Source organism: Lathyrus oleraceus, chromosome 3 (assembly GCF_024323335.1).
Source record: "Lathyrus oleraceus cultivar Zhongwan6 chromosome 3, CAAS_Psat_ZW6_1.0, whole genome shotgun sequence".
In the NCBI taxonomy this organism is placed as follows: Eukaryota; Viridiplantae; Streptophyta; class Magnoliopsida; order Fabales; family Fabaceae; genus Lathyrus; species Lathyrus oleraceus.
In genome coordinates, this window is record NC_066581.1 from 305,214,968 (window position 1) to 305,287,056 (window position 72,089).

General features: G+C 38.0%; 5 protein-coding genes across 6 annotated transcripts; 3 read left to right on the forward strand and 2 right to left on the reverse strand.

The window, feature by feature from the left end:
* The first annotated feature begins 26,202 nt into the window (after positions 1–26,202).
* LOC127130991 (uncharacterized) lies at positions 26,203–27,586 on the forward strand. The gene is made up of 2 exons (XM_051059941.1): positions 26,203–26,403; positions 26,456–27,586. The coding sequence occupies exons 1-2, from the start codon at positions 26,203–26,205 to the stop codon at positions 27,584–27,586; spliced, it is 1,332 nt and encodes a 443-aa protein (XP_050915898.1).
* Positions 27,587–31,827: 4,241 nt separating this feature from the next.
* On the forward strand, positions 31,828–34,014 carry LOC127127283 (mannan endo-1,4-beta-mannosidase 6). The gene is made up of 5 exons (XM_051056434.1): positions 31,828–32,414; positions 32,568–32,762; positions 32,855–32,977; positions 33,095–33,306; positions 33,440–34,014. The coding sequence occupies exons 1-5, from the start codon at positions 32,001–32,003 to the stop codon at positions 33,870–33,872; spliced, it is 1,377 nt and encodes a 458-aa protein (XP_050912391.1). The 5' UTR covers positions 31,828–32,000; the 3' UTR covers positions 33,873–34,014.
* Positions 33,950–36,271, reverse strand: LOC127127281 (serine/threonine-protein kinase STN8, chloroplastic). Its single transcript, XM_051056433.1, has 5 exons — positions 35,591–36,271; positions 35,324–35,497; positions 34,703–35,107; positions 34,215–34,549; positions 33,950–34,077 (listed from the first exon to the last, which is right to left on the reverse strand). Exons 1-5 carry the CDS (start codon positions 36,128–36,130, stop codon positions 34,029–34,031), a joined length of 1,503 nt encoding a protein of 500 aa, XP_050912390.1. The 5' UTR covers positions 36,131–36,271; the 3' UTR covers positions 33,950–34,028.
* A 7,770-nt stretch (positions 36,272–44,041) lies between these two features.
* LOC127130992 (uncharacterized) lies at positions 44,042–46,345 on the forward strand. The gene is made up of 2 exons (XM_051059942.1): positions 44,042–45,443; positions 45,909–46,345. Exons 1-2 carry the CDS (start codon positions 44,042–44,044, stop codon positions 46,343–46,345), a joined length of 1,839 nt encoding a protein of 612 aa, XP_050915899.1.
* Positions 46,346–53,262: 6,917 nt separating this feature from the next.
* Positions 53,263–57,209, reverse strand: LOC127127284 (serine/threonine-protein kinase AtPK2/AtPK19). Of its 2 annotated transcripts, none has more exons than XM_051056435.1 (7): positions 57,006–57,209; positions 55,626–56,553; positions 55,236–55,318; positions 55,023–55,143; positions 54,747–54,920; positions 54,356–54,463; positions 53,263–53,808 (listed from the first exon to the last, which is right to left on the reverse strand). In XM_051056435.1, exons 2-7 carry the CDS (start codon positions 56,271–56,273, stop codon positions 53,509–53,511), a joined length of 1,434 nt encoding a protein of 477 aa, XP_050912392.1. In that variant the 5' UTR covers positions 56,274–56,553; positions 57,006–57,209; the 3' UTR covers positions 53,263–53,508. The 2 variants fall into 2 exon arrangements, with proteins under 2 accessions (XP_050912392.1, XP_050912393.1); XM_051056436.1 differs by having other exon boundaries at positions 56,936–57,193.
* Positions 57,210–72,089: the final 14,880 nt, after the last annotated feature.

Here is a 72,089-nt window from a genome sequence, read left to right on the forward strand (position 1 = left end):
ATGCCGGTGTCTTGGAAATTGATGCGACTGGAGAGTGCAGCTGCTAAGTTTTCCAAATCTTCCCTTGTATGGATAGCACTTAGGGACACTCGCAGCCTGCATGAGTTAGGAGGCACTATTGGTGGATATTATTATGGGAATTACCGCGTATGAAAGAGAACATGCAGAGCACCAAATGAAGCTACTTGAAGCTCGAAATGCTGCATCTGAAATTTCATTGGATGAGACAAATACTGATTCATAACTTCTGTATCTTGATGTTATCATTGTTGTCAAATTTGTATGGTCAGACAATTGTAACAAACTTAGTGCAATTTTACGGCAGCCTGATCAAATGTGCCTTCAATCTATGTTCCGTGAGCATCATAAACAAGAGTTGTTTCTTCTAAAGACGTGTCAAGCACACAATGTGATAAAATAAGTGATGCATGTTCCACTCCCACATTTCTAAAGAAATTGGTATTAATATTTTGTAGGCATCCAAAATAACATCATGATCAAACCAACCCAAACTAGATGTTGTATTCAGCTGACGAAGAAGTTTGGCCACCGTAACACTTAATGACTCTTGAGTAGCAGACTGGCCCACATGAATGATTAATTAAATGAGCGATGCTTCCCGCTCTAGTGGCATCAAAGTCTCTTTGATGCATGCTCTCATCGTTAAATAATAAAGGATGTAAAACCGATGACAAAAGAGCAACAATCGAAGCAACTCTTTGCTTGTTGTAATTTATATGCAATATCCAAGATGAATGCACCAAATTCCAAGCAAACTGTGCATCTATCACATGACTACAGGAAACAACTGCACTTGGTGTCACTTTGGCAACTAGCTCAAATAACATTCTGAGTGATTTTAGCATGGATAAAACAGGACTTCCTCCAGCATTTTCAAAGCTCTCAACGAGATCACCAAAAATGCATCTCAGAGTGTCATCTGAGAAGAAAGTGTAGTTTTCTTCCGAATGAATCCCATTTTTGAGAGCATGAGAAAGAACTGACAGCAACGATTCAGGCATGCCCACTTAATATCCAACAAAATAGCCCTTCGAGATCTTGCCAAAATTCCGGGTCCTAGGAGATCATTTGGCGCTCACGAAAAAGGAGTACCATATTAGAGGAATAAAATCATGAGGACTAAATGATGAATGAAATGATGATACGAATATCAGGGTCAAAATCAGGGTGTGACAGTTGCCCCTATTTAAGTATCTTCAACTAGAGAATATGAAGCAGGACACTCTTCATATGATCATAGTGGGAGATGGTTAAATACTAAGAAGACCCGGATTTTGATCCTGAATTCCTATGACATGATGTGATATGATATGATATGACATGATATGATATGATATGGATATGCATGGATATGCATGGACGCATGATTCTTTTTTTTTGTAATTCTATCTGCTAGGGATATGATGGACCCTTAACAGGAGATGCTACTAGACAGACCAAAACTGTGGGGAATACTGATGATCCACAGGAAGGCAAACAAATGGTAAGAAACAACTTGCTGGGAAAACAGTCCTGCTGGCGAATCAGACACACACTGGGGAGTATTCAAAGTGAGATTTGGTAAACGGCACTTAGAATACAACCGAATAAAGAAAAAGATGCTATGACAGGTTCATATAAGACCTGACAACGCTGAGGAATAATCAAGGAGAAAACTCTTCAGAACAGGTTCATGTATGACCTGACACCGGAATAAGGGTTCAACAACAGGTTCATACATGACCTGAATGGTATTGAACAAACAGAGAAAAAACTTCAGTATAGGTTCAAGTATGACCGGACCCCGGAATAGAAGGTTCAATGACAGGTTCGTACATGACCTGAATAGGATTGAACAAAGAATCTTCAGAGCAGGTTCAAGCATGACCGGACCCCGGAATAAAAAGGTTCAATGACAGGTTCATATAAGACCTGAATAGGATTGAACAAAGGATCTTCAGAGCAGGTTCAAGTATAACCGGACCCCGGAATAAAAAGGTTCAATGACAGGTTCGTATATGGCCTGAATAGGATTGAACAAAGGATCTTCAGAGCAGGTTCAAGTATAACCGGACCCCGGAATAAAAAGGTTCAATGACAGGTTCGTATAAGACCTGAATAGGATTGAACAAAGGATCTTCAGAGCAGGTTCAAGTATAACCTGACCCCGGAATAAAAAGGTTCAATGACAGGTTCATATAAGACCTGAATAGGATTGAACAAAGGATCTTCAGAGCAGGTTCAAGTATAACCTGACCCCGGAATAAAAAGGTTCAATGACAGGTTCGTATAAGACCTGAATAGGATTGAACAAAGAATCTTCAGAGTAGGTTCAAGGATGACCTGACCCCGGAATAAAAGGGTTCAATGACAGGTTCATATAAGACCTGAATAGGATTGAACAAAGAATCTTCAGAGTAGGTTCAAGCATGACCGGACCCCGGAATAAAAAGGTTCAATGACAGGTTCATATAAGACCTGAATAGGATTGAACAAAGAATCTTCAGAGCAGGTTCAAGTATAACCTGACCCCGGAATAAAAGGGTTCAATGACAGGTTCATATAAGACCTGAATAGGATTGAACAAAGGATCTTCAGAGCAGGTTCAAGTATAACCTGACCCCGGAATAAAAAGGTTCAATGACAGGTTCGTACAAGACCTGAATAGGATTGAACAAAGGATCTTCAGAGCAAGTTCAAGTGTAACCTGACCCCGGAATAAAAGGGTTCAATGACAGGTTCATATAAGACCTGAATAGGATTGAACAAAGAATCTTCAGAGCAAGTTCAAGTATGACCTGACCCCGGAATAGCAACAATTGGACTATGACCGTAAGCAATGGACTACAACCAACTTTTAACGGATTTTGCCAACAACAATTGGACTTTGAAATGAGTTCTAGTAGCAACTGAGCTTGGAATAAGCCTAGCAACAACTGATCTTTAGGAGACACCAATGAGTCTTGAAACAATTCCAGGGAATGACACAGGGGTTCTGGAACTTCGTCAGAATAAAAGTGACATGTCTGAGAATTCATCAGAGAGTAAAAGAAACAAATTCTGGAAATGCATCGGAATTACAAGTGATATTCCGGAAATACAACAGAATACAGACACATCCGGTAATACATCAAGGAAATTCTGGAAATACATCAGAATATAGACACATCAGAGAACACCTCAGATAGATGGTGAAACATCTGGAAATACATCAGACCAGTTATGGAAATTCATCAATAAACCAAGGAGTAATCCGGAAATTCATCGGATAATCCAAAAAGAAAAATGAACCTCAATGGAAAATTTTCTAATAGGTGCCAACTGGGTTGGATTTGAAAATGACTGCAAAAACCGGATGATGGTTTAAGGGCACCAAATACAAACTGGAATCAAAGGTCGAAGGATATAGGATCAACAACAAGACCTGGGTTAATGCAAAATGAGCACGAAGTACATTTCGGCCATGCATGATTTGTATTCTTTTATGCATGATATATGAATGATCATGCTATGAGAATGCTGACACCTGAGTGGACTGGGAGTTGGTAAAGGCTTTTTATGGAAGCTCATGATTCCTCAACACCGAGAACTCAACCAAATATTTTATGATAGATGTTGTCAAAGGAGGATTCTATCCAGTTTGATAGCCACAGCTTAGCCAATGGATCCTTTTGGAGGATTAATGAATCGTGCTAGCATAATTTTCGGGCACTCGTCTTGAACTCAATAGTTGTTGACGTATGGTAGAATTTGTTTGAGCATTTTGAAAGCACGAAGAAAGAGGTTCTGCCCCTCTATGGCTCATCTTGCCCCAGTTTGTTGGGTCTTTGGAAATGTTCACCTTGAAAAGGGGTTTGGAAACAACTTTCCATGAGACTACCTCGAGATGGCTTGCCCCAAGTGTTTGAAACTTGCAATGGTCTGAACTTGACTAACCAAATGTTGGAATGGTAGACTCTTGATTGATTGTCCTTTGGATAGCTGGACTCATTGAGCTCCGAGGTGGCTTGCCCCGGACTAAGTCTTGAAGCAAATTACTCTTGGCTAACTGAACCATGGAGTGATTGGACTTACTGAACTCTGAGGTGGCTTGCCCCAGTCTGATTCTTGAAACAGATTACTCTTGGCTAGATGACCCTTAGGGTGACTAGCTCGAATTAACTGATGCTCAAAGTGATTTTCCCCTGACTAAACTTCTTTCACTCCATCAAGTTCTTCAACTGTAAATGGAATTTCTTTGATGCTAAGTGTTGACTCGCAAATAAGATTGTTCATTCAAAAATGGTAATTTTAATGCAGTGTTTATGCAAAAATTTGAAATCAAAGTTTATTGATATGAACGGGTGAAATACAGTGAACGGGTCAATGATAAGAATACAATGGTGATCAAGTCATTCACAGTATGCAAGTTGGTGCTATCAAATGATTAACAAAAATCGTTTGGAGTCAAGTTAACACAAACTTGTTATAGTATGCTTTCAAGATAAACCCTGCCTCAATTAGGTCTTTTAAGGGTTGTAACGTGGTCTGGTTCACGGTTTTTGAAACAAAAGGATATAAGGCTCAAAGTTCATTTTTACCCACCCCTTCTTCTTGATGATCTCCAGTTCCTACGTCCAGTTAATTCGATACACGCATTCGACTTCCAAGAGGGTTCGAAGGTGTGATGAGGGTTCAAGACGAGTTTTCTTGAAATGGCAGTCACCTTATTTTTTGTTTTGTTGAGGATTTAATGACCTCTTTTGATTGATTTTCTTTATCCCTAATTTTGCCTGGACCGCTTTTTTTTTTTTTTTTTTTTTTTTTTTTTGACGCTTTCGGTCCATCGGGATGCCCCCAACTTTTGCCTAAGTCATTTTGTGGTTTTTGACTTAGCAGGCTTTTTATTTTATTTTTTTTAAAGGTATTGACTGCCACATTATTGGTGGATAAGGATCAACCAACACTAACTTTAACTTTTCTTAGCTTCTTCGACACTTCAACACGTGCGCGAAGGATAACATGTGGTTGAACCTAATTGGAGGGTGTACATATGGACGATTTTTTTGAAAGATCGACTGCATGATCAAACTATCTGAACATAACTACCCTGCCCCAGGTTAAGATTAAGGGTTTTAGATCCGAAATAAACACCAACTTCTATGCTCAAAGTGGTTGTCTAGGGATTCACTCCTTATAACTTCAGTGTTTGGGGATTTGAAACAATGCCTTACATCATCGACAAGGTTTTACTCAAAAGCATACCACAACAATTTCAGGTGTTTCGTTTTCATCATCCTCCCTCCAATCTTTGTTAACACAACAGTTCGATAAACAAAAGTGAATGAGAGGAGTATTTTTGTTTTTTAACATAAATGAAAAACGAGTGAATACGAATGGATCAATTCAAAAGATGCATAAACATTTCATTAATCCTACCAATTCAAAGAAAACAACAATGCTTAAGAAGCAAATAACAGTCAACATGCAAGGAAACTACAAAAGAAATGCTGAAACAGCCAAATGATTGCCAGCTTTAGGGAATGACTTCTTCAATCTTGATCCATTAACTTAGGGGAACACCCTTTGAGATCTTCGCGCTTATCCGGTCGATGGGTTAACATTTACCACCAAGCTTCCTTCTTGAAAGGCTATGTACCTGTTGTCAATCAGCTGCTGTACTTTGGCTTTGAAAGCGTCACAGTCTTCAGTTGAGTGCCCTTCTGATCCGGCATGATATCCACATTTCTTAGTTGGGTTATACCCGGGTGGGTAAGGTTGTGGAACCGGTTTAAGAGACTTGGGAACCACCAACGAGTTTTGAATCAGAGGTTGTAGGAGTTGACTGTATGTCATGAAGACCGGATGTTGAGGATCATTTTTCCTTTCCAAGTTACCTTGAGGCCTTTGCTGATTGTGATACCTCGGGCCTTGGGCTTGTTGATTTGGATGAGGGGTAAACCAGGATTGTTGGCAATGAAGACCAGAAGGTGGGGGTTGCTGGTACAACACTTTGGGCATTGCTAACTGCTCATTTTCAGCCACTTGAAGGTTGGGATCAACAAGCTTTTTGACATTGGCAGGATGATCTTCAAATTCTTTTCCTTCAGTCTCATCGTTGTACGCATGTCTCTTGGATTCACTACTCACTTCTCCTTTTCTTTCATTGGTTAGGGTCGCGACATTGGAAATCCAAGACGGTATCTCAATGCTCTTACCAGGAAACAATGATAGCTCACTAGCCATATCCCTGACATCTTCCTTGTGGTACAAAACCTTGAGGGGTATCAAGGGTCCTTTCCCTTTATCATTACGTGGCCCAGAGATCAAGGTATATGTACTTGAGACTTCCTCCTTGAGTGTTGGTGACCTTATGTCAATCAATCTTTGCAGCTTGAGCTTAAAACTCATGCATTCCTCGATGGAGTGTCCCATTGTCCCAGTATGGTATTCGCACTTGATCTTCGGGTGATCTTCTTCAAAGACTAAACTCTTCTTGTTAATCAGTCCTCGTACCAAGGCTTTTAGCGCACAGCAAGAATCTAGGTTATGTCCCAATGCCCCTTTATGGAATTCACATGTTGCATTTGGATTGTACCATGGTAGGTCTGGTGACACAGGCGTGAGAGCTCGAGGGGTCACCAAAGCATTCTGGATCAGTAGCGGGTAAAGCATGCTATATGGTACCGGAATCGAGTCATTGTGATCCTGGTTCTTCTTGCTCTGATTCTGATTTTTGTTTTGAACCTGACTTCGGTGATTTTGAGGAGCAATAGCCAGAGGATGTTGATGATGACGCCTTGAGGGAGGTCCATATACTGGTAAATGAGGAGTTGCCACATAACATTTCCCTTGACTTGGGGTAACACCAGATGGATGTGGCGTAGTAGCTCTCTTTGTTGCAGCAGCGTATATTGGGTGACCCTCTTTTCTCAACAAGACTTGCAGGGTTTCCAAGACCCATCTCATTTGGCTCTTCAAAAGATTAAGTTCCTCCTTCAGTGCTTCTTGGCTTTTCCTTAGCTCGTCCATCATATCTCGAGACCTGGTTCTTTGTTCTAAACGCGTGTTGAGAATCACTTTGCTGATCACGGACAAAGGATGGATGAGTTTTTTTTTTGGTATTTTGTTTGGAAAATGACATGCATTATGATGCGATGCAAATGCAATGGAATGCGAATGAATGAAATGCAAGCCATGCACATTTGTTTTTTTTTCATACGCGGGTTCAAAAGTCTGAGGTACTAATGAATCAGATTGCTCTCCAAGAATAGGTTCTCACCAGGTATGGTCTAAGGTTTTTTTGAAAAAGTTCCTAGAGTCATGGATCCATTAGACTGTTTGCTACCTGCGGCAACTTACTTGCCGGGCATCAACTCCATCTAAAGAATCTACTCTAGGTGAGGTTCTCGCATCGATCTAACGAGAAATACATCTCGCAGACCCACACTACGCAACCATCTTTCCTAGTGGGGCAAAGAACTAAGGTTCTACAAATGGTTCTTAGAGTCATGGATCCTAAAGAAAATATTGAAGCTTACGGCAACTTACTTGCCGAGCGACAACATCCTCTCAAGAATCTACTCTAAGTAAGGTTCTCGTACCGACCCAACGAGAAATACATCTCGCGGACCCGTACTACTCAACCTCGTCCTATCTTATGTTTTTACTCGAGACTCGGGTAAAAAGTCTTTCCCACAAGGTTTGTAATCAGAGTATCTCCAAGTACCAAAGCATTGTCGAACCAATACAACAGATTCATATCAATATGACAATAGAGATAGTAAAAATAATAAAGAAAAGCCACATAGGTAAACAAACAAAGGCACACAAACGACCTAACTAGGCTTGACTCACTTAGGGATGTTCTTGTCCCCAGCAGAGTCGCCATCTGTCGCACCTCGAAAAAATGGGGATACGACTTCAAAGCGAAGCGCGATCGCACGCTCGCAATGATGGACTGAACAGAGTCGCCACCGAACTTTATTTATTCCTAAAAAGGAAAGGGGAAATATCGATAAAACCCAAGACAAAAGAAAGGATAAGATATGGTCATCGCAACCAATATCAGGGTTCGGGAGTCGATTACGCGAGGGGAAGGTATTAGCACCCCTCACGTCCGTTGTACTCAACGGGAACCATTAGGTCAGTTGTGTGCGTTAGTGTTAGTTGAAATATTAGGCTTTTCGAATTATTAGGTGGGAAAGAAAGAAAGGGAGAGAAGAAAATGTTTTTGGATTTTTTAACGAAGGACTAAACCTAAGTTTTTTATTAGTGGGCCTGACAAGATTTACAAATCCTGCTCCTACGTATCTCAAAAGAGAAATCAAGGCTTACGTAGTTCTGGGTAGAAAAATGTTTGTTTGTTGGTCGATTTTAGCGAAAGCTATATTGTATTAATCGACGAAAACATCGTTTTACCCAAAACAGATGAGGAGTGGACGCATACCACACATCGAACGGATTCATAAATCTACATTCGGAAAAGCGTCACTTATCTCTACTCAACAATCGTGGCCGAAACATTGTTTTGAATCACCTTAAGACAATATATCTTTCATTTATGAAAAAGATTTTTGATTAGTCACACAGCGGCGAGAAAAGAATTTGATTGGTTGGATGTATTTTGAGTGATGGCGAGAACTTGAATGAGCGAGATATACATCTCGAATCCTAGCCTCAGGAGTGCATGGTATACACCATGTTCCATTTCCATCTTTATTAAAAAAATATTAAGGTAGGAATTAGGTATTTTGAAGTTTGAAAGACGAGTACTTGTGACCTACAAGCTCTTACAACTTGGGTCTAATACTCGGGACCACGTCTGGACATTCCACCCAGGCAGTCTGTTTCTTTCCAATATTGCTAAGAAAATGATTCGAATATTTATGAATGTTTTGGAGGGAAGACGAATATTTATGGCTTACAAGCTCTTACAGCTTGAGCCTAATATCCGGGATTACGACTGGATATTCCCTCCAGGTAATCTTTTTCTTCCAACTTTATTAAGAAGAGGTTTTTAAGGATATTTTGGCGAGAAGACGAATATTTATGACTTGCAAGTTCTTACAGCTTGAGCCTAATATTCGGGATTACGACTGGATATTACATCCAGGTAATCTTTTTCTTCCGACTTTATTAAGAAAATGATTTGAATATTAGAGTATTAAAGAGAAGACGAGTATTAACGGCTTGCAAGCTCTTACAGCTTGAGCCTAATATTCGGGATTACGACTGGACATTCCATCCAGGTAACCTTTTTCTTCCAACTTTTAAGAAGCGGATTTGAATATTAGAGGGTTAGAGAGAAGACGAATATTTATGGCTTGCAAGCTCTTACGGCTTGAGCCTAATATTCGGGATTACGACTGGACATTCCATCCAGGTAACCTTTTTCTTCACGTTTTAATTAGAAAATGATTTTGAATATTGGAGTGTTAAAGAGAAGACGAATATTTATGACTTACAAGCTCTTACAGCTTGAGCCTAATATTCGGGATTACGACTGGACATTCCATCCAGGTAACCTTTTTCTTCCAATTTTTATTTAGAAAAAATGATTTGAATATTAGAGTGTGGAAGTGAAGACGAATATTCATGGCTTGCAAGCTCTTACAGCTTGAGCCTAATATTCGGGATTACGACTGGACATTCCATCCAGGTAACCTTTTTCTTCACGTTTTATTTAGAAAATGATTTTTGAATATTAGATTAAAATAATTAAGGTACCGAGGTTTGAAACTATTGGAAGTAAAGCTGATGTTGCTTAAAAGCTCATTGTAAGAAGGCCCAAGAGTAAGCCATGTGAGGTTAATGGCGATGCTTAAAAGCAATCGACTTACAAGGGTGTGAAAATGGGCTCGATATTAAATCGAGAAAAGCATGATTTTTATAGTTTAAAAATGGTTTTTGAATGAAGGATGCAATTAAAAAAACAAATCATATTATTAAACAACAATAAATAAAAAAGAAATATGAATAATAAAACCTAAATATAATAAAAGAAAGAAAAACTACACCTAGGAGTATTGAACCCGCTACCCTAAAGATCTAGAAGTCACTCCTCTCCACCAGGCCACTCATAACTAGTTATCATTTAAATAACAACTTAAATATATAAACCATGTTAGATTGGAATAAAAATAAAAATAAAAAAAGGAAACTAAAATAATAATAATAAAAGTCTGTTGGATTATCAAAGGAACCCAGCCGCTGGCTGTTGGGTTTCCAAAGAGAAATTAAAAGGTGCACTAAACAACATTATCAATACTTAAAATTAATAACAAGGAATATCAAAGGTAAATGCTATTTTCTTAAAAGTAATTAAAAGAAAATTGGGAACGAAATATTTCTTGAAACACTCAAAATCCATTCACGAAGATTCTCTCCTGTTTCCTCATTCTCCTCAAATCTCCCTCGCTCTCGACTTCACGCTCTTCTCACCGAAACCCTCTCTCCATCGCGCCTCTCTCACAAACTCCACCCAAAATTGTTTTTTCAAACTTTGCTTCTGAAATAGCTCTCTCAACCGTACCTCTCTCACTCAATCGATATCTCCCACGCAAAGGCGGAAAAGAAAAAAAAGTTTAAAAGGAAAAAAATCCAAGGCGAAAGCTCACCTTTGGTGGTGATTCGGCGGTAGCAGCGAGCTTGCAATGGGCTCCCTTCGTTAGGTTTCAAAGTTCTCCGCCGTTGATTGCAACCAGGTTCGTCCCTTTTCTGTTTATCGTGTCCGTTATTTGGATTAGGTTTTTTCTTTTGGTGGTTAGAACTAGGGTTTTCGTTGTGGTCGCCGCTCCTCTATCTAGGTTTTTTTGTTTTTCCAAATCGTCCCCCATTATTTTTCTGATTAGGTCCTTTTATATTCACCCTGTTTAGGGTTTTGAACTGATTCCTCAGATAAAAGGGGCAAACTGCAGAATCCTTTAGGGCGCTCAGCTTGGATCGGCCTATTTGGATGTTTGGTTTTGGAAAAGGTATGCTGAACTCACGCTTTTTCTCTCTGTTTTGTCTCTATGCCGTTTTGGGATTTTCGAATTTTAACTGTTTGGCTGTTAATCTTTTGTTACTGCAGTAAATTGAGCATTGAGCTTCTTCATTCAATGACTGTTATGGTTTTTCATTATGCAGGTCTTGGAAGGCAACTTTAGGACCTTGATGAATGTTATTCCCACATAACCCGGACAAAATGCCAGCCGAACCCAGTCGCTTCTTCGAATTTGGGCGTTTTGCAAACACCAAAGAGGGCTCCAAGAAGAGCAATTCTCAGTTGATTTCGCACGAGGGGTCAGGTAGAGAATCCATCAATTGCTGCACAAAATTTCTCTGTTGTATGTCTTTCTCACTGTCTAATGCTTGAAACAATGTTTCGCTCGACTGGTCTTTTGTTGCCGTTGCGAAGCTGTTTTCTTCCTTTCCTGTGTGAGCTCTTCCTGAAATTTGTTTATCTCTGCCTCCACAGGATATGCTGATATTTTCCTGGTTTTGCTTCTCAGACAGGCTGCGTCCAACCCACTGATGCCTGCTTTGATTCTAATGAAGGAGACCTTGGTTTACAAATTCAGGGTCGGTGCCTGCAGTAGAAGTTCCATTGCTTTGATATAGAATTTGATTTAATGTACTGACAGAGGATATACTTCGTTGAGATTGAATGGTGCTGTTATCCAAATCACAAGGACTTGAACTCCAAAATCCATCCGAAGTGGTTGTTTTTCTCGTACTCTGCCCCTGAATTTTTTTAGTCCTTTGGCAGGCTCATCAACAGCAATAATTGGTGTGGGTTTCACACAGCATCCAAAACAACCAACGGTTGTGGATTTTAACATGTCTGCTCTTTGTTGTTTGTTGCAGGTTTTGAAGTCTGTTCGAAAAAATCTTCTAGATAAGATCGTCGGTGGCAGTGTCGACGGATATTGTTGCTTCATCACGTACAAGTGTTTTTGACTGCTTCAATAGAGTTCGGCCAAGAGAAACAAGTTGCCGTTGTCCTACACTCTAATTGTCTCCATCTGCTTTTTTCTATGCTCAAATTGTGGAGAAAATTGCATCTGATGTTGCCCTTGCATCTGACCCGTTTCTTGCATTGCAGGTATTGATGTGGGCTTGTTTTGGCGCAAGCTGTTGTAACGTACTGTCGTAGAGTCACGAGAACTACAAGGCAGTTGAGATGCACGGTTTTCCCCCAAATTTTGCAACCCGGTAAGCAACCCGGTAAGTGGTGATAGTTTTCGCATCATCAATTTTGGTAGCAGGATTCGCCGTTGTCTCTATTAACTCGTCTTGGAATTTGATGAATGTCTTTCTGGTATTTGCAGCTTGCTTTTCCATAGGAGAGGGTGATATTCCAGAAGTTCCCATGGCAAGTGATTGAGCAGGTGCTGCTGCAGACGGATCAACTCATGCAATGCATCCATGGCATCTTGAACGATGGAAATTATGAGATGTGCTGCAGAGCGCACATCGAGTATTTGTCGAGTACTTAAGAAAGGCCTTTTCTCGGAAACACGCTCTTTGATTCGGAGAATGATGTCATCGTCAACAGAACAATCATCAAGAGTCAACGTAAATAGCTTGTAGTCAATATCCCATTCATCAAGGCATTTGATAATCACTTCTGGAAGCAAGTCTTCCGCGTAAGAAGAGTCAAGTGTAAGAAAGTTCAAAATTTCCTTCCGCAATGTCCATTTCTCATCAATATAATGCGCAGATAGACATAAAAATGATGTATTTTCCGCCGAAGACCACATTTCAATGGAGAGATTGATCCTGCCACATAATTTGTTTATCATCTCATTCACTTTCTCTTTCTCCCTCCTGCAGATTTCTATACAAGAAATCTCTACGTTGCTATTTGGCAAGAACTCGAAAAGAGGCTGGAGGTTCTTCACAAAGACTTTGAATCCTACTTGTTCAACCAAAGTCAATGGGTATCCATGTAATACGATCATACGAGCAAGATCATGTTGACTCCCAAATTTACTACTTACAAAGTTAATGATTTCATCTTTCTTATGTTCCGGTTCAAACTTGACAAATGCTGGCTTTACATATTCTTCTTTCCTCTCTCTGAATTTGACGCCAGTTTTGATTTGTTTTTCTGTTTATTGTTTTTGGTTTTTTTTTTAGCTGGGTATGGATGCAACTGAAGTCACGAGAATTTGGTTTGATTCTTTGCAGGTTAAGTTTGGTTATTCAGCATTACAGGTCGGGCATTTGCTGGTGCAGTAGGCTGGACAGGTGGTTTTGGTTGGTCTTGCATAGCCATTGCAGTCATAAATGCCGGTGTCTTGGAAATTGATGCGACTGGAGAGTGCAGCTGCTAAGTTTTCCAAATCTTCCCTTGTATGGATAGCACTTAGGGACACTCGCAGCCTGCATGAGTTAGGAGGAACTATTGGTGGATATTATTATGGGAATTACCGCGTATGAAAGAGAACATGCAGAGCACCAAATGAAGCTACTTGAAGCTCGAAATGCTGCATCTGAAATTTCATTGGATGAGACAAATACTGATTCATAACTTCTGTATCTTGATGTTATCATTGTTGCCAAATTTGTATGGTCAGACAATTGTAACAAACTTAGTGCAATTTTACGGCAGCCTGATCAAATGTGCCTTCAATCTATGTTCCGTGAGCATCATAAACAAGAGTTGTTTCTTCTAAAGACGTGTCAAGCACACAATGTGATAAAATAAGTGATGCATGTTCCACTCCCACATTTCTAAAGAAATTGGTATTAATATTTTGTAGGCATCCAAAATAACATCATGATCAAACCAACCCAAACTAGATGTTGTATTCAGCTGACGAAGAAGTTTGGCCACCGTAACACTTAATGACTCTTGAGTAGCAGACTGGCCCACATGAATGATTAATTAAATGAGCGATGCTTCCCGCTCTAGTGGCATCAAAGTCTCTTTGATGCATGCTCTCATCGTTAAATAATAAAGGATGTAAAACCGATGACAAAAGAGCAACAATCGAAGCAACTCTTTGCTTGTTGTAATTTATATGCAATATCCAAGATGAATGCACCAAATTCCAAGCAAACTGTGCATCTATCACATGACTACAGGAAACAACTGCACTTGGTGTCACTTTGGCAACTAGCTCAAATAACATTCTGAGTGATTTTAGCATGGATAAAACAGGACTTCCTCCAGCATTTTCAAAGCTCTCAACGAGATCACCAAAAATGCATCTCAGAGTGTCATCTGAGAAGAAAGTGTAGTTTTCTTCCGAATGAATCCCATTTTTGAGAGCATGAGAAAGAACTGACAGCAACGATTCAGGCATGCCCACTTAATATCCAACAAAATAGCCCTTCGAGATCTTGCCAAAATTCCGGGTCCTAGGAGATCATTTGGCGCTCACGAAAAAGGAGTACCATATTAGAGGAATAAAATCATGAGGACTAAATGATGAATGAAATGATGATACGAATATCAGGGTCAAAATCAGGGTGTGACAGAGTGTATGTTAAGTGTGTTTGTCTTTTCATTACCTCTCCTTTACCTTCCAAACATTATCCTATTTATAAGTCTCTATCTCCTTCTCTCCCCCTTTACTTGACTCTTCATTTTCTTCATAAATACATTTGCCCATAACGCCTTCCGTCTTTATAATTGTCATATAATGTCCGTCTCTTCACTAGTTATAACTCCCCAGTCAGAATGTATCATCCTATAATTGTTTCTTATGACCCTTCAAATGGTATTTTAGCCTTATTATCGGATCTGCTTTGCGCTAACTGGATCATTCCCAACTTATTGGAAGTTAGCTTCATCTTGTCTACTCTTTATCATTCCCAACTTATAGGAAATCGGCTCCGACTAGTAGATGTGAACACGGTCATCCGACCTATTAGCTTTATCATACTCGATTGTCACACTAACTCGGCTTCAGAGAATTCATGTGCACAATAGGATTCACCGATCTTACTCCTCGCTTGGTCAAACTAAATTTTTGGGATGTACATAAGCCCCCCGAGCATGAGATCTAAAAGGTAAAAATGTTCGAAAAAAAGAAACCCCAAAATTCCTCTTCAAGTTTTCTTCAGTCCACTTACGATGTGACGTTTGTTTGTAGTGACTTGTCTTTAATCATAACAGTGTATCTTCAAAATTAGGTACATTTTCTTCCCGCTTCTGCATTCTTTGATTCAATGAATATTGTTAATGTATGTGACGATAATACAAAGGTATTAAGAACCTTGAGTGTCCTAGAGATAAAAGATATTTGAATTTTTATCTGAGAGAATGTAGGGATACTCTAACCCATACTGATTTTGATTGTATTGTAAAGGAGGCTTATGGTAATATTTCTGCCTCTTTTAGCGATTCTAATTTTGAATCTTCTTGGGCTTTTCTGTTTGTTTCGCTTCCACTATTTCGGAAGGTTTTTCAACGTCATCATCAGCTGGGGCTTCCAATTCATCTGAAAATTGAAAAATGAGAAAGACGTAAACGAAAGTAAGTTAAAGATATCAATCGAGAAGTATACCTTATTGTTCTTGATGCTCTGGCATGTTGGAAAGAGCATGAGAGAGCCTTTTTCGAAAATCTTCTTCTGAGAAATGGTTGGTGAAGTATTTCGTCCACCAATTGTGCAATTCAGCTGTTACGAAGAATGATTGTTCGAACAGGAAGGTTGGGAGTTGAAGAACCTGGTCGCGAGTGAAAGCAGCGCAAGCTTTATAGTCTTCGAAGCCGAATTTGTGTTCCAACCAGTAGATATCTTATTCCCAAATATAAAGAGAACCATATTGAAATTGGTTAAAGCCAAACTATTTGGCTACTAGGATAGGTTGATAACCGACAAAGCCATAACCAGGAGCACCAACTTCGATTCTAGTTGACAAGAGTGTGGGGGTCAGGAAAGCTGCCCAGACTAAGTTCGACATAGTAGCAGAAGATGGAGAAACATCAAGAAACCGGTTTCTAAGCCAGGACGGTCCTATGAGGAGATCCATAAAAGGATCCATTGATCCGTCAAAAACTGGCGAGTCGAGAAATAAGTTGATGTACTTCAAGAGGATCCTTGGGAGTGGATTTTCTTGAGGGATGATCCAAGCCAACCTAGTAACCTTGATGGCTCTACCTTCGTCTTACAATAGTAAAACTTGGGAGGTGGTCACATGAAGTTTTGGCTCGAAAGTGGCGTTCAACCACAGTTGTAGGATCCAAAAGGGACCTAAAACTAGGAATGACTTATTGGTCTCAGGGAGGTGTTTCAGTTTGTAAGAAGCCTCTCCAAGTGATTGGTAGAGGTTGGCTAAAAGGAGTTTGCTCAAAGAAACCTTTTTGACCTTAGTGCAGCTGGATGGCCAGGGGAACAAACTTCTTGGCTACCTGCGGGGAGCTAGAGCAGAAGACATAATATGATAGTTAAAAGGTCATAAAGGCTATATGCTCCTAGTCGGAGACTTCGTCGTTTTTTTGTCATGGTTATCGAGGATAACGTTCTTGTAACCGAAGCGTTTGATGGTGAATTCGTTTTTGGTTTATAGGGTCGGAGCGAAGGTTGGACCTAGAGGATTCAAACCTGTAATTGATGTTACATCAAACAAAGTAGGTTTTAATAGGCCACGTGGAAGCTGGAAAGTATTGGTCGATTCTTCCCAGAAGAATATCAAAGCTAATAACATAGTTGGGTTATATTTGGGACCCGTCTTGGAAATGTTAACCATGTCGTAGATGCCCAGTTTCTCCAATTGTTCCTTCCTTTAAGATTGAACCATATCGAGCCAAGTGATATACTCTTTGCCCAAATGGAAATTTTCTCATCTGACGAAGGGGGTTCAGGAATGTAGTCTCTCACTTCCTCATCCTTGTTTGGTAAGATTGTGAAAGCCAATGGGGTTTTGCTAGTGTTAGATTTAGATGACATTATTTGAGTGGAAGCCATGTTTGGAAATGCATTTTTGTTGAAAATAGGAGAGTGAAAGGGTTTTGTTGCTCTGTGCGAGAAAGTAAAAATTGTTAGAGGAGTTGAAAGGAGGAAGAGGAAGAGAGGAGTTGAAAAATGTTATTTATAAGCTTCTCAATGCATGTACTGAATTAGACACATGGCGTCCACATGAGGGAGATTGAAGCGTGTATTGGGGTTTACGAAGCATAACATTGATGTGAGTGGGAGCAGTTAGGGACGACGTGCAAACCCACGACTTCCTAGGAAGTAGGAGTAATAATGAGATTTTGCGCAGATCTCATGGAAAATGACAATGCTCCATAAAAAGGGTAATGATGATGATGATGATGACATCATCATAAGCAAAAACGGTGTCAAAAAACGTGATAAAAAAGGCCACGTCTCTTTTGTTTGATAGATTAAAACATGGCCTTTGGGGGGGGTAACTTGTTACTTTGGATTTTTCGACTTTATTATAAGTGGCAAGTATTAATGCGACAACAAGGAATATGTTAGGTTGAAGGACAATGTAAGATGAAGTTGCAGGGGACCGAGCTGATGCCAAGACGGAAGTCGCGCATGGTGATGTCGACCGAAGTAACTTAACGTCGAAGGGCACTGTAAGAGTTTGGGGACTTAGTGAAATTGAACACTATGCTATGTTGGCTAAAGTGGGAGTTCATTACTACAATGGAAATAATATCGACTTAGGCATTGTATGTGGAAAATGCTGGAGTGGGTTGTCGTAGAATGGTTGACATTAAAGACTTCAATGTGGGAAGTTAGTTCTTGATGGCCAATAAAAGTAGTTAAGATATTTGAATGGTATTAAAAGAGCGGGAACTGGTTTAACATAGACGGGTACTCGAAGACACGTGGAGGCTCATCGGAGAGAACCGTTGCATGGGGAAGAAACATGTAGTGATAGGGTTAGTCGACCGTTCTTGGGTAGTTATTTTAGAGTAGTATATATAGGGACTTATGTTCATTTGGGAAGGGGTCAGTAATTGTGCACATATTCTGTAAACTCAAAGTATTTGTGCATTTGAGAAACGAGTGAGAAAAATGTATGTATGCGTCCATAATTTATAAATTTCGTCTTTTCACATTTAAGTATCTTTTATGCATTGAATTACCTTTCGATTTCACTATAGATTTCATGCTTCTACTTCACCTTGCATTTTGTTTTCAATCTTTATTTTGAAAATATTTTATTCCAAATCTTGCCTCAAACATTAAAATAAGTCGAAGAAGTTACCCTTCGGTTTCGACACAATGTTGTTAAAAACCATAAATGCACACAAATATGTTCCGGGAGATTTTCGAGTTTGATCCCTTAAGTATTAATAAAAACTGGTATTCGTTTACCAAATTTCACAGTAAACACTTGTATGCTCACGGTGTAGGCTTAAGCGCTTATTTATATCACGATAGAATGGACTAAACAATGTTCTTTTGAGAAAAGGCTTTCGATCGCGCGGGGGCGAGAAAATATAAGTTTGATATGTTGAATTGTTCTTATGAGGATGATGAACGCTCGGTAAGACCAAGATGTGTGCCCCGGGGCCGATTGTTCAAGGCTTTCATGGAGTGTGTACTCTAATGTTCCTTTTTCATCAAAGGGTTTATGAAATTGGTTTGCAGAAGAAGAATGCTCGGTAAGACCAAGATGTGTGCATCAGGGCCGGTTATTCAAGTTTTTCATGGTGTGTAAAACTCCAATGTCCCTTTTCTTGCGAGTTTAATTATGTGTTTTATAACGGAAGAAGAATGCTCGGTAGGACCAAGACGTGTGCCTCTGGCCGATTATTCAAGGTTTTCATGGAGTGTAAAACCCCAATGTTCCTTCTTCTAATTTTATTAGAAAATATTTAATCGAGTTGGAAAATAGGTTGGGAGGAAAGTCGCACAAAAATAATCAAGAGTTAACACGCGAGGGTCAAAAAGTTAAGATGCGAATTAAAATAGTGCGCATGAATTATAGCGCGAGGTTGCAAAATGGACCTGGTCCATACCTTGTCACGTATTGATGCGAGGTCACGAATTCTCTCGTAAGACTGCGATTTCTTTTGTAAGGCCACAAATTCTTTTGTAAGGGCATGAATTCTTTCGTAAGGCTTTGAATTCATTCATATGGCCACAAATTCTCTCGTAGGACTACAAGTTCTTTCGTAAGGCTGCAAATTCTTTTGTACGGCCACTAATTATTTTGGATGGCCATGAATGCTCTTGTAAGGACGATTTAAATGTAATGAAATCTAAATGTTGTTGTAAGACCCCAATTTGACCCTCAGATCCCTCATGCTACCTCATCATTTGCATTGGCTTTGGGATCACACCTTGGTATCCTCCTCACCCCTCATTCATTGAGTTTGTATTGAGAGAGATCACCAAGCATATTTGGTTGTATCATACCTTATTTTTGTTTGTTTACTAGCCAAAATACCAAAAATATGTCTAGTGTAGTTTTGTTTCTTTTGTAGGTAGTGTGTGCATCCACATGTGTCTCACCAAGTTCATATCCAAGGTTTGAGACCCTCAGTACAAGAGATCAATCAAGGAAAGATTAACCATGGTTTTAAGCATCATATTTGGATCCCTATGTTCTTTATTTTTCATTTTTATCAAGAATTCATCAAGAGTTTGAAGCTTGTTTGCCTTGGAAGCCCTAATTCATCTAGGTATCTTATGTGACTTCCCCAACAATTTTCTTCAACAATTGGTAAAATATTTAAAGGGATAATTCATTGTACATTATCTCAAGCATATATCATCCTCCATGATCCCGAAAGAGCAAAATGACTTCAAGTTTGCAAGTTGGTTCAAAAAGGTTGACTAGAGAAAGTCAACTAGTCAAATGTAGGGTTCCCTAGACCCTATCTCCTACAATGTTTGTCATATGAAAATGATTCCAAGATGAAAGTTACTCTTTATGACATTCCAAACAACTTTCATGTTGGCATTAAGAGCTAATTTTTCTTATAAAGTTATTTTTTATGGTGAAAGATTATAGATCATTTTGTTTTTGCCCTAGATAGAAGGTCAACTTCCAAGAACCATAACTTGCTCAATTTCTATGATATGAATACCATTAAAGTTCCATAATCAATTTCAAGATGTATTATCCAATTTGTATTCTTTGAGAAAGTTAAAATTTAACTTGCAAGGGCATGTACCAAGAGGAAACATTATAGGTCATTTTGGGCCATCATGATTGAACAAGTAATTTTCCTCAACTTCTAAAATCCATAACCCCCTCATGAAAGATTCAAATTGTGTAAAATTTGTGACCAAATTGAATAGGATTAAAATAGATACAACTTTTAAGAAGGAACCATTTTAATTTGAAACTCATAGCAAAAGTTATTCAAGATGGAAAAAGTGGTCATTTGACTTTTAACTTAGAGAATTTTCAACTATGTTTGATTCTTCCAACTTCCACCTTAAAACTCTTCATGATTCAAGCTTCAAATGGAAAAAGTTTCAACAGCAAAGTTGCTCCCCTTCATGCTAGCTTTCTAAAGAATCCAAGATCATGGAATTTGGAGTATTTTTGAGTGACTTGCACGTGGGTGTAATGCATGGCCCTAATTGAAAAGTTTCATGATCAATTTTCATTTCACAATGCATGGCTTCATGTTAATGTTTCAGCATCATTTGAATTCGATTTTGAACCTGTTTACACCATTTCATGGGCCCTGTGCACACCCATGCAAGCATGCAACCTCACGTTGCTATTTTTGGTATTTGTTTGAAAGTGTGTGAAAAGAAATTGAATTGGCTATAAATACATTGCCCTTGTGCTCAGAATAAGGATCCTTTTGCCCAAGCCTTGAACTGCAACCTCCCTATCCTCCATTGATAGGATAACCTTAAAGATTTCATTTAAAATCGAGCTTCAATTCTCCTTCTATTTTGGGATTGATACTCCAAGGATCCAAGCCATTTGATCGTCCCATTCACTTCCTGCAAGTTGGTAGAAGCAAGGCAAGCCAAATTGGAAGAGAGGTTGAGCTCAATTGCATCAAACTGAAGGTGATTTTTGTGAAATTTATCTTCTTCGACTCTCCCTCAATTCTCCACCATTTTGCTTGATCTTTGGTTGTCTGAATACCTACCAATGTAGGCAACAAGATTGAGTTGCTTTGAGGTCAAATTGAAGAAACTTAGTTCATACACCTCAATTTTCAATTCCACATATCTCTCTATATAGTGAGAATTGGGAAATTTATAGGGCATATTCGAGTTCCTGGCATTTTTCTCTTCATATTAGTGTATGCATCTTTTATTTTCATGAACATTGGTGGTGGACCAGTTCGGTGAGGTCTACCGGAGAACATGATTGGAGCCCTAGCTCTGGTGGTGTGTTGGCTTATTCCCAGACCGTTTGATCATTTGCCATGTTCTAATCCTAATCATTCATTTTGATTACCCATGCTGCAACGCGTTGACCTAGTGTGTTTGGTGGATACCACACGCGTGGTCATCAGATCAGCCACCTCAATTAATGAGGGAGGTCTGATGGCCCGTATTTTTTCCTTTTATTTTATTTTTCTGATTTTTATTTTAAATACTCCTATTTTGTTTAATTCATATTAAATTCATTTTTAATCCAAAAAATATGAGACTTTCACCAAAAATCTTTAAATATTTTCCTTTTCCATATTTTAAATTAAAATAATTTTTTGGATTAATTTTGATATTTTTTGTGAATTAAATGATTTCTGACTTTCCAAAAATTCTCAACTTTTTTGTCTAAGGTCCTTTGACCTTGTTTGACCTAGAATAAATCTCTTGACCATTTGTTTGGTGATTTGAAGGGATTTGAGGTTTTTACTATTAAAAAATTCATTTTATTCCATTTTTTATTTTATTTTTAATTGTTTAAATGTTTAAAAATGTTGTTGAGCCATTTGGTTTACCTTGTGATGTTTGAATTTCTATTTGGCCTTGATCATGGTTGATTTGGACTTCCATTTGATAAATACTATTGAATTTAGGGGGTTGATAAAGTGTACATTTCATCCTTCAAGATGAATGAATAGTATTGATTAGATGAAATTCCTCATATGATCAATTTGAGTTTCCATTTCCATTCCCCTCTTCATCTCCACCCCTCTTCTTCCCCAATCCATCATTGACCAATGACTTCTCAAATGTCCAAATGCTAGTTGATTCATCAATGACCTTGTGTCAGATGAATCAACATGAGTCTGGCTGAAATAGGTTCTTGCCATTTTATTTTTGTGTGTGGTATGTTTTAGGAGCTTGGTTATTTGTACCATGTCTCTAACATGCATTAACACCAATATTTTTATTGCACGGCCTCAGATAGTTGTGACTTCTACATAAGTCCAATTACGATTGCTTAACATAGAGTTAAATCTGTCCCAGAAGACATAGCATTCTTGTAAGTGAGATTGTAAGTCTCCCACTCTTCATGGCATTGTGTGAAGACTTAACCTTTTTTCCATTTGTGAGAGCTAGTGGCATACTTGTTGATTTATCCAAGTTGGAGCCCTTCTCACAGATGATGTCTTGGTTTATGTCTTCATACTTGTGAATGAATGGTTGAGTGTTCTCCAAGGAATGACTTAAATAATTGAATTCCTCAACTAACATTTCATTAACTTCTTTTATTATTGCTTTACTTTTATGTCATTTACTTAATGCAATTTAGATTTCAGTATCTTTATCATTCATTGTCATTTACATTTCATGCAAGATATTTATGTTTCGGTCATTTTCACTTTGTTTACTTGAGTCATGTCATTTGTGCTTGTATATATTGTGTGCTTGTAATTTTGTTCTATCTGTGGTCTTAGGACCTTAAGATACTTAATAACAACAAAATCCTAACAAATATGTTGGTGGACTGTTGGACCTTTGCCCTTAACTTGATCTGAACTCTTGGACTTAGAAATAGGCAACAATCCATGCTTTGAAGGACTTGCCCAATGCCATTATTTTGAGATTGAGCTATTCTTGGTCAATGCCATTATTTTGAGATTGAGCTATCCTCTACAGTGCCTTTCATCTGATGCAAGCCTTGGGATTTCCACTTGAGTTTATCTGTTACTTTGTCTATGTGCTTGTTTTAGTATACTATTATTATTGTTGATGTCTAATGATTGTTTCTGTGAGTTTACCACAAGGAAATTTTTCATCTGATACATTTGAAGACATTGAAGACTGCTTGCTATTGTAGTGCTTGCTTGGATGTTATGTCTATCTTTATTTGATGTCTTGGTCTTCATTATTAATTGCTTGGATGTTGTCTATGCTGGTTGCTTGCTCAATGGTCCAAAGGAAATGGGTTTCTATCTTACATTCTTGTTTTGTGGATTGCTTCCCATTGGTCATATATTTTCAACTCTTAACTTTTAATTTTATCTAGGGTAGTCTCTTCATCTCCTCCTTTTTTTCTTAAATTTTAAAATCTCTCCCTCCTTTTAAAACATTCTCTATTTGTATTTTCAACTTAGACATGTTTTAATTAGTAGAAACGTTGGCCTTATGCCATTGATTTTCAAAAAAAAAATCTTAATCAAACTTGTAAATAAACTTAATCATATTGACTTAACTTTCAAAAAGACAAAAAGAACCAACAACCTCATTTAAATCCTTGGCCATTTTGTGCCCTTTTCTTCTGAAACTTTTGTAAAAATCAATCCCCCAACTTTCTTTGAAATTTTTACCATGAAATACGGGGTTTTGATCCCTCATTTTTATGTTGGTACGTAGGCATAAGACCGAAGCTCTTGTCAAACACAAAAATATAATAAATGAATTATTTTCTCATCCCCTCAATGTATTTGTTATCAAACATCTTTTCAACTAAAAACACTTGCACACAAAAAATGGCTCCCTAGAAGTACCTAGGATAATTTGGGTGCTAATATCTTCCCTTTGTGTAACTAACCCCCTTACATGTGATCTCTGACAATTTATTAGTTTTGATTTGAAAACTTCTTATCTCTGGATTATATTCGTACATTTTTCCTTTCCTTTGGAAATAATAAAAGTGCGGTGGTGACTCTGATTTTTCATTGACATCGGGTTTATCCATAACTCGATGGTCACGAATGCACCGCTATAGTTGCGTGCCAAAACGTATCGAAAAACAAGTTACTAACGTGAAGCGTGATCATCGCAAACAAATCTAAATGCAAACGAAACATAACGTAAAGAGGGGAGATCATAACGAAATGAAATTTAACGTATGTGAAGGCATGTCGTAACACAATGGATTGTGCGAGACGCAACGAATTGATATAAGCAACACAACAACAAAAATTGCAAATGTCACACGTAATTACAAAAAAAATCCAGCAGCGTTGCTAACACACAATGCGATCATTGCAATCGAATCAGAAAAATATGCATAATGTACAATATTAACGAAACGGCATCGCGCGCGAATTGTCGTGCAAAGGCTTAACGCGTCGCAAGTAGTCATACACGTTACTGACGCATTTTCAAAACTTGACTCGGTTTTGACCTAACGAAAACAGAATAAACATCATACCCACACATATAATATATCATTAAAATGATTACAAAAACAGAGTCCATTCCAGCAAAATTAAATCAATACAAATAATATTCAACTTATTCAAACAAAATCGAATCGAAAATGTCACCAACAATGTCGATGCGGAGTTGCAAGAAAGTTGTCCAACGCAGCTGAGTTGTTGTATGTTATCGAAGAATGAACAGTTGTTGTTGCAGTGGCTGTACCAGAAGTGCAAAGTCGAAGCAGTGGTTGAGTTCACTGAGGGGTGGGGTTTGAAACGGTTTTGCAAGATGTTGTTATGATGGAGTCCGCTTGAAAGTTGAAGAGAGTGAGGTTTGAGAGTAGCAGGAAGTATGGTTTGAAATGGTGAGATTTAGAGGGTGGTAACGGCGGGTAGGTTACCTTGGCCGTGAGTTTTATAGATGATGATCACTGTTGTATGAGGTAAAGTGGAAGTTGAAGGTGGATGATGGTGTTCGCCATGGTTTGAAATTGCGGACCGCATCACTTGATGCGGCCGCAATATTGCGGTTGCGGTCTGCAATGCATTGGCAACAGACCGCAATTGCAGTGTGAATGGAAATCACACGCAACAACTGCATCACTGTCGCAACGTTGCCGCAACATAACGGTAATTACTGCAACATAACCGTTTTTCCACCGCAATAGCTATAACACATTATTCTTATACATAATTCAATTTTGACTTAAAAACAAAAGTAAAGAATAAGAATATTTTATGCAAAAAATGAATCTAAGAATCAGGAATATTAATTTTATGTACAATTTTGTTCTGCATCAAGATTCTATTTCGAAATACAAAAACTAATGCCTTTATGTCATTCATTCTCTTCCATTAAGATTCCAATTTCCAAATACAAGAATTTTATTTATTTATACTGTCTTTGCTTCAACAATTTACATTCACCAATTCATACCTTCAAGACTTCATGTTGATCTTCTTCTCTCTTGGTTGCATTTTGTGAAGTAGAACTGAAAAAAAAGTCATATTTTCTTCTCCAATTTCATCCATTTTAAGGTATGAACTTTGAACTCTACTTCACTTTCTCACTTCACTCATAATCTTTGCCGTAGCTTGTTATTATAGTAGATTTGTGATAGTTTTCTTTTTAGTATATTCTTCATCCAATTTCATCTATTGTAGTAGATATGTGCTTATTGATTTTTTTAATTTTTGTTACAAGAGTGTGAGACTTCATGTTAATCTTCTTCTCTCTTGGTTGCATTTCTGTTATTGGTTTTTATCATTATGTTATTTCTTTTATTTTATTGAATTTATGACTTGTACTTTTATCACATGTATTATTTATTTATTTATTTAAAATTTTAGTGAGTGAGTGGGAGGAAATTTAGAGAGGGAAACTAGAGAGAACAAATTTTAGTGAATAAATAATAGGGAATTTATAGAGGGGATAAATTTTATTAGTTAAATTTTTAAATTGTATTAGTGAATAAATGGAAGAGAATTTATAGAGGAAATAAATTTTTAGTGAATAAATTTTAGCTAAAGTTTGTGATTTTGTGATACTTGAATAATTTTAATTTTTTTAAGAATTTATAATCTCGTGTCTTGTAGTTACTCATGCAAATATTAAAAAAGTTAATTATTAAATCTTATTCATCCAATACTTAAAATGAATATTTTATTTTTTTTTACAAACACTTTTTGTTTATTTAAATTAATTAACTAAATTTTAAAGATAATATCATATTTTATTTAAATTTTATATTTATAACTAATTATTTTTATATTCAATTAATAGGTATTATTGAATAATGCCTCCACGAGAACAATTTCCTACAGAAGGTTTGGATGGTGCTCCAAGTGAGGATATTGGATGGTATTTTGGAACACCAGAACCCGGAAATCGCAATAATGTTCGTTACAAACTTTGTATTGTAGTAATAAAAGGTGGCATTACAAGACTGGAGCAACATATAGCACACATGAAAGGACAGGTTGCGGCTTGTGGTAGAGTAACAATTATGGTTAGAGAAAATATGATGAAACTTTTACTTGTTTCAAAAGCAAAAAAGAAATGATTCTAAGAGAAGAAAAGAAGAATTTGAAGAACGTTTAAGAGGAGATGATGAAGATGCAGATGAAGATATGAATACTCTTATTGATGATCAATTGAGATATGCAACACAAGAAAGCCTTAGATCACGCCGAGAATGCGAAAATATGCAGCAGTTCAGACGAGAAACAAGAGCTTCTGAAAATGCATATGAACATGGTGGAAGCTCTCGTGTCAATGTTAGTGGCACTGGAAGGCTAGAAGACATCTCTTTTTATTTGAGATCTGCTAATATTGATCTTGTTAGGAGACAAAGTATGAAGCAACCAAGAGCTGGTAAAGGATTTTTAAAGACTTGGAGAAAAAGGCTTGGAGAGGCTGTAAGTAAATTTATAATTTACGAGCGTTTGCCTATGAATTTATCTAACTCTCATTGGTTGCATAATTTTATTTATACTGCTTCTGAAGTGGGAAAAGCCAAATGCCCAACTCCTTATGAAATCTCGAATGTTTACTTAGTAGCTGAATATAAGGAAATGTTAGAGTGGATAAATAGTATGAAAAAAACTTGGCAAGAAAGAGGAGCAACAATAATGTGTGATGGTTGGACAGACAGTATCAACCATACTCATATTATGAATTTCTTGGTATATTGTCATAAAGGTACTGTATTTTGGAAATCTGTTGATGCTTCTGATGTTGATAGTAGAAACACTGACTACTACTTTCAATTATTGGATAAAGTTATGGAAGAAGTGGGTGAAGAGTATGTAGTTCAAGTGGTAACAGACAATGAAGCCGCATTAAAAGCAGTTGGTCAAAAACTTATGGAGAAGAGGCCACATTTATACTGGTCTTCTTGTGCAACTCATTGTTTATATCTTTGCTTGGAGGATATAGGAAAAAAGAAAAGCATACATAATTTATTAAGTAAAGCAAAAATGGGGACAACCTTCATCTATAACCACACATATATTGTGAGTCTCATGAAAAAATATACAGGTGGTAGAGATATTGTTCGTCCTGGTGTTACCCGATTTGCAACACAATTTCTACAACTTCAAGCAATTGTGAGACAAAAGGAAGGTCTTGAAAACATGTTCAATTCTGAAGAATTTAGAAAAACAAAATATGGTAAATAAAAGAAAGGACCGGGATATGAAGCAAGGAAAATTGTTATGAGTAGGGACTTTTGGAGTAAGGCTAATGATATATTGAAAGTATTTAAGCCAATTGTAAAAGTTTTGAGACTAGTTAATGGTGATGAGAAACCAACAATGGGTTTCATATATGAATCCATTGATCGATCAAAACAAGCAATTCAACAAAATTCTCGTTATCATTCCAAATATAGTGATATCATTTACAAGCGTTGGAAATTCATGCATTCTGATCTTCATTCTGTTGGTATGTGAATATATTCTATAATTTTGATTTTGTCATGGAATTTAAATTTATAATATCATATCCTTAATAACTTATTTTCACTTCAAGGTTATTTTCTTAATCCGCAATTTCAATGTGGAATTGAACATGGAAAAGTTGTGTATAAAGAAACATTTAATGGAACAACTAATGTAATTATGAAGATAGAAAGAAACATGGATGCTCAAATCAAAGCTTTAAACCAAGTAAGTAATGGGTATTATATTTTCATTTGATAAATTATTTATTAAGAAATTTGTTTATGTACTTATATGTTTTGTTATATTACCTAGCTAACACTTTTTAGAGAAAAGAGTGAAACTTTTGATACACCTCTAGCTCAAAAATCTTGGTCTAAAATGGATGCAGGAAAAATACAATTTTTTATTTATAATTTTTTATAAATATACTTTATTTTTTTAATATAATCAATAATGTTCTTTTTTTTCTTCTTGGAAAAGCCCAATGATGGGAATACCATGGTTCATGTACTCCTGAACTTCAACGTTTGACTATGAAAGTTGTTAGTCAAACAACCTCTGCCACAAACTGTGAGAGAAATTGGAGTACATTTAGCTATATCCACACAAAGACAAGAAACAGATTGAAGTACAAAAAATTGCATAAGCTTGTCTTCACACATTATAATATGAAGTTGAGAATGAGGGATAAATTAAGGAAGAGTCATGAAGAGATAGAAGCAAATTTTGATCCGATAAATATTGACTATATATTTCAAGAAGATCTGTTGTCTCATTGGATAGAAGAGAGAGAAAATCTATTATTGGATGCAGTTCAAAATGCAGAGTGGTTGCCGATAGTTGATACAGATGATGAAAATGTTGATGATAATAGTGAAACTAATGAAAGTGGTGGTGGTTTAAGTCCACCAAGCAGTAATAGTGGTGATGGAGGTGGTAATGAAGTGGATAATGAAGGTGAAGGTGAAGGTGGAAGTGGAGGTGGTGATGATGAAGGAGAAGATGATGAACTTGATCCATATCATGAAACACCACCAAATTATAGGCGCTATAGGAACTTAACTAATATGGATCGTTCTGACAACTTGCTAATTGAGACAAGAGGAAATGTGTCACAATCTGGAAGAAAGGGGAAAAGGAAACAAAATGTTCCACTTGAAGATTCTTCGTCTTCTAGTATTTCTCATAGCTTTAGTGATTTTGGGATTGGTGATTCATCACAAAGTAGTCAACAATCTTATCCGCCTGTTTATCAATATTCATATTTCAACCCTTATAACAAATATCCTAGTGATCAAGCTCCTCCGTACTACCAACGATCAATGAATTATCACAATCCTTATCATCAACAATCAAGTAATGATTTTTTTGGTTATGTCTTTGGACGGAGAGCTACACAAGATGATAGTCAGGGTGAAAATACAAGTTATGCTCCTTCATGCCATTCCACAATGTGGTAGAAAGAGACATGTAAGTTATATTTTAAAACATTTGAATTTATATTTAGTTAACTTTATGTGCGAAAAATCTTAATTTTAGATGCAATTTAAAGATACTAATTAAGGAGTTTCATCTTCTTCTTTTTTTGCAGTGGACATCGTTATGTGACAAAATGATGTTGTTTTTCACCATCAAGATTGCAATATAGGACATTAATATATTTTTGTCTATAATCCTTTTTATTTTAAATAAATTGTAACTTATATTATGTGCTTATGCTTGATTAAATTTACAGTATTATTTATGATAATGTTTGTTTCATTAGAATTCAACTTAAATTATACATAAATATCATACAATAAATATGATACAATAGTTTAAAAAGTGAATTAAAACTAATACACAATTATAAATACAATAAACATAAATAATTTTATAATTTTTTTTATATTTAATGTGTGTATAAAATAATTTCAGGTCGCAATGCGCAACGCAGTGACCGCATTGGTCGCAATCGCAACATCCGCAACCGCATCTGCAGCCGCAACCGCAATTTAAAACCATGATATTCGCATCTAAACAATGACATTTTCGCTGGGAAAAAAAATAACGCATATGAGGTCTAGATGTGTTTAGGCGTGGTTCTCACAGTGGAGGTCTGGATCGGAGCTATAGGTTCGAGTAGGTTGTTTGTGTGTTGTGTTTACATGGTGGAGAGTTGGTCGCAATATGGTGTTGTTGTTGCTTTGTATGGTTTGGAGGGTATTGTGAGTTTGAGAGAGGAAGAGGGTGGCGTTAGAAGGAGATGGTGAGAGTTTTATGGTTGTACGTGATGAAATAGGGAGGAGAAGTAAGGGTTTACATGGTGTGTTGTTGGTTAATGTGAAGGCATGGATTTTGGAGTGTGGGGTGGCCGCGTGAACAGTGGTTGACGATGGTTGCACTGTGTTTTCTTGGGTTTATGTGTAAATGGAAGGTGATAGGAGGGTTGCATGTTTAGTGTAGAAGATGGTTCACTGGGTGAGTTAATGGAGGGGACATGGTATGTGAGGGTTCATGTTTGTATGCATGGGGTTTATGAAGTGGAGTGTTGATTGGAAATGGTGTACTGTTATGGTCCGGAGAGAAAGGTGAAGAAGAAGTAGCAAGTGTGAGAAGACGCATGTTCGGTTACGTGAAATGGCTCTTTGTGAGTGGGTGTATTAAAAATGGAAAAAAAAAAAAAAAAAATTTAGTCAGATAAAAAGGCTTAGACATATCAAAATACATACGCATGAAGATGCAAAAAAAATTTAACCAAATACACCGGATTAAACTACGCGTACAGTTGTAGGCCAAAATCTAAAGAAAACAAATTGTTCACTGATTTTACGCGCAGTTAAAAAATTGATTCAACCAATTTATATGTAAAACCGAAATTTTATTCTAAATAAAACAAAATAAAGTTGAATTTATGAAAGTTTGAAATACCCAGACAAAATTAAGATATTACAGCTTATCATTAAAGACTGGATTAAGCTCAACAGAAGACGACGGATGTACGAGTATAATTTAGTGCACATTCTCCTTCCTTTTCGTTCTCTTTTATATTATTTTTTTTCATAGAATTTCATACTTAGGCTTTACTATTTTCTTAGAAATTGTATGTTGCTAGGCTTTATCAACTTATAGTAATTTATGGGTAAACTTAGGTATGTGTCAGACTTATGTCTTTGAATCATCTTCTTGGTGATTAAATTTGTACAACTATTATTTTATATTCCTTAATCAATTAAGTGAATTCAAGTTACACACCCCGTGTGAATTGAATTTGGCATAATTAACGCGTTGATTTATTGGTTCATTCGTTATTCCTCTTCTAATTCTTTTATATGATAATCTTTTTATTGATATGATTTATTTTAATTTATGCTCTTTTTTTTATATCTCAAAATATCAACAAAAAAAAAAATGTAGTTAACACTATTTGGAGAATGTAAGAACCTTTATAATAGAGTGGATAAATAAAAGCACAACCTTTATAATAGAGTTAAAACAAAAATTAGCTGTCTTAATTGAAACCTATGTTTTGTCGAACACCCAAATGATGCTCAAAGCTGACCCTACCCCATGCACTTCGGAGGAAGGTTGCTACTTTCATTCCAAACTTGTCTTTAACCTTAGTGTTCTTGGATTCTTCTTAGTTTTGGAAATCCCTCACACATGATTCTTCAAATTAACTTCTACTCTTAACTCTTCCAACCAACTTTTGGCAGAAACGTCACACAAGTATGGTCTATTTTTTTTTACACTATTGGCAAATTTTTATCACTTAGTTCTATATGAATATATGTGATGGAGATATAATAACAAGAGTTGATTATGACTATGTCTTAGATAAGGGAAAATTAAGATATATCAAACAAAAGGCTATTTACTTGTATAAGTTTAAATTGTGGAACCCACATGAAAGTGCCTTAAGAATTAGAGGTAAAGTTTTTGCAACTTTACTCCTATCCTTCACTTTCATAAACCATTTGTTTTTACAATGGTGTACATATATAACATTTTTTTTCTTCACTTTAAAGTTAGATATAGAATGTAGTTTATACTTTACCGCTAATCTTTTGAATTTGGTCGATTTTTATGTGAGATACTTAACTTAAGATGTTCATATATATAATAGCATGGCCCAATAGACATGGACATTGTGGCTAAGTAACAAACCTCAATGGAGAAATTTGGAATATGTGTTACTTTTCTATTCTTTCTTTTGATTCTAAGTTCCGATGCTTTTAGTAGGGTGGATGAAGAGGCATTAAAGGATGATCAAAATCATGTAGAAAAATCTTTCAGAAACTATTGGAGTGAAATAATGTCGGATATTGAAGATGATGAATGGCAAATGGTGAAGACGAAAGGAAACCAATTTGTGGTGAATGATCAACCTTTCTATATAAATGGATTCAACACATACTGGTTGATGATGTTTGCTGCTGATAACTCCACCAGAGGAAAAGTCACTGATGTCTTCAAACAAGCATCCTCAATAGGTATGACAGTTTGTAGGACTTGGGCTTTCAATGACGGCCAATGGCGAGCCCTACAGAAATCACCTTCGGTTTACGATGAAGAAGTTTTCAAGGTGCCTGTAACTTAATCATTAATTTTATAACATGGTTAAAATATGATGATCATCTATGTTGCATTGACACTTCTGATTTAAAGCGTGTCTGGTATCTCTGACGCTGGCGCATGTTAGTGTTTATAATGTAAATTTTACTATTTTGAGTGACAGGCATTGGACTTTGTGGTGAGTGAAGCAAAGAAATACAAAATAAGGTTGATATTATCATTGGCTAACAATTGGGAGGCATATGGTGGAAAAGCACAGTATGTGAAATGGGGCAATGATGTTGGCCTTAACTTGACCTCTGATGATGACTTTTTCTCACATCCAACCCTTAGAAGCTACTATAAGTCCCATGTTAAGGCAAGTTCCACCTCAAAACCTACATTGATTTTACTTTAAGCATTATTGTTGTTATTATATTCCTCAATACTGAATTGAGTTTCACTGTGTAGACTGTGCTCAATAGAGTTAACACATTCACAAACATCACTTATAAGGAAGATCCCACCATTTTTGCCTGGGAATTGATGAATGAGCCTAGATGCAACTCAGATCCCACAGGTGATAAATTACAGGTTTGCGCCTTGTAAACTTCTTCTGGCCACCAAAACAGAAGGGCTTTTTACCACTTATATATAGCAGCTTGTAATAATATCATCTACTTGCACTCACTCAACTACTATTCATTCTAGGATTGGATACAAGAAATGGCATTCCATGTGAAGAAAATTGATCCGAAACACCTAGTGGAGATTGGACTAGAAGGATTTTACGGCCCCTCAACACCGCAGAGACTTCAGTTCAATCCAAATACTTATGCTCAACAGGTTGGAACTGATTTTATCAGGAACCACCAAGTTCTTGGTGTGGACTTTGCTTCTGTTCACATGTATGCTGACTCTTGGTAAGTATGCGAAGCTGTTTTAGATACTATCATAAAACTAGCTTCTGCTAAGCTAACCGTTTATCGAAATTTTTGCGCCTTTTTATATGAATAGTACAACAGTTTCTAACTCAGTTGATTATCGTATTTGAAGGGTTTCGCCACAAATTTCTGATACACATATCTCATTTGTAAAATCATGGATGGAAGCACACATAGAGGATGCTGAAAAGTATCTTGGAATGCCGGTTATTTTTTCTGAGTTTGGTGTATCATCCAAAGATCCTGGCTACAATTCAACATATAGAGACACACTAATAAGCACTGTTTACAGCTCCATCCTAAACTCAACAAAGAAAGGAGGGAGTGGTGCTGGAAGCCTTTTGTGGCAGGTTTTTCCTGACGGAACGGATAATATGGACGATGGTTACGCAATTGTTTTCTCAAAATTTCCTTCCACTTCAAGTATTGCATCTCTTCAGTCTTATAGGCTTGGTTTGTTCAACTCCTTGTGTTCTTCCAAATGCCAATGGAGTTGTAAGAAGAAAAAGTTATTAGAGAAGATACTTTTTCATGAAGAATTCTAACTTATGTAAAGTTTTCAGTTGTAAAGCTATGGTGATATAAAGGCATGCATGTATAAATATGTGGTTCACCGTATCAATCTGATTGTATTACATATTTGGCTTTGTTTGAATAAACAGCTTAGTTAAGCGCTTACCATATAAATGTGTATGTATAACCTATTTCTGTTGGTTCCATAAGCTATTTGGGAGAGGTAATGGGAATAAGCTGAAAACAGTTTATGAACGTATTATAAGTTATAAGTTGTTTCTATAAGCTCTTTCAAATAGTCGTGCAGGTGTTTATACATGTATGTAATCTCAATCAAATCATTCAAACAAACCGAAAATTTATAAGCAGCTCACTTTGTGCTAAAGCTGAATTTCGAAAGAACGGCGGCTGCCTGATCAGCACTGAGAAGAAAATAAGGATGCCGCAAAGCAGAAGCAGCGGATAAACGCTTTCTTCTTTCGGAGATAAGCTTTGACGCTAAGTCCCAGCCTCTACCAGAATCACTATCAAGGATTTGGAAGTTAGACTTCATGCGAGTAGAGTCCCTCCATTTGTTCAAATCGTATCCGCATGTTCTCATTTCCAAATTGAAATTTTTCAAAGCAGCTTGAGACCTTAAGGTTGGTATTGCCATTTGCAGGAGTACAATTCCAGCAGAATACATATCAAAGAGATCAGGACTGTTTAACTGCAACAGTAATCATAGAAATCCATTTTAGTACTTATTAAAGTAACTTATACATAAGCACTTGTATGATATGCTATGCGCTTATGGTACAAGCGCTTAACTAGCCTGTTTATCCAAACAGGACCTATACAAATAGGATAACAGAAATAAAACCTGCCACAAGATTGGTGAAAGTAAAGCTGCAATTGGCTCGGGAGGAAGACTTTGTGTTTCTTGTGGTAGCACATATAGTTCCGGTGGACAATAATCAGGATCCAAAGGTGTATAATCAGGAACAAAATTCTTTCCAATTCTAAGGTCTGTTGCTGCACCGAAATCAATGAGTTTAATCTGTCCTTGTTTTGTAACAACCAAGTTTGAAGGCTTTACATCCCTGTGTACAATGCCAGTATCATGAATTTTCTTAAGAGATGTAACGATTTGTCGCATTATTTGCTTGATGATAAGTGAATTTCTTTTAGAAGATTCTACACCTTGCAAGACACTTCCGAACATGATGGACTCTAAGTTTGAAGGGAAGGTTTTATCTGTCATGTAATCCCCGAGAGTACGGCTTCCCTGTGATATATGGACAACCCTGCAATTAGTGTATAGAATAGTTGGTAACATGAAGCACCGACACCCCAAACACAACACCGACACTAATACGGCGACACGGATAATAGTTTGAAAAAATGATTAAAAACATAATCACAGGTATCTGACACCAACACCGACACGGACATGTCTTTTTTCAGAGGTGTCGGTGTTATAAGAATATTAGGTAGAGAGCACCTCAAACTTCCAAACTAGCCATTTTCCACCTTTTGTGAACTGAGAATTGCTTTTATCTGCTACAAAACTTCCAAGAAACTTGGCACATGTTTCAGGAGCTGCTCTGGAGAGTCTATAATTGAACCACTCCTCAAAATCACCAAATTCTTTAGCCCCTTCAGTTCCAACCTTTATCTGCATGTTCCAAACCAACAAGGCATGATATTTCCAACAATGAAACAGTTGGGTTAAGAAGCATTGGAGAATTAACGAAAATCTCAATAATACCTTTTTAAGAATGACTTTATCCTTAGATTTAGCATCCATCTTACCTCTTCCATTCTTCTGAATCCTCTCTTTTGCATCCACATTCTTTGTTGCCAAAACAGCGGAATAAACAACACCGAACGACCCTTCGCCTATCTTATCACCAATCAAGAAATCACTCCTCTTCATGCTTCTCCGTCCGGATAAACTATCCAAAACCAATTGCGTTGGAGCCAAAAGGTACGCATCAATGGCACCAAAAAGAACACCTGGTCTTGCAGTTAAGTACAACCATGTCAGCCCAACAAAGAGAAAAATCTCCAACCTTTGCATGTCTGATAAATCCTCACTCACACTCTGAAACTTATCCAAATAAAAAGTGCTGCTCAATAATATTTCTTTGGGGATGATATCGAAAAATGCATTACACCTTATAGAATGATGGTTGAAATGGTTTGTTAAGAAAGAATTGTTAAACGGGATTGTGAGTTTTAAAGGAGAGAAACAGATTTTGTTGTGAGTATGTTGAAGTGTAGTTGTGGTAGAGAGAAGGGAAGCCATGGCTGTTGTTTAAGACAAAACACAACGTTGTCTGTTTCTCTCAGCTTTTCTTTATGTACTTTATCCATCCTAGGTTGGTCTTTAGACCATTTGTTTCTCATTCCTTTATCCATCTTTTTCTATGCATTTTCTTGGGGTTCAAAATTACTTGAAACCCCCATCCAAGAAATCCAAGAAATCCAAATAATCAAACTGCTGATAAAAATTAATGTTTTTAAGACACTTCTTAAAAACTACTATTTTGGTTTATTTTTTAAATTTTTGTGTTGAATTTTAATTCTTAAAAGGAATCAAAATTTAATTTAATACGAAGTTTTAAAAAAAATTATGATTTTTAAAATAGAGGAATCAAAATCTAAAATAAAAGAAATTATAATTAAGCCTTGCATTTCCAATGGTGCTCATACATTAGGATGAAAAACTAATAATACTTCTAAAATTGGAAAATGTACTTGGAACTTATCTTAAAAGTCTACACCACAACATTCATAAATGAATCATATTCATTTTATCAAAAAAAAACAATTTAAATATATATTTTCAAAATAAACATAAAAAAATATTAGAAGATATGCTTATGAGAAAATTTAAAAGAATTGGACGTACAACAGCTTTTGATATCACCTGCAACAATTTTTATTGAATTTTGGCTTAAATGATTTTTTTGGTATTTATAAGTTAGTGTGTTTCCTATATTTTAAGAAAATGGAAAAAAAATCTATCACATCAATAATATTAGTCCACTTAATTTCTTTTAAATCAAAAGAAATAATATATATATATATATATATATATATATATATATATATATATATATATATATATATATATATATATATATATATATATATATATATATATATATATATATATATATATATATATATACCCCAAAGTTCATCCTACCCCGATACAATTTTTATCTGATACATATTACACGGATTCAAGGCATGGTGTTTACACTCAGGAAAAACTGGGGTTATCCGGTTGAAGTTCTTATAATAAAAAAAAAATTGACTGGGTAATCCATTACCCAAACCAAAAATTGATTATTATTTTTTGTTGCCATTTTGGACTGTGTAATTGATTACCCATATCAAAAATTGATTTTTTGGACTGTGTAATCGATTACCCTAATCATGGTAATCGATTACCCAAACCAAAAATTGATTTTTTTGGCCATTTTGGACTTGGTAATCGATTATCCTAATCAGGGTAACCGATTACACCTGCGTGGACAGTAGCAGTAGCTCTGCTTTTTACACAGAGTGCATTTTGGGTCACCCCCTTTTTCACTTACTTTCCCTATAAATAGAGGTAATATTTCCCCTCATTTTTCATGCTTCCTAACCCCCAAAAGTTCTGTCCAAGTACCATTTACTCTCCTCTCCAAATCTAAATCAAAACAAAACAAAAATCTCACTTACAAAAGTCACCCCACCAACTTTTCTTTGTCCTTTTTCATATTTTTTTCAAAGTTTCTCACTCTCTAACACTCATAACTCAGCTCCTTCACTAAACTTCCACCATAAACACTTTCATCCAAAACCTCTTGCTTCATATCCAAGCTCAACACCATTTCAACCTACCCTTTTTCAACATTTTTTGGGTAATGATTTTAGCTTAAACTTTGTTAATTTTTGGTTCTGTTTTTTTTTTTTTGTTGAAAATGGTTGTTTACCACCTTTAATCAAACTTTGTATTTTGTTTCATTTGCTATTTATTGTTGACTTGTTTTCACATTTATTTGGTTGATGAGATCTATTATATCATGGTCATGGTTGTTTAGAGTTGATAAAACCTTCAATATTTCAAACCTATTAATGATTGATCAATAGATCATTCATGATACTTTGAGGCATTGATAGGTTATCTCTATTTCAACCATATTTGGGTCATTTGATACATAGATGAAACCATTTTCTTTACATTAACTTGTTATTCTATTTGCTTATTGTTATTCTACTAACCACTAACTACTAACTCCTAACATTTACATTATTTCGCTTTACTTCCTTGCAATTTATTTTATTGTTCACTTTATTTCAAGTACTTTATGCTTATGTTTATGTTTATGTTTATTGTTATCTAACCATATCATTTACATTATGCTAATTTATTTACTCTCTTACTATCTTGCTAAATAAAAGAGGAGTAAAAAACAAAAATAAAGGGAACAAATCATAATATTGATAGATGGACTTAGCGTTGCATAACTTTCTTTGTTACAAATCTATTGTTAGTTGATTTTTCAATCATCTTCAATACTTTGCATCAATGATAAGCTATCCCTTAATGTGTCATATTTTGAGTCCTTTTGACCTATGAAAAATAGTCCTCAAGATGTTCATTTTATACGTATTACTAACCACTAATTATACTTTACTAATTTTTTTTATCATTAACCTTTGTTATTGTGATTTTTGTTACCATTAACTTGTGGTTTATTTTGTGTGTCATTTACATTCACTAACCATTATTATTGTGATATTGTCATTCTTTATCTTGTGATTTACTTTTATGTCATTACCTTGTAATTTACATTCAAGTACTCATTATCATCATCATTGTACAAACTCATCATGCATGTTTATTTACTTGTTATTTATTTTATTGTCATCATACATTAAAAATAACAAAAACATGATAAAATGGTAAGACCAAAAATATTCACTCCACTCTTAATCAACTTGGACTTAGAGGATTTCATCTTAGGACCTTTGCTTGGAGGCCTTCCTTTACTCTTTGTGATACTTTGTAAACACTTGGATTTTTATCTGTAACTTACATGCATGTTGTAAGAATGGCATCATGGCACCGTCTTAGGGGGACATGTTTGTAAGACCATTATCCTTTATTTAGCTTAGGTCACTTTTGCACACAAGAGGATTTCTCTTGGGCTACCTTACAATGAGACTCTTTAATTTCTTGTTGGTTACTTTGCATTCATGTTGCATAAGTCAAATTTCATAATCAAAATAAAACAAACCCTTGATTCAACGTCAAGTGGCATTTTCATAATCAAATTCAAAACACCTAATAATTACGATTATTATTGTGCACCATGAGCCTTAAGTGGTGGAGAATGAGTGAGAATGGAGCATTCATACCCTTACTTGATTATTTTGGACGGAAGACGCTTGGCTTGTTGTCTAGAATAATCACCTCCGCCCATAGACTTTAGTACAAAATAATCACAAACATTCTTTCATAAAACCCTTATTCGAGGTAAAAACAATACAACTCATCAAACTCATTTTTGTGTCTTAGGGCATCATCCTGAAAATCCTTTTCTCAAGGGTAAAATCAACCAATACACAAATATTTTCTACTCCGAACTACGGAGCTCTGATTCCTCATCCCCGAACAAGTGATACATAGGCATAAGGGTCTCAATCCTTGGCGAGCACTATAATAACAAAAACACCCCCTTCTTTTCACACATTCTTTTGAAAATAAAACAATAATAGATAAATCCCATGTATGTAAAACAACCCAAATGGTTCCCATGGAGTACCATGGGCGTAAGGGGTGCTAATACCTTCCCCTTACATAACCGACTTCCGAACCTAAATCTCGGTTGCGAGACCGATTCCTTATTCTCTTTTAGCGCTTCCCGTGCGCGTCTCTTTTTCGAGGGTTTTATCGACTATTTCCCCTCTCCTCTCCGATAGAGGTAAACTAAATAAAATTCGGTGACGACTCTTCTGACTTTGCCTCTCTTTGGCATTCTCTTTAGTCCCGGTTTCTTTATCGTGAAATCCCGATAGCGACAGTTGGAGACTCTGTTGGGGACACCAAAATTCCCTAAGCAAGTCTAGCCTAGTTTGGGTTGTTTCTCTTTTATGTACGTGGAGATTTTATCTATTATCTTTTTTTTCTGTATATATTGCTTTTGTTGCTAACCTATACATATTTTCTTTGTTTGCCTGTTGGTCCGAAACTTTGGTTTTGTGACGAAGATATTTTGGAAGCAATAATGATTGCAAAGAAAAAACCTTGTAAGAAGGACTCCCCACCCGAGTCTGAGAGTTTGCTTGAGATAGGAGAGGTTGAGTAGTATTGATCCGTGAGGTGCCTTCCTCGTTAGGGTCGTACGAGAACCTCACTTAGTGGTAGATTCTCTTAAAGGGATTGATGACCGTCGCGCTTTCGGCGTAAACCTCTTTTCTTTTACTAGAGTCAATGACCCTAAGACCCCTTTTAGAACCTTTAAAACTATGGCTAGCCTAGACCGATGGTCGCGTAGTATAGGCCACCGAGGTACCTTCCTCGTAAGGATCGATACGAAGATCTCACTTAGAGTAGATGACTTTGATGGAGCAGTCGCCTGGCAAGTAAATTGACATAAGCGGCTGACAGTCAAGGAAGTCCATGACTCTAGGGGCAGTGTCTTACACCCAATTTTCCAAAAGCCTTAGATCACACAAAGCGAGAACCTTGGTTTACTAAGCAGTCATTATTAACTCCATGCTTCGTCACGATGGTCCCAAACCATGAACCCATGCCTAAAATCCTGTGGAAATAATAAACCAATCATTCATTCATACATTCATTCATCATTAAAATAATAAGCAAAGCTCTTAAAATTTTCGTTTGTTCGGACGCAGAATTACAAGACTATTTTCCGACACAATCATGGATACTTCAACAAGGAAAAGCACTTCTTCTTTCCGCTTCAAGAGTCCCGACATCAGGTCATTAAAGGTCCTCTGTTCAAAGGTCGTAGCTCTCAAAGACAAAAAGTTTAGAGCCAATTTTGGGAACATTGTAGATCTTCTAACCGAGAAGGTTGAGTATTGTGTTATCACTACAATGTCCCAATACTATGACGTCCCTTTAAGATGCTTCACTTTCCCCGACTTTCAAATCTCTCCAACCTTGGAAGACCTCGAGAGACTCCTCAATCGACCAATCAAGGAATACAACCCTTTTCCCGAAATTGGAAGAAGGATTCTGTTTGACCGAGCTCTCACTCATCTTGGGTATCAACACCAACAAGTTAGTGGACAATTGGGGCGTTAAAGGATCCCTCAAAGGTTTAACTCAAAAGTTCCTAGAAGCCCATGCTTGGGAAATGATTAAAGAAGGAAGACCCGACTTTTGTAGTGCAACCTTGGCACTTTTGATTCATGGAATTGTCCTCTTCCCAAATCTGGACAAGTTCATGGATCAATTAGCAGTTGAAGTCTTTTTAACAAAGAATCTGGTGCCTTTTTTACTTGCTGATTTCTACCATACCTTCCATACAAGGCATGAGAAGAAGGGAGGTACTTACCTTTGTTGCGCTCCTATGCTACATCTTTGGATGAGGGCCCGCATGCCTCAAAGTGGACCTTTCGCCGAAAACAAACTGACATGGCCGCAAAGGTTCGCATCTCTCTCTGCCAACTCAATTTTATGGTATAAGAGGGAATGGGATATAAAGGATGTCATCGCAAGATGTGGAGAGTTCTCTAACGTACCCTTGATAGGAACACAAGGTTGCATCAACTACAACCCTGCTATACTCAAGAGACAACTAGGGTACGCCATGACAAGTCCCCCCGAGGAAAGAGATTTCATTCCATTTGTCATCAATACCGTGGATCCGCTTGATTCAAACGTGAAAAGAATGAGAAAAGCTTGGACAAGCATAGTCTGTATTGACCATGATTGGGGCAAGAAAATTATCCTAGCCAAGGAACCCTACTATGTGTGGGTAAAAAAGAGGGCTAGGGTGGTTAAGATGTCGTTTCTGTTTGACCCTTCTTCATTCTCGTTGATGCCCGACCCGAGCCTATCCTATAAGAGGACATGGACAAACTTACCAGCCGAATCAAAGAGCTCGAGTTGGAAAACACTCAACTACGAGTCCAACTCAATCGTGCCAAGGAACGTAACCACGTCTTGGAGGATAAGAGTAAGCAAGTCTGTGAAAAATTTGAAGATAGCAAGAAAAGGCTCCGATTAGCCGGGGGACAAAGAGTTTGGGTTGGTGGAGCTTTACAAGAAGCTAATTATGAGCTAGACTTTCGCAACGAAGAGTTGGACCGAGCATCCTGAATCATCAAGGACCTTGAAAATACTGTCGAGAGGTCTAATGCCATAAAGAAAGAAGTGAGGGAAGATTACGAAGCCCAGATTCTCGAACTAAGGACCACTCTAAAAGAGTATAAGGATTTTCTAGCCAAGGAGCAACTAGAGAAAGAAAAGATTCACCGAAGCTTCATGCGTGAGCAGTTCAACCTTGGACGAGCTTGCGAGCAAATCAAGAACTTGAAGAGGGGAATCTATGACCAAGCCTATGTAGAATTGCAAAACAATTGCAGACATTGGGAGGAGCGTTGCCATGGATTCGAAGCTGCCATTGTTCAAAGGGACGAAATCATCCATAATCTCCAAGCCCTTTATGAAGAATGGAGGGACAAGTACACCAACATGACGGTATTAACCAACTATGGCCTTCAAGACTTTCCTGACAAGTTGGAGGAGGCAGATCTGATCATTTGCCCAGATAATACCCCCAAAGAGGTCTACCACTTTGTCAAGTTCTGCAAAAGAACAATGGCTGAACTCATCACCGACATTGAGGCTCTCCGCAAGTCTCAAGGGGTCACTTTTAGGGTGGATATCTAGTTGGTTTATTTGCTTCCATTACTTGTATTTTGCAACTTTTATGTATTGCTGTCTATTTTCCCTTCAAAGGATGAATGAAAGTTGGGATTTTTCTCTATTGTGTTTTCCTTTATTCATGATTGTGAACGTGAATCGTCAAGTAGTTTTTGCAATGAATAAACATGAATAACTAAAAAGAGCTTTGCTTTAACACAAAAAAAAATTCATGCATCATATGCATCTCTCAAAACACAAAAACATAAAATAAAATATAAAAAAAACTCATTCATCCACCTCCTTTTCCTTCCAGAACCACTCTCCAAAGCTGACTTTTCGGTACGATACACGAGGACGTCGACAAGCTGTCATGGAGCAACTTCAAGAGAATCAGGTTGTCCTTCAGGAAGAAGTATCCCAAATACGGTCCCAAATGCGGAAGTTGATGGAGACTATTCAAGCAGTCGCAAGAGGTTATGGCAAAAATGCAAGAAGAAATGAACCAATGTGCCAGTACTATCAATCCTCCTACCCCTCCAGCGATCGAGATTCCGACTCCAGTTCCTCAAGTTGATCCTCCAATTAACATTAATGCACCCGACGGTGTTCCAAACGACAATCCTCGTCCTCATATTTTTGAGACCGACGACCAACTCGATGCATTCTTCAACCCAAGGGATGCTTCTCAGGATGACGCCTTCGGTTCGGTAACCAACAAGGTCGAGAGGAAGGTAAAGGCTATCGAGGAAAAGCTCAAGGCAATGGGGAACACTGATGTTTTGGGCCTTGATGCGGCAGAAATGTGCTTAGTACCTGGGGTCATCATTCCGGCCAAGTTCAAAGTTCTGGACTTTGGAAAATATAAGGGAAATAGCGACCCTAGGACACACATTAGGGCATACTGCCGAAAGATGGCTGCCTATTCCAGCGATGATCAACTTTTAATGCATTTTTTCCAGGATTCCCTCAGTGGGGCATCTTTAGATTGGTACATACAACTTAAGGGCAACCATATTCACACCTGGAGGGAAATGGTTGAAGCATTCCTCAAGCACTATCAGTACAACACTGATATGGCACCTAATCGCACGCAGTTGCAAAATCTGACTCAGAGGTCTAAGGAGTCCTTCAAAGAATATGCCCAACGGTGGAGGGAATTAGCTGCTAGGGTACAACCCCCATTACTAGAAAGAGAATTGGTAGATATTGTTGATGGGGAACCTGCAAGGTCCATACCTTGATAGAATGGTAGGGAGCACCTCTTCAGGCTTTTCCGACCTGGTCTTAGTCGGTGAAAGGATAGAAAACATGATTAAAATGGGAAAGATCCAAAACTTTGTCAGTACTTCTAGTGCATCAAATAAACCTTTTGTTCCCTACGGTAAAAAACAAGAAGGCGAGACCAATGCTGCCTCCATCATTCGAACAAGAAATCCCACTTATCCACAAGTAACTGCCATAGCTCCCGTCCAACCAAGTCAACAAAAACCATTTGCAATTCCTGTTCAAACTCAACAAAAACAACGGTATCAACAACAACTGCAACGTCAGCAACCACAATATCAACAACAACAACAAAGGATGCGAAGGCTCGAGAGAAGATTTGACCCAGTTCCCATGCCTTATAGCCACATTCTACCATATTTATTGAGGGGATCACTTGTGCAACTAAGGGAGTTAGGACACCCACCAGCGGTTCTTCCTCCCGGCTATGATGCAAATACCCGCTGTGAATTTCATTTTGGCGCTCCTGGGCATTCGATCGAGAATTATAAAGCATTAAAGTACAAGGTTCAAGATCTTATTGATTCTAAGGCAATCACGTTTTCCCCCAAGGGGCCGAATGTAAATAATAACCCGATGCCCCCTCACAACAATGCATCAGTGAATATGATGGAAGCTGACAATGGAAGGAGATTGATGTCTTGTGTGGACAAGTTAAAAACACCACTCATCGAGATCAAGAATGCTTTAATGAAGAATAATGCCTTTCCCATCTGTGGTAATGACTGTGAACACTGTCTGATTAACCCGCAACAATGTAGAACATTGAAGTCTGTCATACAAAAATTAATGAACCAAGGGATCTTGGTGGTAGACTACCCATCCACAAAGGAAGATGTGTCTACCCTCGAGATACCATATGACGAAGTCCCTCCTCTACAAATTCGATATGACTTCTCTCAGTTAACTCTGTTGACAAATCCTGTTACTCCAATCATAATAACATTTCCCACACCATTCCCACATGTTGACACCAAGGCAGTCCCATGGATGTATGACACCTCAGTCTACATTCATGGTCAGAAGATTCAAGAAGAACCGTTAAAGTCTAGTGATCCAATGATCAATATCACCGGCACTAGCGGAATCACGAGAAGTGGAAGGATATTTGTGTCAACACCCACTCTAATTGGAACTATCAATCCTTCAACTTCAGACAAAGGCAAACAAATTGATGGCGCTCAACAAAGACAAGACCCCGCACCTTCCAATGAAGTAGACGAGTTCTTACGCATTATCAAGAAGAGCGATTATCGAGTAGTTGATCAGCTTAACCAGACACCCTCGAAAATCCCAATGTTGTCTTTATTAATGTGCTCGGAGGCCCATAGGGATGCTTTGGTAAAATTTCTGAGGACAGCTCACGTGCCGCAAGAGATACCAGTTTGTCAGTTTGAAGGAGTAGTTAACAATATCGCTACTAGCTTAAGCTTGGGTTTCAGTGATGAAGAGCTTCCCGCCGAGGGAAGGAATCATAACAAGGCTCTCCATATTTCTATTGAGTGTGTGGACACAATCCTATCAAGAGTTTTGGTAGACACTGGGTCTTCCCTCAATGTGATGCCTAAGAGCTCCTTTGCTAAACTAAATGTTGAAGGACTCGTAATGAAGTCGAGTGAGCTTATAGTAAGAGCATTTGATGGGACTAGAAGGACTGTAATCGATGAGGTGAATTTGCCTATGAAGATTGGTCCCCATATTTTCCCTATCACTTTCTTCGTAATGGATATCTATCCAGCCTACAGTTGTTTGCTTTGGAGGCCTTGGATCCATTCAGCTGGTGCAGTCACTTCAACGCTCCACCAAAAATTGAAATTCTAAGCTGATGATAAACTAGTTGTTGTCGAGGGTGAGAAGGACATTGTGGTAAGTCACCTCACATCTTTCTGATACGTTGAAGGAGAAGGGGAGATAAGGGAAGTCCCGCTCCAATCATTTGAAGTTATCAATGTTGAAATGGTTTGTCCATCAAGGGATGAATCAAAAGATGCTGAATCCCCCATGGCATCCCTTAAAGATGCCCTGAGAATCATAAAGGATGGACACCCCCAAGGATGGGGAAGATTGCTTGAACTTCCTGCCAACAAGGACCGCACCGGTTTGGGATACAACTCCCAGAATTTGAAGAAGCCTGCGCCGATAGCTACAAGGGGATCAGTGCTCCCGCTATCCGAAAACTTCTTAAGTGCTGGTTACCTGGATGACAATCGTATATGTGTCGTGGAAGAAGAAGAAGAAGAAGAAGATGACAGGTTGATCTTCACAAAGACTGATGGAAATGGTGCCACCAAATGGACCGAGATTGAAATACCTAAAGTGATCTTGATTGAAATGTAATTCCCAATGTTGTTTTCCTTCCTTTTTATCAAAAGAACCCATGTCAAGCCCAAGGCATGGGGAAATACGACATTGTTGATCTCTAAAACGGATCCTGTCAAATACATCTTTGAGAAGCCGGCTCTAACCGGTAGAATAACCCGATGGTAAATGGCTTTAACCGAGTACGATATCCAACATGTCACTCAAAAGGCCATCAAAGGGAGTGTATTGTCTAATTATCTTGCACAATAACCCTTGGAGGACTATCAGTCTATGCGTTTCGAATTCTCCGACGAGGATATCATGTTGATTAGGGATTGCAACATCCTCGATCCCGAGGAAGGACCCGAGCCTGGATCCCAATGGACCATGGTTTTTGATGGAGATTCTAACGCTCATGGCAATGGCATTGGGGCAGTAATCACATCTCCAACTAATTTCCACCTCACCGCCCGATTATGTTTTGAATGTACAAACAATATGGCCGAATACGAGGCTTGTATCTTTGGCATTGAAGCTGCTATTGATCTTAGAATCAAAATCCTAGAAGTCTATGGGGACTCAGCCTTGGTAATCAGCCAAGTCAAAGGAGATTGGGATACTAGAGATCATAAGCTCATTCCCTACAAAGAGCATGTCTAGAATCAAAATCCTAGAAGTCTATGGGGACTCAGCCTTGTTTGTATATAGTGTGTGCTATTTGTGTGTATGTTTGCTTTGCTTGTGCTGTTTAGGATAGCTTGCTCCCTGTGCAAGTTAGATAGAAACCTCAACCTAGGACCATGGTGAATTTACATGATAACTATTAGGCTCGAGTCAGTCTCCCTTCTAGTTTGTCATTTCCCAGTCTCTGGTTAGGCTAGTCCTTTTTCCCTGCGTAGGGGAACTACGTCGCCCTGATCCTCATACCAGATGAGGTACGTAGGCAGGAGATGAGCTGATCTCTCCGGGCGCCTTTTTTTCTTTTTCAACCCTTTGTGCTGTGTTGGAGTCTGACATAAGTCCAGCGATTGGCAGTTGGTTTCCTGTGTCTTGTTTGCTTGTTGGAGTCTGACGTAAGTCCAGCGATTGGCAGTTGGTTTCCTGTGTGTGTTTGTTGGTTCGGAGTCTGATGTAAGTCCAGCGATTGGCATTCGGTTTCCATGTTTGCCTGTTTGTGTGGAGTCTGACGTAAGTCCAGCGATTGGCAGTCGGTTTCCTGTGTGGGTTTTGTTTGGTGTGCGTTAGCCGAGCTACGAGTGCTCTGATTCTTCTCCGGTCAGAGAAGATACGTATGCATAGGATGCGACATCCTAGCGAGCACGTTTCCCCTGTCCCGAACTACGTCGACTCTGATGTCTGTGCTTGACAGACTACGTAGGCCCAGGATGCGATATCCTGCCGAGTTAGTTTCTCTTGTCTTTCTGTGTTTCCTTCCAGCCTTGTGTGGTGTTTGAGCAGTTTTTAGCAACCTTATCCTTTCTTTTGTGCGTGGATCCCGTCGAGTACGACGGATGCGTAGGGGTGTTAATACCTTCCCTTCGCATAACCGACTCCCGATCCCATCTCTCTGGTCGCGAGACCATGTCTTTTCCAGGTTTACTTCGAGCGTTTCCTTTCCCTCTTTTGGGATAAATAACGCACGGTGGCGGCTCTGTTGTTTCGTTTTCCCGCCGGTTTTTCGCGTAATGCGACAGCTGGCGACTCTGCTGGGGACCTAGAAGTTGACCTTTTGCTGGTCCATCTTCCCTAAGTGAGTCTCTCCTAGCGTTCTCTAGGATAGTTTAGGTTGCTTGTGCTGCTCTATTATTGCATTTATGATTATTATGTTGTGTATATATTTGCATAAATGTTTGCATGCATCATACTATCATTTTGCTGTCCTCTGTACAGGTGGTTCCTCTGATTGGGGGTGGGTGTTCTGAGTGGGGCTAAAACCCAGGCCCGAGTATACACCTAGGATTAGTGTGGTCTCACGTTTCCTCATTTGCTTTATCAACATGTTGTTGCGACGTGCCATACCACAGCCGGACGAGGTTCATTTGAGAGAGTCCTTCCGTTTGGAGTTATTCCACTCAGGTTGGGTTATCTCATCTGAGCTATTGACTTCGGTGACCGATCTTTCCCGGATCTTTGGTTTAGACGATCTTAAGAGAGCTACAACGGCACACCCGAAAGGGCAAACCCGTTGAGTATCTTTGCCCGATTGTCGAGACCATTGTCCGCCTTAGGATGACCTTGTTAGGATTTACCTGTGAGGGGAGGGTTTGATTCTTGCAAGTACAAGTTTCTGCCAGTGATGTTGTGTGATGCTGTGTTGGTGACCTTAAGCCGGATTTATGGATCTTTATTTCTGGACGCCGGAGGTTTGATCCTGGTATTGATCAGAGGGTTCCGTTTATTTCGGATCCCTGGGCTGAATTTGAGGGTACTTGCTCAGATGTTGATTTGGTTCAGAAGTATGGGTTCAGATAACTTTGGGTTTCAGATGATTTATGGTTCCGAGTTCAGGCCGAAGCTTTGATCCTGTGTCGCGTGATACTCAGCCGACCAGTCATGGCTCCATCATTTGCATCATAGCATGTTTATTTTCAAAAAAATGATGCATAAGAAAAAGAAAAGTTAATCTGCATACGCATCACATGCATCATACACATATCATTTTGCATAACAGGTGTTCTTGTTCGTGACTTCTCACTCTGGTTCCTGTGTCAGGCAGGATAGCTGATCAGCGACCACACCGCTACTCAACCAGACTAAATCATCAGAGGAACATGGACCAGGTTCAAGCAGAATTGGCTGAGATAAGGGCTAACATGGCCCAATTCATGACAATGATGCAAGGGGTTGTTCAGGGGCAAGAGGAGTTGCGTGCCTTAGCCCAGAGACAGGAGGTTGTGATTCCGCCGTCCAACCGAGCTTCACCAGTGGGTGTACCCGTTCATGAGAATGTTGCTGCTGCTGCTCCCGCCAATGATTATGCTGTGGGTGATGAGTTAAGGGGGATCAGAATCAACGGACAGCCTCTTGCTGCAGAGACTGTTAATGCCAGAGCTACCCGGGCTCCGATTCGTCATCCTGCTCCGCTTGTTGACAGACAAGAGGACATGTTCACTCTGCTTAGTGAAGATGATGAGGTTGTTGGAAGAGTTGAAGAGAGGGATCGTAAGGTTGATGCCCTTGCTGAGAAAATCAGGGCTATGGAATGTCAGAATTCCCTGGGTTTTGATGTGACCAATATGGGTCTAGTGGAAGGGTTGAGGATTCCCTACAAGTTCAAGGCACCCTCGTTCGATAAATACAACGGTACTTCTTGCCCTCGCACCCACGTGCAGGCCTATTACAGGAAGATCTCTGCTTATACCGACGACGAGAAAATGTGGATGTACTTCTTCCAGGATAGCTTGTCTGGGGCTTCCTTGGATTGGTACATGGAGCTTAAGAGAGATTCTATCCGATGCTGGAAAGATCTGGGTGAGGCCTTCTTGAGGCAATATAAACGCGTCTATCACCGACAAGAAGTATCTTCGAAAACTGTCATCCAAATTCTTTTTAAGTGGAGGGGTATTATACAAGAGAAACCATGATTCTGTTTTGCTTAGATGTGTGAACAAGCAAGAAGCAAACCAGATTATAATGGAAATTCATGAAGGATCCTTTGGGACGCATGCCAATGGGAGCACTATGGTGAAGAAAATTTTAAGGGTTGGATATTACTGGATGACTATGGAGATTGACTGTCATCGCCACGTCCAAACCTGCCACAAGTGCCAAATCTATGCTGATAAGATCCATGTGTCGCCAATGCCTCTCAACATCCTAACATCACCTTGGCCTTTCGTCATGTGGGGCATTGACGTGATCGGACGCATAAAGCCAACTGCCTCGAACGGACACCGCTTCATCCTTGTAGCCATTGACTATTTCACAAAATGGGTAGAAGCAGCCTCGTATGCCATCGTTACCAGGCAAGTGGTGACTCGATTCCTCAGGAAAGAAATCATTTGCCGTTATGGGGTCCCCAACAAAATCATTACTAATAATGGATCTAACCTCAATAATAAAATGATGAAAGAGTTATGCCAAAATTTCAAGATCGACCACCACAACTCATCGCCTTATAGGCCTAAGATGAATGGCGTTGTTGAGGCAGCTAACAAAAACATCAAGAAGATCGTGCAAAAGATGGTGGAAACCTACAAAGATTGGCATGAAATGCTCCCATTCGCATTACACGGCTATCGTACTTCCGTACGCACTTCCACTAGGGCAACTCCCTTCTCCCTTGTGTACGGCATGGGTGGAGTCTTACCAGTCGAAGTAGAGATTCCTTCCTTAAGGATTTTGACAGATGTTAAGCTTGATGAGTCTGAGTGGGTACAAGCTCGATTTGACCAACTAAACCTCATTGATGTATCAAGCCACTTTTTGGCTCTCTGATTTTCCAAATTCATTGCCCTCGGAAAAATGCAAGAACTCAATTGTGTATTCAGTCACAGTTCTCTTGCCCCTGAACACACTCAATATACATCTTATAAAGAATTTGTTCATAATCCTCCAATAAAAACCGCTATAGCATTAATTGTTTATTCTTCACCAAGTTCTGATTGTCCCCTTCCTTTGCTTATGCCTCTGAACAACAAGTTCATTCCACCAGACAGAAGCAGTACTTTTCAGCTTGATCTTTACGATATTAACTTTCTTGTTCTCAGGGACGCTCATAACATCAAAGAACATGTCGACGTCGATCTCCCAATCTAGAAATTCATCCACTCTCATCGTTTCATAGAATAGTGGAATATCAGTCTTCACTCGATAATCATGGTTATGTCGATACCCATAATCAACTACCTCTTCCCCGTAGGGTTCTTCTTCTTCAGAACTCGAATTTTCAACAATAACATCATGATGATTGTTTCCATCCCGCAAAATGCTAACCTGTTATTATCCCTTGTCTCGTCGCTAATTCTCATTGCCACCTAGTACAGACGGAAACACTAGGGATTAGCAAGTGCTAAACTTAGAATGAAACACAAGATTAAAAGCGCAAAACATGTAAAATAAATTCTAGAATTCACCAAATAAAGAAAATACTTAATTTTATTAAATCAAATATAATCTTCACAGTCACTCCCAAAAGTGTTTAAATACATAAAAGAGAAATTTGAATCGGGATTTCAATCCAAAATAGAAATACAATAGAAAAAAAACTCTAATGTGCTTTTAATTCAAAATAAAATAGAAATTTGCGGAAAATGTTAAAATGTTATTTTTGGGCCTGAAACAAATTTGGATGGCTTAAAAAGCCCTGGTGCATCAGTGGTCCTCGATGCGGCTCTCTCACATCGTACCGACACAGTTTAGGACACACGGTCAAGCCTAATTCTGCTAGGATTGTTATCAGCCATTACACCTGCATTAAAAAAATGGCACTCACATCACAAATTCATACAAAATTCAGACACAGAGTAATCCAGAGATACATCTCCGAAAAAAGTTCAGAAAGAATCTAGAGATGCATCTCCGGACAAAACTATGATTTTGCAGAAATGACAGAAATGTCATTGCAGTTCGAAAGTCCAACAAACTTTAAATGTGTCCAAAAGAAGCTACCTATTTCAATTGCACATTACCAAATATAACTTAAACAACTTATTTTTCCTAAAAGATGATTCAAAACACACACAAAAAATGATTGATTTTTAAAAATTTATCAAATTCTAAGTTATGGAAGATAAGATTAAATCGAGGGAGAACCTTTGCAAAAAATCAAGTAGAATGCAGTGAGAATCTTGATTGACAAATAAACTTGAATGAATGAAGAGCACAAGTTGGATTTTTTTTAGATTTTAGTGAATTCTTAGACAAATGAATGAGGAAGAGGGGAGATTATGGCATATGTTAAAGTATTCATCCCGTTTGGATATGCATCTTCGTACAACCTATTGTATTTTGAATTAATGGTGTATACGGAGATACATCTTCGGACTCACAACTTATTCATATGGAGATGGATCTTCAGATTAAATTTTAGTATAATAGGGATGCCTATTCAATCTACTTTGTAAAATAACTTTAAAAATGTGTCAGAAAATATGTTTTTGGATTTCAGGGCATCCGTGACTTTTCGCAATGAGGAGAAAAATATAGGGGTGAAATAATCCTAAGCTACAACCGAAAAAATTCATTCATTCTAAAACAGAGTATCAAGCCTCTACTCCTTTCATCTACTAAAACATTCTTTCATTCTTTGTGCAGATCAATCACTCACACCATATGTCAATCTAATTTTTTATTCAACACATATTAAAAGGGAGTACAAACATGCTTTTAATTTTAAGACCAGTCATAACATAACTTTTCTTCTTTTCAGACTCAAAACATTAATGTTTTTAGATGAACCATCAAAACATGATTTAACCGTAGAAACTGCTGGAGTCGCCGATTTAGTTCGGTATTACTATTTATTTATTTTACCGATTTACCTGTTTATTTTTCTGTTTTGTTGCTGAACGGTTATCATCTTTAATAACAATGCAAGTCCGATTTCCAGTTGGTTCGGTCCGATTTTAATTTTCTTTGATTTTTAAAAGTGAACTGAGAGTTGAAGCTTGTTTATAACTGAACTGAGAATTGAAAGTTGAAGTTTGTTAAGAAATGAACTGAGTTGAAACTGACTGAGAGTTGAAACACATTTAAAAATGAACTGAGTCTTTGGTGTGTGTATTTTGATCTCTTTTAAATTATAAAATATTTCAAAACAATTTTTCTTTATCATAACAGATACTTAACATCTTTGGAGACAAAAATAAAGTATTTACAATCATCTCTTCAGGTTTCATTTACCAGGTTGTTGTTTTTTTGGTGAAACTCATTGCCAGAGTATAAAGCAGGTTATGTGCAAAAGCTACTTTCAGCAATTCTTCTGAATGTGGCAAATAAAGACAAGCTATGCATTTGGTCCCTAACAGATAATGTTACGTAAATTTGTTTAACAGGCATAAATAGTACAGTTTATTTTCTCCAAATCACAAGTTCTAGCAAAGTCAGCTCAACAATCGTAGAGCCACAAAGGCACATACTACAAAGTTCAAATAGCTACTTAATAAAAAGGCAGAGGAAAAATTATTCTTGATGGCAATTCCTTTGACAGTGCTTATAAGAAAAAGAGTGTTATCTTAAACCAATGCAAGGAGTGGAGTTTAGCAAGCAGGGCTATTATTCTGAAGAAAAGAGGCTGTAGGTCTGACATAAGAGAAGTCCTTGAAGGGGTTTCCACCATTTGGGCTTGCAGCTGGTGAATCAACAACAGGCATATCAGTCCAGCGCTTCTCAAAGTTTGCAACACAGTACTTCCCAGCTACTTCTGGCCTAAAGCTTGGTTCGATCTCACGTGCATCTAACTTCTTCCAATTGATCGGTTTGAACCACTTGTGCCCTTTAATTTCCGAAATCCCTTTAGCTCCACAACCCAACCGCTTTGGTGCCTCCTTCTGTAGCAGCTGTAACACAGTAGCAAAGTATCAATATGATAGGATGAAAAGCTATGTATAATTTGAATCTCACATGTAGAGAAAAAAATCTACAGTATTTTAACTTCACATTAGATATTAAGAGCTTATTTGAGTTTACCTAACATAAGCACTTATGTTAGCATATGTAAGAGTTAATAAAATAACTGTGATAGGTTTATTAGTTGTTCTTGGCTTATTCCCATGCAATTCCAAACAGTTTTACCGTCGTCACATAAGCTATTTCATGATACACATATGTTCAGTAAGGACTTAATTAAACTGTATGTCTAAAAATCCGTGTTTTTGCATGTGACAAAAATTTGAGCCATTTCAAGTCAATGGTAGAAAAGATTCATGTCACATGCATTAGTTGTGAAGCTCAAATGAAACACTAATTGTACTCAAACCCTTAGATGTTGAGGCAAAAAAAGTTATGCAAAGCTTATTATGTTGTAAATAATAATTATAATGATCAGATGATGATTAATTTGATCTAGATAACTAAAGGAAATTATTTGTGGACTAGAGAATTTACCCCTTTCAACAGTGCGTGTGCTTCACTTGACAAATATCCTGGCAGCTTAATCTTATCTTTCACTATCTTTTGCTGAATCTTCTCACGGTTCCCACCACAGAAGGGTGGCTGCAGAGAGGATGAAAAACAGAAACAATCAATCAATTAGCAACTCCAAACGGACAAAATTGTACAAATTGAACCAATCAACCAAAAAACATGCATGGTCTCACTTATAGAAATTTACTAAAACTGACATTGGCCTAAAGACCAATAAACTTCTAAGTTCTAACTTGACTTATTTAGTTGCCTAAATGAGCCAAGCTTTGGTGTATTTCAAGTTTTACCCACAACAAAGAATCATCCAGCTATGAAAGATCCAATACAAATTAACAAGAAACAAGATACAAACCTTCCCAGTAAGCATCTCAAACAGTAAGACACCTACACTCCACCAATCAGCAGCCTTATCATGGCCCTTGCCAAGAATAATTTCAGGTGCCATGTACTCTAATGTACCACACATTGAATTAGATCTTGTACTTTCTTCAAATTGTTTTGCTAAGCCGAAATCAGTCAACATGACCTAGGAGACGAACCACAAAAAATCGCAGGTCAGTCATGGAATGTACAAAGCAGAGTTAAATGTCGGTCTGAAAAGCACAAGTGAGGGAGGACAGCAAAGTACATGGCCATCAACATCCATAAGGATATTTTCAGGTTTTAAATCCCTGTGCATTATTCCTTTTGAGTGGAGATGGGAAACTGCAGAAACAATCTCGGCGGCATATATGCGTGCAAGATCCTCTCTGCATATTCATAGATAAAGAATAGAACCAAAAATTAATGCTGCAAACTAAAATCCAAAACATTAGACATGACAATTCAAAGCTAAACTTACCTGAAAAGACCCTGGTGATAAAGCTGAAAGAAGAGATGGCCCCCATTTACAAAATCCAGCACAAGATACAATCTGTATTTTGTCTGAAACATGTACTGAACATGTCAATTCTATTTTACAGACTATATTATTATGTAAGCCAAATAACAAAAGAAAACTTTTTTTACAATTTACATTAAATACAATTTTGGGTATAAATAAATTTTTTTTAAAACTACATACATGCCTTGAAATTAAAATTTGGGCAACAGATTCAATGACATACATTAAAGTGGGAAGAAACTTAATGAAGGTGTCATCCCATTTTGAAAATCTACACTTGACACGAATCATTAACAAAAGAGGATAGATACTACCAAACTATTTTACAAATTTGAAGGAAAAAAATACCTGAAAAGAGTATCTAAGTTGCACAACAAAGGGGTGCTCAATCTTTGTCAAAATCTCCCTCTCGGCTTTCATGTATTCGGCATGGTTTTTCTCCATAATCTTATCCTTCCGCATAACCTTCATAGCATATATTTCAGAAGTGCCCTTTTTCCTCACCTGATATACTTTAGCAAATGCACCCTGCCCCACAACCTTCAAAACCTCAAAATCGTCAATGCTAACTCTTTCGATCTCCACGAGGCTCCTGTCTTCATCATTCAAAGATTCCTCATTGATAACCTCTTTGATGTCTTCAATGGCCTCTTCAGTAACACTCTCCACTAGTTCCAACAAATTGTCAGAGTCAGACTCATGTATGGTAAGCTTACTGAGTTTGAGTGACTGACTAACACAATTAGAAGGACCAACAAGAGAATGTGATCGAGCAAAGATGACTTCCGGGTCATCATAAACCAGCTCGCTCGATTCATCAACCGAGTCAAAAGAAGGGTTGTCAATGTTATTGACTTCCACAGTAAGAGGACCAAAAACATCAGAAAAATCCATCTCAATGTGATCCGTGGTTACAGTACCAGGATCATTAACAGGAAAGAGCAACGGTTTACACATGCCAGCCACACTCATACCCGAAAACTGAGAGGAAACCATTTTTCACCACTTACCAAACAAACAATCTAATCTGTAACGATGCTGATGACCAAACCAATAAAAACACTACACATTAATCAAACCGACCCTCACTGCAGATGGACTCCTATCAATAGCCTGAATGAGAAGGAAGTTGATGTATGCAAAGGCAGTTCCCAAGAATTTTGGTAGCAAACAGATCAAAATCCAGCAGAAGAGACCGTTGTTCTTGTTTCCCGAATTACAGGAAACCAAGTATGCTCCAGTGGTTGTTGAACTCATGAAGATCCAAATTGACAATCTATATTTCAACTCAACCAAAAAAAAGGAAACAAAATTAAAACAACAAAAAACAAAACAATAGAACTCAGATACAATCTAACTATCATATATATGATACCATAACAGACATAATTACCATGAAGATGAAAACACCAACAAAAAAGGGGATTATTCAAACTCTATAATCTTAATAAAACAGTTTAAAAAGTTAGGCAAAAAAGAATCGAAAACAATAATAAAACGATAGCATATAAGCAGTATTTCATATAACGAGATCTAATCTAACTGAAGAATCGGAAAAACAACGGAATTTCAGATCAACAAAATAAGGGTTTGTTGTTATTATTATAGATAAGCGAAACGAACAATTGAAAAACCTAATTGAAGATACAGAAACTAACCTATATGATGAGAATAAAAATCGAGACTTTGAAATAAAAAGAGAGAATTGGGAGAGAAAAAGAGGGTTACCGGGGAAGGTTGCGGGGAAGAGCAACGGTGTTTTTGGATGAACGGTTCTTTTGGAGAGAGAAATCGCGTGGCGGCTTAAAACATGTTTGGATGGTTATCTTGTTTTGTGTGAAACGTGGCGAGATGTGAGTGGGTGAATTGGTCTTAGTTGATTTCGTGGTCTCGCCTTCGCTCTCGTAGTCGTGTAGAATCCGAATATGCTGTTGTTTGTCCTTTTTATGGAGTTGTTAGTTTACATTGCTTTTTTGTTTGTTTGCGATAATGTGGAGGGAATATGTTGTCCCAAATAATTTACCAAAAAAATGGTGGGAAATTAAAGGTTTTTATATTTTTTAGAGTTTATATCCTACATTTGTTACATTTATGTTTTTCTTTTATGCAAAATTTGTGTTAAGGAAAAACATTTTTTAGAAAATAAAAGTGCATAAATATTTTTTGGCTAGGATTCTCATTTAGGGACTGAAATAATTTTTTTTAGAGGAATAATTTGAAAACACAAACTAATGTAGGACGAGCATCCAGCAGCGTGTTACGAGTCATTTAAACTGAATATTTGTTTTACACGTCCAAAGTTAGTCGCTACATTAAACTTGAACTTAGTCACCCAAATCAAGTCATGTTCTCCCACTAACATAGTCGATGAGATACATGGTGGGTGTAGAATAGATCAAGGAATAGGGAATAATTGTTTCTCCCACGATTGCAATGCGGACTCGGTCTCCCACTCACTCGTCATTGATTGGAAGAAGGATAAAACACTCTTTTGGGCCTAGATTCAGGTTCGGGAGGTCTCTTATATATACTTTGTTTACAAAAGGATAAAGGGATAACCAAATTCTCTCATAAACACACATAGAAGCTTTCCACAACCATGTGTGGGTGAACTCTCACAATACTAAAAAATCCTAAAACCTTCAGACAACCCTACATAGTTAGAGGTTGTATCTCATTGATCTTTTTATCAAGTACAATTGGCGCCCATCGTGGGTCCCTAGTAAAACTAATTTGGGTCACCCTTATAATCATTAACCTATCCACCGCTTGCCTCCACCATCTTCCCCAATATGGTAAATAGGCGAGCAACTACTTCAGACGACAACAACTTCGGCGGCGACCATAAGCCAATAGCAGAGTTGTGTGGCGCTATTGACGATTTACATCGCCACAACCTACCTTTGGAGTATAATGTCTTAAACCTCCAACAACGCCACCAAGAGTCAGAACATATTGAGGAGACGGAAATCCTATATCATATGCCTTTCTCCGACGATATCTGGGGAGCCCACGTACCAAAGAACGTCAAGTTTCCCTCACTTGCAAAGTTCGATTGAAGAAGCAATCCATAAGAACATGTCGCCTTCATTAACATATAAATGGTGATCATTTGAGCCTTATAGTATTTGAAATGTAAACTCCCATCCAACACCTTTAGGGACACAGCACTACGGTGGTACATGGGTATGCCACGTCTGTCAGTCACTAGTTATCAAGACTTGGTGAAGAAGTTGGTCCACCAATTTTCAGCGAGCAGACACAAGAAGATGTCCACCATCAGCTTGTTCGATGTTCATTAGGAGTCTTCAAAATTTTTAAGGTAATACCTCACTCATTTAAATTAGGCGGCTATCAAGGTCATTAATTTGAACTAGGGAGATGTTCGTGAGAGTTTCCGTAATAGATTAAGGGTCAGGATCTTTAATGAATCCCTCACCCAGAAACCAGACGCTTCCATGGCGGAAGTCGTGATGTACATCGAATGTTATATCAAGGGTGAGGAAATCAACATTGAGAAGAAGGTAGTGCATGCCAAGAAGCGGGTGTTTGACAATCCTGACTCATGACAACAGCGGTGCAGACCTTGCTTATTAGGGACGTAGCAATTGCTAAGCGCGGTGGGAAACCTGCAGAGAATTTCACGCCCATAATACTAATTGTGAACATATATGGTGTGAGGTTCTCCACACCCACAACATTCATCCCTTGTTATTCCCTGAGTCTAACCTTATAGGACCTGACCCTAGCAGGTGGTGAAAGTATCAAAGAGTTAAGGGTCACCACACAGAGGGTTGTTACTAGTTCAAGAAAGAGATTGTGTCTCGTCCAAGAAGGTTAATTGAAAAAATACATTTGGGGAAACTCCCACCAATCACGAAGGGACTTCATATCTCAATGGTGGGATCCCACTTAGAGCCCCAGGTCGAAGAAGAGTAAGGATATAAGCAATGAATGTGAAGATATGCTTGTGTTCCATACCTCTAACATTGTAGCGGGATGGTTCTCTAGGTATGGATAAATCAAATTCGCTCATATGAGATATGCCCGTCAAGTCATGATTGTAAAAGGTTTGCCTGCCACCTTGATATGGGCATGAAGGAAACTCTATAGTATGAGATAATCTTCTTAGGAGAGGACATCTTTGGAATCCACCAACATGACAATTATTTCATGGTTATAATTATAAGGTGTGTCAATTTAGAAATCAAACATGTGTTAACCGACTTAGGGAGTTTTGCAAACATTATCTATTAGGATGCTTTCAAAAGGCTCCGCCTAAATCCAAACGACCTTAGAACTTTCAAAGGTTCACTAGTTGATTTTTCTAGTGAACATGTGCAGGTAAAGGGCTATATTACCCTACAATCATGTTCGGGCGGAAAAGAGGGTGCAAAGATGGTCAATGTAAGGTACCTCGTGGTAGATGCTCTTTCCTCGTATAATGATTGTGGGTTGGCTTGATTTCAATCTCTTAGGAGTCGATTTATCCATGTTGTATCTGTGTATGATGTATATGTTGGTCAATTGACGTATTGGGGTCTTCCAAAGTGATCACGTGATTGCTTGGAGGTGATATCAAGACGGCTTGAGGTTGAATAGGGCGTCTGTGGTTATGGCCCATATTCAACAGCCAAATGTGTATGAAGTGAATGTTATGGATGTGAAGTTAATAGCAGATCCTCAAGTGCAATAATTGATGCCTCTCAAAGAGGATGGTCTAACCATACTTTTTCAGGAGAGAGCATGGATGTTCCATGTAAGAACGTGAGGGCAATGGATTTGGTGTCGTATTTTGTTTAGGTATGTTATTATTTCGGTTGATTATGGCAATGCGTGAATTTCTTTCTAGGCCTTATGGTCTGCTTGAAGACCGCCTCATCCCTAACAGACGAGGTATAGTAGCTTATGCACGACTTTTGCGTGGCATCAGGATTTCCAAATATCTACTACTTAACATCCTGGGCCTTTTTCTATATGTTGCTCTCCTTGCCATTTATATAGCATTCTGCATGCATCGTTAATTCCTCCAAGGAAACAATAGGTCTTTAGGTGAGGGATTCATTAAATGTTTGGCCCTTAGTCTGTCATAGGAGGTGTAACACCCTTCTAAAATACCCCAAATGTTTAATAATAAAACAACAACAATTAAATCATACATATTAGAGTAATCATGCATCTCAAGGGTGTCACATAACAACTTCTTCACAAAAGTCAATATAAAATCAGTCATGCTCAATTTTATTCAACATAAAACTTCTTTAACAATACGCAGCGGATAAAATATTTCAACATCTGTAATTCATCAAAATTAACATTTATTCAACAATTCAAACATCCCGTCCCGATGTTACATCTATCAGAGCATGACCCTCTAACCACACTAGACCCCAAGCACTAGCTTCTATTCGACTCACTGCTCGTTACCTGAAAAATATAGCTGTAAGGGTGAGTTCCTCAATCGATATAACAAATATTATAAATCATCATGTTATGTTAAGTAATTCTACACGTTAATCACCCAAATCATATCATGCATGCGGTAACGGCACATTCAACTCAATTATCATACGCAAATACAACGTAAATACAACTCAATCACAACATAAAATGCAACTCAATGAGACTCGACTCTTTATGCATGTGGTACCATTTGGAGTAAAACTCCCAACTTAAAATCATTGCCAGTTTAGTGGGCATCAAGGCATAAGCCTTCAACTTTCAACTTAAAATTTTGCCAATCCAGGCCAACGTGGTGTGAGCAAAAGCCCCATATTTTTGCCAATCCAGGCCAACGTGGTGTGAGACGAAGCTCCGACTTAATGCATATGGATGTATATGACATGTACGACTTGAAACTTTAACAACATAATAGTAACAGCAACACAACAGCCTTTCAACAAAACAACTTAAATCAACTTTGGCTCATCAGCCTACAACTCAGTATTTTTCAACAAAGCAACTTAAAATCAACTTTTCAACATAAGTGCATCAACATTTCACAACACAAACCCAACAATTTTTATTCATCAATTTAACTGCAATAAGGCAACTACCAATTGCATTTACAACATAAAAATCAACTATTTTCCACACTGCAACAGTGTTACCAAGTTTCGCTGCTGACAAAAAAAAAACCATCATACACGTCTACGAACAAAATTGAAGGCTTTGAGTCGACCGTAGGGGTCAGCTCAAAGTTCGCGGTCGGTGCAAAGGCTCTGCTCAACTGGAGGGAGTCGGCGCAAAGACCCCTTGCGTCGACGCATGGGGTCGACGCTTAACTCACGGGTCGGCGCCAAAATGCCTTGCGTCGACGCATGCAGTCGGCGCATGCCCCACGGGTCAGCGCACGCCGACCCTATGGTCGACCGCTCGCGCGCAGACTCAGATTTTTCTGAGTTATTCCAAGTTCCTTCAGCTTCACGCAGATCAGGTTTTCCGGCCGCTTCCGCATCTAAAACCTTTTCTAAGAAAACCTAATTTGTCTTTAATTTAGTAGTACCGAATCAAGTTTTTAATTGTGATCCGTGCTATAGTCTAACATTTACGACTCACACAACTATCAATTCAATTTGCAGTTTTTAACACGGTTTATCCAACGTCAATTTCAGCATATACAGTCCCAATTAGGGTTAAATCAACGGCTTATCCCTACCCATGACATGTTAATCTATAATACCCATTAACCGACGATAAACCCCCCCTTACCTGAGATAATCCGGCAATTCTCTAAGCTTTAGCTTTTCCGTTCCTCAACCGTGCTTTTCGGCTCTTTGCCCTTTTTCCTCTTCTCTGCAGCTTCTCTGAGTTTCACGTGAAATTTCTTTGTTAAGGATGAAACCCTTTTCTTTATTCCCACTTATATATATATTCCAATTATTATTATTCCAAAATAATAATAATAATAATAATAATAATAATAATAATCCAATAATCCAATTTATTTAATTAAATTAATAATTATATTATCAACTTAATTAAATAATTCTTTTTTTTCTTTATTTGGGGTGTTACAACTCTCCCCCACTAAAAGAGTTTTCGTCCTCGAAAACATACCTCAAGCAAATAACTCTGGATATGACTCTTTCATCTGACTCTCCAGCTCCCAAGTCACATTGCCACCTGCTGGTCCTCCCCAAGCTACCTTCACTAAGGCAATCTCTTTACCCCGCAACTGCTTCAACTCTCGATCCTCAATCCTCATAGGCGATGTTTCAACAGTCAGGTTATCTCTCACCTGTACATCATCTACTTGGATCACATGCGACGAATCATGAATATACCTCCTCAACTGAGACACATGAAAAACCTCATGCAAATTCGCAAGTGACGGCGGTAAAGCGATACGATAGGCTACCTCTCCTATCCTCTCCAAAATCTGATAAGGACCAATAAATCGAGGTGTCAACTTCTTTGACTTCAAAGCTCGACCAACCCCCGTTATCGGAGTAACACGAAGAAACACGTGATCTCCCTCTCGGAACTCAAGTGACTTCCTCCTCTTATCATGATAACTCTTCTGACGACTCTGAGCAATTCTCATCTTCTCCTGAATCATCTTAATCTTTTCCGTAGTTTGTTGAACAATCTCCGGTCCAACTACAGCACTCTCACCGGACTCATACCAACACAAAGGTGTCCGACATCTCCTACCATACAAAGCTTCAAACGGCGCCATACCAATGCTCGAATGAAAACTATTGTTGTAGGTAAACTCAATCAAAGGTAAATAACAATCCCAAGCACCTCCCTTTTCCAAAACGCAAGCTCTCAAAAGATCCTCTAGTGACTGAATCGTCCTCTCAGTCTGACCATCAGTCTGCGGATGATATGCAGAGCTCAATCTCAGTTTAGTTCCCAAAGCCTTCTGCAAACCTTCCCAGAATTTCGATGTAAATCTAGGATCTCTGTCCGAAACAATACTCGACGGAATACCATGCAGACTTACAATCTTCTCAATATACAACTCAGCCAATTTCTCTAACGGATAATCCATTCTGATCGGAATGAAACGAGCCGACTTCGTCAATCTATCCACGATCACCCAAATAGCTTCAAAATTCTTACTTGTCCTCGGTAACCCAGAAACAAAATCCATACTGATACTATCCCACTTCCACTCTGGAATAGCCAACGGTTGCATTAGCCCAGACGGCTTCTGATGCTCAATCTTTGACTTCTGACAAGTCAAACAGGAATAAACAAAACTTGCAATTTCTTTCCTCATTCCCGGCCACCAAAATAACTTTTTCAAATCATGATACATCTTCATAGCTCCAGGATGAATACTCAGGCCACTACGATGTCCTTCTTCAAGAATACTCTTCTTAAGCTCGGCAACATCCGGAATACACACCCGATTACCAAATTTCAAAACACCATTTTCATCAACTCTGAATTCACCACCTTGACCTTGATTCACCAGAGTCAACTTATCAACCAAAAGCACATCAGATTTCTGACCCTCTCTGATCTCATCCAGAATACCACTTGTCAACTTCAACATTCCCAATTTAACACTATTGTGAGTACTCTCACACACCAAACTCAAGTCTCTAAACTGTTCAATTAAATCCAATTCCTTAACCATTAACATAGACATATGTAATGATTTCCGACTCAATGCATCAGCCACTACGTTTGCTTTACCCGGATGGTAATTCAAACCAAAGTCATAATCCTTCAGAAACTCCAACCATCTTCTCTGCCTCATATTCAGCTCTTTCTGATCAAACAAATACTTTAAACTTTTGTGGTCACTGAAAACTTCAAATCTTGACCCATACAAGTAATGTCTCCATAACTTCAGAACAAATACCACAGTTGCCAACTCTAAATCATGCGTCGGATAGTTCCTCTCATGAACCCTCAGCTGTCTTGAAGCATAAGCTATAACCTGCTTATTCTGCATCAACACGCCACCCAAACCCAACAATGAAGCATCACAGTAAACTTCAAATGGTTCCGACGAACTCGGTAATATCAGAATAGGAGCAGTAGTCAACCTTCTCTTTAACTCTTGGAAACCTTCTTCACATTTTGAGTCCCAAACAAATGCTTGCCCCTTTCTAGTCAACATCGTCAACGGTAACGCCAACTTAGAAAATCCCTCAATGAACTTCCTATAATAACCAGCCAAACCAAGAAAACTTCGAATTTCAGCAACAGACTTCGGAGCTTCCCACTTAGATACCGCTTCTATCTTAGAAGGATCAACAGCAACACCACCTCTTGAAATCACATGACCAAGAAAACTAACCTCTTCTAACCAAAATTCACATTTGGATAGTTTAGCAAATAACTTCTTTTCTCGTAGAATTTCTAAAACCACTCTCAAATGTTCAGCATGCTCTTCTTCAGACTTCGAATACACCAAAATATCATCAATAAACACCACAACAAACTTGTCTAGGTACGGATGGAAAATCCTATTCATATACTCCATAAATACTCCAGGTGCATTAGTCACACCAAAAGGCATTACAGAATACTCATAATGTCCATACCTTGTCCTGAAAGCAGTCTTCTGAATATCCTCAGTCTTCACACGTATCTGATGATACCCAGATCTCAAATCTATCTTGCTGAACACACTCGCACCAACCAATTGATCCATCAAATCATCAATCCTCGGCAAAGGATACCGATTCTTGATCGTCACTTTATTCAGTTGTCTGTAATCCACACACAACCTCATAGTACCTTCTTTCTTCTTAACCAACAGCACTGGCGCACCCCACGGTGACACACTCGGACGAATAAATTTCTTATCCAACAGATCTTCCAACTGACTCTTCAATTCAGTTAACTCAACAGCAGACATACGGTACGGAGCCATCGATATCGGTCTAGTGCCAGGTACCAAATCAATCGAGAACTCCACTTCACGCTCTGGCGGCAATTCATTCACTTCTTCCGGAAACACATCAGGAAAATCACACACCACAGCTAGATCGCAAATCATCAGTTTATCTTTAGCCTCCAAAGTCGCTAACAGCATAAACAACTCTGCCCCATCAGCTACTTCCTCATCCACTTGTCTCGCTGATAGAAACAAACTCTTTCCTTCCTCACTCTCAGGAATTATCACAGTCTTATCAAAACAATTGATAGAAACTCGGTTAAACACCAACCAGTTCATACCCAGAATAACATCAATCTGCACTAGTGGAAGACACACTAGGTCCATTCCAAAGTCCCTACCAAAAATACTCAAAGGACAGTTTAAACAGACCGAAGTAGTAGTCACTGAACCCTTCGCAGGAGTATCAATTACCATACTACCAAACATCTCAGATATCTCTAACTTAAGTTTCACAGCACAATCCAAAGATATAAAGGAATGAGTCGCACCTGTGTCAATAATAGCTACAAGAGGAAAGCCATTAATATAACACGTACCTCGGATAAGTCTGTCCTCACTGGAGGTTTGAGTTCCGGTCAATGCGAACACCTTCCCAGTTTGAGATTTCTTTGGCTTCTGACACTGACTTCCAATATGCCCTTCTTCGCCACAATTAAAACAAATCACTTCCTTGTGCTTGCAATCAGCTATTGCATGACCAATCTTACCACAGCGAAAACACCTCTTTACTTCAGCAGTGCATACATTACTCTTATGACCAGCCTGACCACACTTGAAGCAAACTATACCAGTAGGAGCACCTCCCCCACTAGCTCTCTGAGCCGGAGCAGCTCTTTGCTTCCCTTTTCCAGCTGGAGCATCATACGGCTTGCCACGATTTTGATGTTGCTTGCCTCTGCGGTCACTGACAATCTTGTAATGAGCATTATTGTCTTCCTCAAATATCCTGCAGCTATCAACCAATTCAGTAAAAATGCGTATCTTCTGATACCCAACAGCCTTCTTAATTTCAGAGCGCAATCCGTTCTCAAACTTGATGCACTTCGAAAATTCAGCACCAGCACCAGTGTAATGAGGATAAAATTTGGACAACTCCACAAATTTCGCAGCGTAATCAGTGACAGACATGTTTCCTTGCTTCAGCTCAAGGAATTCAATTTCCTTCTTACCACGGACATCTTCCGGATAATACTTTCTCAGAAATTCCCTACGGAATACATCCCAAGTAATGTCTTCACCTGCCACGGTCAACCTCTCGTGAGTCTCTAGCCACCAGTCATCAGCTTCGACTGCTAGCATGTGAGTACCATACCGAACCTTCTGAGCTGGAGTGCAATCCATAACACGGAAGATCCTCTCAATCTCTTTCAACCATCCCAAGGCTGCATCTGGATCATGCTTCCCTTTAAACACCGGCGGATTCTCTCTCTGAAAAGTCGCCAAGCTACGTGATCCAGCATCTCCACCAGCATTTGGCAAGTTCTGCACAGCTTGTGCCATCGCTTGCATTGCGGCAACCATTGCAGCGTCATTCCTTCCAGCCATTTCAACTTATCACTACAACACAACTTAAAGTTAGACTAGTAACAATTACACAATTGTTAGACAGTAACGACACGACAACTGGCCGGACAGACCGACCTGCTCTGATACCACTAATGTAACACCCTTCTAAAATACCCCAAATGTTTAATAATAAAACAACAACAATTAAATCATACATATTAGAGTAATCATGCATCTCAAGGGTGTCACATAACAACTTCTTCACAAAAGTCAATATAAAATCAGTCATGCTCAATTTTATTCAACATAAAACTTCTTTAACAATACGCAGCGGATAAAATATTTCAACATCTATAATTCATCAAAATTAACATTTATTCAACAATTCAAACATCCCGTCCCGATGTTACATCTATCAGAGCATGACCCTCTAACCACACTAGACCCCAAGCACTAGCTTCTATTCGACTCACTGCTCGTTACCTGAAAAATATAGCTGTAAGGGTGAGTTCCTCAATCGATATAACAAATATTATAAATCATCATGTTATGTTAAGTAATTCTACACGTTAATCACCCAAATCATATCATGCATGCGGTAACGGCACATTCAACTCAATTATCATACGCAAATACAACGTAAATACAACTCAATCACAACATAAAATGCAACTCAATGAGACTCGACTCTTTATGCATGTGGTACCATTTGGAGTAAAACTCCCAACTTAAAATCATTGCCAGTTTAGTGGGCATCAAGGCATAAGCCTTCAACTTTCAACTTAAAATTTTGCCAATCCAGGCCAACGTGGTGTGAGCAAAAGCCCCATATTTTTGCCAATCCAGGCCAACGTGGTGTGAGACGAAGCTCCGACTTAATGCATATGGATGTATATGACATGTACGACTTGAAACTTTAACAACATAATAGTAACAGCAACACAACAGCCTTTCAACAAAACAACTTAAATCAACTTTGGCTCATCAGCCTACAACTCAGTATTTTTCAACAAAGCAACTTAAAATCAACTTTTCAACATAAGTGCATCAACATTTCACAACACAAACCCAACAATTTTTATTCATCAATTTAACTGCAATAAGGCAACTACCAATTGCATTTACAACATAAAAATCAACTATTTTCCACACTGCAACAGTGTTACCAAGTTTCGCTGCTGACAAAAAAAAAACCATCATACACGTCTACGAACAAAATTGAAGGCTTTGAGTCGACCGTAGGGGTCAGCTCAAAGTTCGCGGTCGGTGCAAAGGCTCTGCTCAACTGGAGGGAGTCGGCGCAAAGACCCCTTGCGTCGACGCATGGGGTCGACGCTTAACTCACGGGTCGGCGCCAAAATGCCTTGCGTCGACGCATGCAGTCGGCGCATGCCCCACGGGTCAGCGCACGCCGACCCTATGGTCGACCGCTCGCGCGCAGACTCAGATTTTTCTGAGTTATTCCAAGTTCCTTCAGCTTCACGCAGATCAGGTTTTCCGGCCGCTTCCGCATCTAAAACCCTTTCTAAGAAAACCTAATTTGTCTTTAATTTAGTAGTACCGAATCAAGTTTTTAATTGTGATCCGTGCTATAGTCTAACATTTACGACTCACACAACTATCAATTCAATTTGCAGTTTTTAACACGGTTTATCCAACGTCAATTTCAGCATATACAGTCCCAATTAGGGTTAAATCAACGGCTTATCCCTACCCATGACATGTTAATCTATAATACCCATTAACCGACGATAAACCCCCCCTTACCTGAGATAATCCGGCAATTCTCTAAGCTTTAGCTTTTCCGTTCCTCAACCGTGCTTTTCGGCTCTTTGCCCTTTTTCCTCTTCTCTGCAGCTTCTCTGAGTTTCACGTGAAATTTCTTTGTTAAGGATGAAACCCTTTTCTTTATTCCCACTTATATATATATATTCCAATTATTATTATTCCAAAATAATAATAATAATAATAATAATAATAATAATCCAATAATCCAATTTATTTAATTAAATTAATAATTATATTATCAACTTAATTAAATAATTCTTTTTTTTCTTTATTTGGGGTGTTACAGGAGGCTCCTACAAGCATATCCTGATAGGGGTGAACGAGATATTCTCTTAAGCATTATGAAAGGCCTTGGAAATTTTTGAAAGATAGGTGTTCGACATCATCTTTTCCTACTTGCTTAAAATTGGTTGACCAATTTTCTTTACTAGGCCATGGTAGTTGGTGAATGTGAGTCGTGGTAGGCTGGTCTACAAGCTTAACATTAAGTCTTTGAAGATGTTAGTGTTAGACGAGGGAAACAATCTATAGGGGGTGAATCGATCGATAAGAACATTTCTTTGATTAAAAATTCATTTTAAAAAAAATCCTATGGCAAGCGAAAGCGGTTTCAAATCAAACTCGTCTATCCCAAACCGTTATTGGAATAACCATATATGAGTACTAAACCGTAAAGAAATGAAATTATCGTACCACAATGATGATAAAACAAATCAATAGGTTTTTCAAAATTACGTTTTAACAATTTTACACTTCGATAATCAATTTCCAATGAAATTAAGAAATAAAAGTTGGCTAAGACGATTTGTCAAACACTTAGTGTGCAATAAACACCAAGCTGGTTTTTCATTTGTGTTATTAGTGTGAAAACCCAATTGCAAGTTTATAGATTTGTAATTATATTAACAATAATAGATTGAAATAATTAAAAACTAAAGGAATTATCAATATGTGAAAATTTTCACACTTTAGTATATTAACTAATTTTGAAACACACACATACTCACACATACACACATACATACTCACACATACACACACACACACACACACACAGAGATAGATAGATAGATAGATAGATAGATAGATAGATAGATAGATAGATAGATAGATAGATAGATAGATAGATAGATAGATAGATAGATAGATAGATAGATAGATAGATAGATATATATATATATATATATATATATATATATATATATATATATATATATATATATATATATAGAGAGAGAGAGAGAGAGAGAGAGAGAGAGAATCATATGTGTGTGTAAGTGAGAAAAGAACAGAAAATCAGTACTTAGAAAATTTTACAAGTTGTTGGAATTTTTACATAGCATGTGTCGACCTCAAATTGTATGTGTCGACCTATATAAGCATTTTTGCTTCTATGTGTCGACCTGAAAAGCCTTATGTGTCGAGCTCAAATGGACAGTGGCTTTTGTCATGCAAAAAACTTAACATGTGTCGACCTATAAGACGTATGTGTCGACCTGAAAGACCTATGCATCGACTTGAAATGCTTATATGTTGACACATACTGAACAAAAGCTTTAGTTTTGCAAGATCATCAATATGTGTCGAGCTCAAGCTATTATGTGCCAACTTATAGATTTTTTTTCCACATAAAAGCTTAATTTTAACTTGTAAAAACATTTCTCAACTAATTTTAAATATCCTAAGATTAAAATGCACATCTAGTCACGACGGATAAGGTCCAATATACACAAATACTAAGTGTCATAGTTTTGACATCATTCAAAATATTTCTAAAAGTAAAATGCACTCATGTACTCCTATTTTTTTATGATGGAAAAATGTATGAAGTGTTTGATGTCTTGATAAAAACTCCCCCTAAATATGCGCGTCTTAGAGACTTTCTTCTTGCATGGACTTTTCCCTATTCGACAACATCAAAAAGAGACAAAGCCACAGATGTGAAAAGCATCATGTAAAACTTATATATATATATATATATATATATACATATATAACACTCGGAGGCATTGCAAAGATAAATTTTACAATAATAACGTGCATTCACATTTCATTAGAATGACGTTAAAGTGAAAATTTCCTAAACATAAATAAACATGCAATTCATACAAAATTATAAAGAGTTCATTACAAACACATCACAACATTGTCAAAACAAAAAAGCATGGGGACAAAACACAATAACATGAAAAGTGAGAGACAAAATACATGCTAAATAGCTTCCAAAGACTTGGTCCACAATTAATTTAACTAATTTCTACGACCCATATTTGTCTCATTTCTACCCCCTAGGATGTGGCCTTCTACTACAAAACCAACCCTCACCCTTGTTACCATTCTGGTAATCTAAAAAGTCACACATCTCCCGATAAAATTACATATAATGATTATGATTTTCATTTTTAAAAGCAATCATATTGCTGATGTTGGTTGAAGTGGAACCATGGTTGAACGCCATATCTTGGCGAATACGAGCAAATTGATAGGTGGCATACGTGGCAAAGTTGTTGAAGTTGGTGTCTTGGGCATTCACGTGCTCTTGAACCAGTCTGAAGCGTTCATCTTAAGTCGCTTTAAATGTGTCACGTCTACGTGACTCCTCCCGTTGGTGCTCATATTGTTTCACATACATGTTCTCTATCAAGGTGATAATTAGAGATTCATCACCACTTGAGCCAATACCAGAGTCGTTCCCATATGTCGTGCCATGATGAGTCAAAGAATTTTGTTGCCATTAACCCCACACTTGTGGATCTTCTTGTTGTTGATATGTTATATCATGTAGCCACACCTCATCTTCCTCATGGTTAGTATATGTCATCTCCGCATCAACATGGTAATCATGGTTGTCGATCGGTTAATCTTCAACATTAACTGGAGCAAATTCATTTGGATCATCATAATTGTAAATGATCATACTGGAACCCTTCACCGGATAAATGTAAACCTTATTGACATTATCCTAATGATAACCCATATTTGTCATGGTGCTTTTGTTGAATTCTTGAGCCGAACCGGGTGAGATATCCATTAGATTTGACACACCAATACCAAAATGCTTTAGAATTTTTGTGATCATGGAAACGTAACACGAAAAGGACCATATATTGCTATCCTTAATGGAAAACATTCTTTCTACAATATAGTGTGTCCAATTTATCATAATTACATTTTGGAGAATATATATATAAGATGTACCTCAGCATAGTTTATATGTAAATGACCACCTTTCTTCTGACATAATACATCAGACAATCCAATGAAGAGTGTGAGGATCCCTTTTCAAGTAACCCGTTGAAAATTTGTCCAAATTGTCATTCGTCCTTGGTGCCTTTAGAATTGAATTTACATGACTCTTCCAGTCGAAATCCTTATAAAGCTCATGATTAGTCACGGTTGGTTCACACCAAAGGATGGTAATATAAAATAATTCCTTCCATAAGTCCTCTGTAACCATATATGTACTATTTCCCATCTTGAATTTAAATGTAGAGCCATCTTTAGATCTCAACCCGAAATAGAATACACTTACCAAATTTTCATTGTAGTCGATGGAGATTCGTAAGAAAGAGTTAGTTTGTTGATGCTCCATGAGACGTACAATTTCTAGAATGTTTAGCCGAGCAACAACTTTAGAAGGATCATACACA

Bases quoted from the DNA above. Each gene is read 5' to 3' on its own strand.
- LOC127130991 (XM_051059941.1), top strand. From the start codon at position 26,203: ATGCCTCCACGAGAACAATTTCCTACAGAAGGTTTGGATGGTGCTCCA. The intron at 26,404-26,455 runs GTAACAATTATG...TTGTTTCAAAAG, and splicing joins AGGTTGCGGCTTGTGGTAGA to CAAAAAAGAAATGATTCTAA.
- LOC127127283 (XM_051056434.1), top strand. From the start codon at position 32,001: ATGGAGAAATTTGGAATATGTGTTACTTTTCTATTCTTTCTTTTGATT. The intron at 32,763-32,854 runs GCAAGTTCCACC...TTCACTGTGTAG, and splicing joins ACTATAAGTCCCATGTTAAG to ACTGTGCTCAATAGAGTTAA. The intron at 32,978-33,094 runs GTTTGCGCCTTG...TATTCATTCTAG, and splicing joins CCACAGGTGATAAATTACAG to GATTGGATACAAGAAATGGC.
- LOC127127281 (XM_051056433.1), bottom strand. From the start codon at position 36,130: ATGGCTTCCCTTCTCTCTACCACAACTACACTTCAACATACTCACAAC. The intron at 34,550-34,702 runs GTTTTATTTCTG...TTACTGTTGCAG, and splicing joins TTTCACCAATCTTGTGGCAG to TTAAACAGTCCTGATCTCTT. The intron at 34,078-34,214 runs GTGAGCTGCTTA...AACTGTTTTCAG, and splicing joins AAATTCAGCTTTAGCACAAA to CTTATTCCCATTACCTCTCC.
- LOC127130992 (XM_051059942.1), top strand. From the start codon at position 44,042: ATGGGAAAGATCCAAAACTTTGTCAGTACTTCTAGTGCATCAAATAAA. The intron at 45,444-45,908 runs GTTTCAGTGATG...GATACGTTGAAG, and splicing joins CGCTACTAGCTTAAGCTTGG to GAGAAGGGGAGATAAGGGAA.
- LOC127127284 (XM_051056435.1), bottom strand. From the start codon at position 56,273: ATGGTTTCCTCTCAGTTTTCGGGTATGAGTGTGGCTGGCATGTGTAAA. The intron at 55,144-55,235 runs GTAAGTTTAGCT...ATGAATATGCAG, and splicing joins TATCACCAGGGTCTTTTCAG to AGAGGATCTTGCACGCATAT. The intron at 54,921-55,022 runs GTACTTTGCTGT...TTCGTCTCCTAG, and splicing joins TTATGGATGTTGATGGCCAT to GTCATGTTGACTGATTTCGG.